The 69,520-nt window shown below is 44.4% G+C and overlaps 6 protein-coding genes, 1 long non-coding RNA gene and 2 pseudogenes across 9 annotated transcripts; 4 read left to right on the top strand and 5 right to left on the bottom strand.

Annotated features, from left to right (window-relative positions):
* The first annotated feature begins 5,218 nt into the window (after window positions 1–5,218).
* LOC4332643 (uncharacterized) lies at window positions 5,219–6,004 on the top strand. Its single transcript, XM_066309114.1, has one exon. It carries the CDS (start codon window positions 5,498–5,500, stop codon window positions 5,798–5,800), a length of 303 nt encoding a protein of 100 aa, XP_066165211.1. The 5' UTR covers window positions 5,219–5,497; the 3' UTR covers window positions 5,801–6,004.
* Window positions 6,005–8,979: 2,975 nt separating this feature from the next.
* Window positions 8,980–13,102, bottom strand: LOC4332642 (uncharacterized). The gene is made up of 10 exons (XM_015777264.2): window positions 12,791–13,102; window positions 12,519–12,698; window positions 12,138–12,353; window positions 11,874–12,056; window positions 11,515–11,736; window positions 11,199–11,315; window positions 10,924–11,067; window positions 10,450–10,551; window positions 9,919–9,987; window positions 8,980–9,466 (listed from the first exon to the last, which is right to left on the bottom strand). Exons 1-10 carry the CDS (start codon window positions 12,953–12,955, stop codon window positions 9,233–9,235), a joined length of 1,632 nt encoding a protein of 543 aa, XP_015632750.1. The 5' UTR covers window positions 12,956–13,102; the 3' UTR covers window positions 8,980–9,232.
* A 5,523-nt stretch (window positions 13,103–18,625) lies between these two features.
* On the top strand, window positions 18,626–24,564 carry LOC9272301 (nuclear poly(A) polymerase 3). Its single transcript, XM_015773585.3, has 10 exons — window positions 18,626–19,108; window positions 19,219–19,296; window positions 19,386–19,484; window positions 20,511–20,573; window positions 20,658–20,819; window positions 21,752–21,865; window positions 22,119–22,181; window positions 22,280–22,576; window positions 23,340–23,504; window positions 23,591–24,564. Exons 1-10 carry the CDS (start codon window positions 18,848–18,850, stop codon window positions 23,927–23,929), a joined length of 1,641 nt encoding a protein of 546 aa, XP_015629071.1. The 5' UTR covers window positions 18,626–18,847; the 3' UTR covers window positions 23,930–24,564.
* Window positions 24,565–34,434: 9,870 nt separating this feature from the next.
* Window positions 34,435–39,628, top strand: LOC4332640 (AP2-like ethylene-responsive transcription factor AIL7). Its single transcript, XM_015773788.3, has 8 exons — window positions 34,435–34,973; window positions 35,127–35,209; window positions 37,437–37,445; window positions 37,534–37,622; window positions 38,077–38,150; window positions 38,252–38,302; window positions 38,389–38,465; window positions 38,861–39,628. Exons 1-8 carry the CDS (start codon window positions 34,555–34,557, stop codon window positions 39,352–39,354), a joined length of 1,296 nt encoding a protein of 431 aa, XP_015629274.1. The 5' UTR covers window positions 34,435–34,554; the 3' UTR covers window positions 39,355–39,628.
* Window positions 39,629–39,932: 304 nt separating this feature from the next.
* Window positions 39,933–42,806, bottom strand: LOC4332639 (probable NADH dehydrogenase [ubiquinone] 1 alpha subcomplex subunit 5, mitochondrial). The gene is made up of 2 exons (XM_015772309.3): window positions 42,406–42,806; window positions 39,933–40,374 (listed from the first exon to the last, which is right to left on the bottom strand). The coding sequence occupies exons 1-2, from the start codon at window positions 42,740–42,742 to the stop codon at window positions 40,190–40,192; spliced, it is 522 nt and encodes a 173-aa protein (XP_015627795.1). The 5' UTR covers window positions 42,743–42,806; the 3' UTR covers window positions 39,933–40,189.
* A 3,048-nt stretch (window positions 42,807–45,854) lies between these two features.
* LOC4332638 (GPN-loop GTPase QQT2) lies at window positions 45,855–52,217 on the bottom strand. 3 transcript variants are annotated; one of them, XR_010740277.1, is made up of 8 exons: window positions 52,000–52,217; window positions 51,772–51,895; window positions 51,410–51,636; window positions 50,241–50,531; window positions 49,794–49,999; window positions 49,422–49,702; window positions 46,306–46,373; window positions 45,855–46,146 (listed from the first exon to the last, which is right to left on the bottom strand). XR_010740277.1 is itself a non-coding variant. In XM_015777274.2 (7 exons), the coding sequence occupies exons 1-6, from the start codon at window positions 52,060–52,062 to the stop codon at window positions 49,423–49,425; spliced, it is 1,191 nt and encodes a 396-aa protein (XP_015632760.1). In that variant the 5' UTR covers window positions 52,063–52,217; the 3' UTR covers window positions 46,148–46,373; window position 49,422. The 3 variants fall into 3 exon arrangements, 1 of the variants encoding a protein (XP_015632760.1); XR_010740276.1 differs by lacking the exon at window positions 45,855–46,146 and adding an exon at window positions 46,847–46,920 and having other exon boundaries at window positions 46,148–46,373; XM_015777274.2 differs by lacking the exon at window positions 45,855–46,146 and having other exon boundaries at window positions 46,148–46,373.
* A 797-nt stretch (window positions 52,218–53,014) lies between these two features.
* Window positions 53,015–53,828, bottom strand: LOC136355815 (probable BOI-related E3 ubiquitin-protein ligase 2; annotated as a pseudogene).
* Window positions 53,829–54,568: 740 nt separating this feature from the next.
* LOC107280361 (uncharacterized) lies at window positions 54,569–55,866 on the bottom strand. Its single transcript, XR_010740278.1, has 3 exons — window positions 55,491–55,866; window positions 55,253–55,375; window positions 54,569–54,914 (listed from the first exon to the last, which is right to left on the bottom strand). It is a non-coding gene; the product is annotated as an uncharacterized lncRNA (long non-coding RNA).
* Window positions 55,867–59,171: 3,305 nt separating this feature from the next.
* On the top strand, window positions 59,172–62,771 carry LOC4332636 (cysteine-rich repeat secretory protein 55-like; annotated as a pseudogene).
* Window positions 62,772–69,520: the final 6,749 nt, after the last annotated feature.

Below are 69,520 nucleotides of genomic sequence, written 5' to 3'. Positions count from 1 at the left end.
AACTAGATGAAAGTTGTAAGAAATCTAGATTTACTCATAGCTTGACAAATCAGAGTTTGTAAACATTTTGTAAGAAAAATTTAGTACGTATAGACTTTTCCTTTATAAAAATATACCACTGTCGCGGTTTGGTTTAGCGAGAACGCGGCGTCGCACGGGGGATGTGCGAGAACGAGAGCGGTATCGCTGTTTAGATAAGCGAGGACGAAGTGCCGGCGGTCTCGCGGCTTGGAGTAACGAGAGCGTCAGCACTCTCGCAGTATGCGTTAGCGAGTGCGATGGGGCCAGCGTTGCTACCAGTTTCGCGGCGCCGAAACGTGAGAGCGGCGGCGGTCTCGCGCCTGGGAAGTGCGAGAGCGAGCGGGTGCCGCGGGCCTATGAAAGCAACGACGGGACGCGCGTTCTCGCACGAAGGTAATGCGAAAGCGCCGCGCAGTCTCGCGCGGTGGGAATGCGATAGCGCCACGCGGCGGTCTCGCGGAATGGGAATGCGATAGTGCACAGCACAGGCTCGCCCCTGCGCCGAACACGAGCGATGTGACAGCGCTGTCGCTTGTCTGATTTGCGAGACCGCGCTTCGCTTTCCAAATTAGCCAGACGGAATCAGTAATGTACTGATTATTAAGTTAATTACAATTTTATATTTGCATGAATTAACAACATGTGATAATAACATTTGTTTTAAGGCTCGTTAGTAAATATATATGAGAAACCTTCTGTATATGTACTAGAAATATAACTACCATTATTTAAACTTTTCATTTGTTAGACACAACATTGGCCATCTATATAAAATAAAAAATCACATGAGCTACAAATTAATTGTAACTTACAATTAGTACAAATTAATTGTAACTTTAATTTAATTTTTTTTACCATATAAATTAATTATGTCTATCTAATTTTTAAACCCGAACCGACTCTAACCCATATAACAGAAACTACCTCTGTTATTATTATCCTACTTAATAATAATATACTATACATTATTAATATTTTATATTTATTAATTTCATATTTTATATTTGTTGTTTGCCCTAAGGACCATGTAGCTTTGCTTCACGGAAGAGGCCGTTGTCTTGTTCAAAATATAAAATTTACCGGTCTCGCAATTCTAACAAGCGATCGAGATCGCTGGCTCCACGCGCGTTGTTGCATTGCTAATGTGCGAAACCGTGCCGGACTAAGCACCAACCAGAAAATCACCATGGGACCCACTCCACAGTGGCTCTCGTGCTACGAAAGCGCGGTGCCGAGGCCGCTCTCGCGCTTCAGGCATGCGAGACCATGGGTCTCACGCACATCTCTCGCGCGCCAGTAATGCCACACCACGGGCCCCACAACGCTACTCCTCTCGCGCATTGAAAAAGCGATACCGATCCCGGTCTCGCGAGGGCAATCAGCGAGACCGTTGGGTCCATTCCTGCTCTCTCTCCCAAATCGCAAGACCGGATTAGGTCATCTCTACGTGGTGCTCTCGCTCAAGGGAAAAGCGATACTGCATCGGTATCGCTTACCCAATAAGCGATACCGGAGCTGACGTCACGCTTTCGCTTATTGATATTGTGATACCGTGTCGGTATCTCTCAATCCTCTTGCGAACCTCGGTATCGCGCTTTCCTCCCGCGATTTCAATAGTATATTTGTGTAAGTCGACCAACATCTGGTATATTTATGAAAAAAATATTTATGAACAGTATATTTTCAAATTTTTTTCAGACAGGAGAAGCATACACACAGGTCACAAGAGACAGGTCGAGGTCTATATCGTGCTTGTGTCGGAGCAGCTTCTTCCCTGCTCCCTGCTTAGCCATATATGCGGGTCGTGCGCGGCTTCCGCCGATGACCGCGCGCAGCGGCTTGGATATGCTACTTTCCTGCGACACCTTCTCCGCCGACGACCGCAGCTGCTTGTCGGAGATACGCGGCACTGACCGCTCAACCCTGCCTTCGCAGTGCCTCTACCGCCGCCGCTCCTGAAAATTAAGGTCAAAACAACCAAGCAATATGGGCTTGCCCCATATAATCATATGCGCTGACGTGGCGAAGGGTTGATGTGGCATCCAACGTATCATCCACGTGTGCAAAAACCATCATAAACAGCCCAAGGGGGTCAAATATCAAATATTGACAGTTCAGAGGGTGTATTATACCCGGTTTCGTAGTTCAGGGGTATATTTTAGACAAGTTAAAAGTTCGAGGGTGTAAAATGGACTTTCCCCAATTTTATATACTAAAACTTTATATCTGGTTCTAATTCGAATCAAGTGATTTTACATATAATAGTTTCATAAAGTTTCTACTTGTAGGTTTATATGTATAAAGTTTCGGCTTGTAAAGTTTACAGTATATACATTGAGTTTGGGTTCATAAACTTAAAAATGAAAAAGAAACCACGCAAATGCAAAAATGGAAAACGAGTGCTTCGTAGGGGTTAGGCGCACGAACATCCACGCGTTAAACCTACCCGTTATTAGCTACACAAACGACATTCATCAACGGATCCACGGAAACGTATCTTTTGAAGGGCTTGTGCGTGTACGCCCGCGTGGACACCCTCCTACTTCAATTTTCATGTGCATGATGTCTGATTTATAGATAAAGCTTTATACATAAAAATTAGGGCATTTACAAATCTGCCACTATTTTTTTTTAATTTTACAAGGATGCTACTTAAATGAAAGTTATAGTGATATTTTTGCAATTTCGTAGTGGTCGTATTATGATAACGATTTAAATTAGTGGCAAATTTACAATTGCCCCCCAAAAATACATGTATAAAGTTTCTACATATAAAGTTGTTGAAAGCATGTCACGAGGGCCTTCGACCGAGGCTGCCGAAACCAGATGGGCTTGGGTGAAACGCCAGCTGAGAAGACTAAGGTTTTCGCCTCGAACGTCTTCGCCACTGAACCAAAGAAGTTATAAGGCTTAAAATGGCCTTTCGCCACTTGAGGGCCCATAGTGAAGCCCATTAAGGGGCCCAAGGCAAAATAGATATTAGACACTAGTTACCCTCATAAATGTTCATGTACACATTAACTCTAGGACTAGGATGCATGAGCTTCTACTAAGACTATAAATAACCCCCTAGGGGCATGAAATGGAGGATCCCAATAATTTTCATCATTAATACATATTGTTGTCGAAACGACAACCGCATACGTCGAAAGACGTGGTTACTCAACAGTGGTTGGAAAACAGTAAAGTGTATTAAATTAAGAATTTTTCTCGGGATCCCCCTATTACATGGCCCTAGGGGGCTATTTATAGCCCCATTACAGATTCCCACTACTAGGGTTTAGGTTATACAGGGGAATTTACATGGTTACCCTTATGATAGGGACATTATGAAGGGCACATTGTGTCCTTTACACACACACGGGCCCCTACTGGGCCTAAACAGCTCGGCCTATCTATCTTGCGAAATCCCCCGAGGGCATAGCGGCCCGCCAAGTCTCCCGTTAACGGGTTTTGGTGCTATGGCGAAACCTGTGCCCGTGTGCCGAGGCTTTCGCCACATCATCTTCGCTCGTTCCGCCTTCTGTCGAGAACTCCACTTGACGAAGGTGGTGTTACCCACAATCACGGCTTTCGCCCATATGGCTTCGCTCTTGTCCTTTGGTGTGAGCCTGATACTTGAACTTTTCGGTTTCGGCAGGTTCGGCCGAAGGCCTTCCATGGCAAGCCTCCAACACATATGCTTTACTTTTCCACTGTGTGAACCACGTCCTTCGACATGAGCAGTTGTAATTCGACAACAAAGTTCATATGAATAATTGAGATGTGTATAAACTTGATAAAAAAAATCATGTGGATGCAAATAAGGAAAACGAGTGTTCAACAGACCAAACGCGTGAACATTCACGTGTTAGACCCAGGGTTTACGATTCCGAGATGGCTTTCCGTTTTAGGCTCTAGTGGAATGACGGTTTTCGCGAAATCTGGTGGAGAGCCGATAAATTCCGAACAAATTTCATAAACCAAAATTTAAATATAAATTCCCTGATTTTACCGATAAGCTCACAAAAACCGGTCGGCTTTGACAAAATTCTGAGCGAAATCATCAAAATTTCAATCGGTAACTAGAAAAAGAGGTAAACTGAAATTGTTTTCCTTTTTTAATTCATTATTCTTTTCTTTCCTATTGTAAATTTCAGTAAATACACGAAATACATTAATTTTTTTCAAAAATTTATATCCCAATAGGTTCTATGAATATCATACTATTTATTAGTTTTTTTATTTTTTTTTCTTTTTTATCAATTCAAATTTGAATTTGGATGAAACTTATCGAAATCTCAAACGGCTTTTATTTTCGAGCCTTGTCGAAACCTTTAAATTTCGCAGAATTCGACTGGTTTTCGTCAGAGTTGTGAACCCTACTTAGACATACCTGTTAGTAGGGGTGAAAACGGTACAGAAACGGACGGAAACCATCTTTATCGTTTTCGTTTTCATATTTTATTCGGAATCGGAATCGGAAACCCCGGATACGAAAATGGAATCGAATATTATCGAAACTGAAAACGGAGCGAAAACAAACCGGCGCGAATACGGTAACGAAAATTTATCGGAATAAAAACTCCCTCAAACTGATAAATCCAATTGAATAAATTATGTATGTTTAAAAGAGTAATGTTGTTGATAAATCCCCATGTAGGACAAAAAAATATTCTTATGTAATTTTAGTTTGCATAACAAATATTTTTTTAAAAAAAATAGCCAAACACCATGGTATTCACTATTCAGTGCTTAAAAAAAGAATCCAGGGTATTTCTTTCACAAAATTTCTGGTAATTCCGAGAAAATTTCCGACCGATTCCGAGTTCCGACAGAAACTGCCCTTATCATTTCCGATTCCGTTTCCGAGAAAATATTTCCGAATTTATTTCCGTTTCCGAAAAAATTCCGACCGACATATTCCGTTTTCGAAAAATAGGTTCGAATCCGGAAAGTTTCCGTACCGTTTTCACCCCTACCTGTTAGATGTTGCATAATCGAAAGCTACGGATGGATCCATAGGCTAAGCCAGAATCATTTCAAGTATCTCACACTCTCACGCGCGTGCATGATCTAGACGCGCGAACGCCCGTCCGTTAAACCCACTCACCGCCATGTGCGGCATATGCCTGAGTGCGAAGCATAGTCGCATGACGACCTACAGGGCTACAACTCCCAGTCCCAGCACTTTGCCGAGAAAAAAAAGAAAAGACCCAAACCGCCCATGACCCCGCGTCTCCGCCACATCGTGACACCGGACACCGGTGCTATGCACCACGAGAGCACGAGAAGAGACGCGCGGGTACAACTACATTCCACACGCGACTACTAGCTAATAGCAAAGCAGCAGTAAGTAACACGTTACACCGGCATCCCCCCAGGCCCCAACCCGTCAAAGCATAAGCCCACACAGCGGGAGAAACACTCGGCGGCGACCGGCCGTCGCGGCCTCGCCGGGAAGAGCAGGTTAATTAGCGGCCGCTCGATCGACGATATGGGGGGCAGCCTGGTGTCCATGCTGCGGTGGCCGCCGGACCTCGGCGTGCCGAGCCTGGCGGCGCTGCTGCCGTCGTCGGCGGCCGGCCACTACGCGGGCGCGCCGGCCCTCCGCGGGTGGCACTGGCAGCACTGGTGGCCGGAGCGGCTCGGCTCGGCGGTGCGGCGGTGGCCGGAGCTCGTGCAGGACTTTTCCCCCGTCGTGGACGCCGTGCTCTGGGGCCTCGTCACCGCCATCGAGTCCGTCGCGCTCTTCTCCATGGTGTGCTGCTTCTTCCTCTTCTGCGGCTGCACGCTATGATCGGTGCCACTCCCCCACCATATAGGGCGCGCGTACGTACGTACGTATGCATAATTGTATATGATCGCTTCCTAGCTCTGCTCTGAATCTCCCAACTGTTTTTGATTGATTTTTTTTTTCAGATGATTCTCCATTTTGTTGTCGGTTATTCACTGTGTTCATGCTTCATGGCAAATTAATTTAGATGCCGCTAATTGTATTGTACTGGTGCTTAGTGCGTAGATTTGTTACTGGATTTTGCTTGTCTGATGTATGTGCAGAGCAGTGAGGCAGAAGAACAGCAAGCACCATTGATAGTTTTGGGTGATGAAATGTTTGGGGAGAGGGATTGAGTGAGATTCGGTTGGACTAGTTGGTGCGGGTGCGCGGTCGGAACGGGGGTGAGTCCAACCCTCGAAATATCTTATGATTTTCTTAATCGTGGCGAGTCCATGAAACTACTATTTCCTACCTGATTATACTCGTCATAAAAATATAACAAAATAACTTCGACCACTATATTTTTTATTATAATATATAAAAATATTAATAACTGTATTAAAATATCAATAACTGTATTATGATTTTATGGAAGTAATTTTTAATCATCATATTTTATAAATATTTTAGATGTTATTTATAGTCAAAGTTTTTAAAGTTTAACAATAGTCTGATATGACAAATATTATTAACTGAGGAATATATAAAATTCTTTTTTTACTCCCTTGTCTCATATAAGTGCACTTACTCACTCCGTCACTTAAGAAAACTAACCTACCGGAAGTAACACATATTTTTAGATTAATAGTATCATAACATGTCACATCCAATTATATATTTGTTATTTAAGATTGAAGGAATATTATAGGATATGATTGAATTGTTCAGATTTATAGTACACACGTAGTACTAGGGTATTGGAAGTTTGGAACTGAAGGTGTAGTTAATACCAGTAGGCAGTAGCTGTTGTAGACAGTGCACTGATGAGTCGCTGATTGCATGTCACGTTTCGGTGTTGTCGTTCTGTCCTAGGACCTCGTGAAGCGCCACTGTTGCAGTCAGGACCATTTACAGGTTAAAACCATGATCCGATGACTGACCAAAATCCGGCTTCATTCCTACTAACACGGCCCTTTTGTTCAGAGAGCTGTGATGCTTTCGGACGTCGCATAACACGGCCTGGCTTCAACAGGCAATTTGGCGGCATCAACGTGTGTATAACTGTATATGCTCATAAAAGATTATCTACGCTTTGAAATTTATTTCGACTGTTACCGTAGAGTGTTCGAATGAAATGGTGTCTTTCTGAAGCTAATGAGCGAACCGCCACAATTTAAGATGACAAATTTTACTATAGGAAATCGTCGGTTTTAGCTAAACTCGTCGGACGAAGCGTCGCCTTCCTCTGCTGCCCACGCGCTGCTTCCCATCGACGGCGATGACCCCCATGGCACCAACGGACGGGATAGAGAGAGAAAAGAGATGAAAGAACTGACATGTGGATCCAGGGGGTAATTTTAAGAGTAATTTTAATATTTCAAGTGATTTTTCGCTCCTCTCCAACCAGAAATTATTATTTTAATAGGTGCGATGTCCACTGTCAAATTACCACGTTTATAGAGTATTTACTCCTAAAAGTCACTTTGTGTTGTGTTTTACAATTAAAATCGTGAAGTAACGATATACTGTAGAAAAATTTACCATTTGAGATAGCTTCGACACTTGATGTGTCGAGTATCCCCGCAAGATTACATAATTCTCTTTTATTACTAGTATTTTATAAACAGACTCCTAATATCTTCTCTGGATAACGAAATCCTTTTTATTAAGTAGGTATTTTAAACAGCCTCCTAATATCTTCTGTGGATATCTGCTGCTCGCAATGGCAACGTTTATTAATGAGATTGAGGGCATGTTTACTTTGATGAAAAAAACCTTATTAAATTTTAGTAATTTTGGCATAATTGCCTGCCAAAATTTTGGCAATTTGACAGCAAACTAAATATATCCACTTTTTTAATAAATTTATCAAAATTTGATAATGTTGAAAATGACATTAAAATGAAAAGGCCTGAGTAAGCGAGAGCTCAACAACTGAACAGCAGACAGACGTTAGCCCCCATTGCCCCACGTGTAGCAGCACCAAAGCGCGCCAGTAGAGAGTCGCCCCGGCTCTCGTCCACACAATGATACAAACAAAACTAAAAACGACCCGTCCGCTCGACACCTCGTGCTGCGCGGACGAAAAACAACGGAGCCCGTCGGTCCCGGTCAGCCATCTTATTTTGAGCGGCTGACGCGTGGGTCCTACAGTTTGTGATCTTTATATACGAATAACCCACGTTAGAGGGCAGTAGTACATGAGAACAGATAAACTCATATCCCCTTTAATTCAAAGAAAATTTATAGGAATTCAGAGGATTTTATTCTTATAGAAAATTTTCCAACATAGCCCTTTGAATCGAAGTAATGAACCCTATGAAATCGTATGGAATTCCTATGGAATGCCACTTCTATACGAGTTTTGAAGGAAATTTAACGTGAGGTAGGACCTCATGAAAATAATCCCTTGAGTTTTTATCTCTTCTCAAATTCTTATGGTTTTTCCTACATCCAAATCAAACGGTCATTCCTATATTTTTGTGTTACAATAATTTGTTTTACACTTGCATTTATGTTAGAATCCTATTTTTTTATTTCTCTTTTTTTATTCCTGTGATTTAAAGGGTTGAGAATATTATGTTAGAATCCTATTTTTTTTTATTTTTTTTTCCTGTGATTCGAAGGGTTCTTATTATTCTCAGGTGGGAGAGTGTGACGTGGTCGCTCTTGTCTCTCACGTGCCAGGATTGTAAGCTGCAGCGCCGGAGCCGGAGCTTAACGCCATTTGGTTGGTTGGTCCGGTCGCGAGAAGAATTTACCGCGCGCGGTGTTCCGTCCGTGCCGTGCACCACGAATCCGTTCTCAGCGAGGGTCGGATAAGGACGAGCATCCCGGGCTTCCTTCTTTCTTTGAGCGTCTACGGTTAAAACTCCTCTACTCGAAGGGTCACTGTCGCCTGTTATTGCCTTGCAAACGTAACCACGTTTTTCGGACGAATCAAAACTCAGCAGAATATGATATGCGGTCTCAATTTCGTAGCCTGCTCGATGCAAAGGCGAATGCTGCATTAATGAAGACTGTAGCAAGGCCACTTGCGATTGAAAAAGACAGGCGAGCAAGATTTATCCTGCTTCTGATTTTATTCCGAAACACGCATGGCACAAATTCCACGGATGCATTTTGCGTGCATCCAAAAGCCTTTCAATCAGCACAGCTGAATTAGCGTAACCGGAAGTTGTTAAAGGTCAGGACACAATTCGGTGTTCACCCTCAGCTTTGAAGATTTTCGCCCGTTATTCTTCCTGTCCTGGTAAAAAATTTGGGGGGATTACCGAGTTCCGGAACGGGTGCTCACTCGATCTTAAATCCAGATTTTAGATCAACCACCTCTTCGATATTTCTAGCCAAAAATTCTGCCTCTCCGATATAAGAATGTGGTGTTAGCTTCAGAAGCGACGATCGTGCCGCCTCTGGCAAGTCTAGATCTTCAATGAATTGCCGTATGCTGTCCTTGGTGACAGCCTGCCCTCTGGTCATTTCCTTCAGCTTCTCATAAGGTTCAGGGATTCCATACCTTCGCATCACCTACAAAGATGATATAATAATGTATGATATGCATCTGAGCTTGAAAGACGACAGACAAATGATGATGAATACAGTTGATGTATCTGGTGAAAATGCCAATAGGTGAAATTACCCCCAATATCAAACTTATAAGTTCTGAGAAATTTTCAAAATATTGTACGATGTAGGAGAATATGTCGTTTTCGAACCAAACAAAAGCAATTAAACTAACCATTCTCAGTATCAAAATTCACCATGAATACACCTGGCTAAAAACGTAAAAATCCTACCTAACAAAGCATTAAGGGCAATGCAAAATCACAAAACAAGCATCCAAAAGACACTTTCGACAATTTGAAAGCATCTGAAGAGGCGCACAAATTTCTAGGACAAACCAATACAACTCCTCCATGGAAGCATACCATTGTGAAAACAACCAGAAACCATATAGAGGACAAAAAGAATGGTCTTACTGTCTGTATTGGCTCTGCAAGGACCTCCCATGTTTGATCCAAGTCTTCAGATAACCGGGATTCATTCACCTAACAACAGGCAAAATTCAGCATAAATACAACGAAGTGTCATAGTTACATTTTGGCTAGTAAACTTAACAAAGTTAAGGTCAATTACAAAACAGACTAAATGTCTAAAATTCCAATAGTCCGAAAATGAAATTATGTGTAGTGCACAAAGGAATATCTTGTTTCTAGTACGACAGATACCCTGACTGAGGTCCTTCCTGTGCATATTGAGTAGATACAAATAATAGTTGGGGTAAGACCTAGCCACATCCATCACTTTATAGTTCACTTAGTCCAAAAACATAAAGTGTGGGTGGGTGGATGTGCATGCTTGGGCATCAACCATTCAGCATCACAGCATGCATAGAAAGACTTCAAATACAAAATATGCTAGTTCAATACTTGGACAATGATAAAATTATCTATACAAGAATAATTCAAGAAACAACCAAATCAAACAAGAGGAGGATTGTGGCCACCTACCTGAACCTTATTGATTCCTCGCAATGTAGCTTTGTAAGCCAAGAGTGAATGCCCTAATCCAACACCCAAATTTCTCAAAACAGTCGAGTCTGTGAGATCACGCTGACAGAGAGACATGGTTGCTCATTAGTTCAATCTTAAGTAAATAGTTAGGCATGTCTGACTGCTTGCTGTATTTTACATCAGTGGCAAGCTACAATTTTTGCATGCACATTGGTTGACCAAAATTGCGGTTGCATTGAAAAATGAGGTAAGAAAGCATTAAATTGTGCAGAGGTAAGAAAGTGTAGCGTGTGCCACGAGTTCGACAGAAATCCATGGACTATAGCCTAATAAAGCCAAACTTAAGAACACCATTTGTGGCAAGTTAGGCGTCTGTTCTTGCATGTGCATCAACAATGGATGATGTACTACCCCTTTTTCACAACTGGAGATAGTAAAAGTGGAAATTGAAGAGTACAGACAGTATTATACCTGCATCCGAGAAATTGGTAGCTTCATGCTTAAAGAAGACAATGTACCATTGGCTATAGTCAAATTGCCGTCACTATTTTCGAAATCAATGGGATTGACTTTGTGAGGCATTGTGGAAGATCCAACTTCACCAGCCTTTACTATCTGGAACAACATTTGGAAGGATGCAGTAAGTTCAAACAGAATCTAAAACTGTAGACCACTAAGTTTTTCCCACTATGTACTAAACGAATTCAACCAAACCTTAAAGAACAGTCCTTGCATGTTAGTATTACCTGCTTGAAGTAGCCTAGTGATATATAGGTCCACATGTCTCTATCGAAATCAGTCAAGACATTGTTAAACTGAACAAATAGATTGAAGAGCTTCGAGATATAGTCATGTGGCTCAATCTGTAAAAAAAAGTTAAAACTGCGTCAGACCAAAGAGTATCATATGACTTTAGAATTTACAGCGCAGTTAGATAAATGGAAAGTGTATTAATAGGAAATTCTCCACACCACCATAGTTCAAGAATAATAACTCCAATAAAGCACTGAACTGGGAATACAAATGAAACAACTGGATATCAAAATAATGAATATAAACCACCTGGGTAACATAAGGATTGAACTCCAAGCCCAACGATTTGACAAAATCTTCTGCAACCTTAGGCCAGTCAACTTCTGGATATGCAACAACATCAGCGTTGTAATTTCCGACAGCTCCAGCGAATTTCCCTAGTATCTTGACCTCAGAAAAACTATTTCCTATGCTTGACAATCTGGCCGCAAAATTCGCCATCTCTTTTCCCAGAGTTGTTGGCGATGCTGGCTACAAGCAGGAAAGTGGAAATCTAAGCTAGCGTTATAACTTCTAAGCATATAGCATCGATTACAGTGACTCTGTGTACATATGTACGACAGTACAAGCATATATTACTGAGTATACTTCAGAGGTGGTTCTCGTACCTGTCCATGAGTTCGCGACAGCATAGGGATGGTTGAATTTTGTGTTGCCAAGGAGCACATTGCTTTGCATATGTCCATCATAACAGGGAACATAACTGTATTTACCCCCTCTTTTAGAGCTAATGCATGTGACAAGTTGTTGATATCTTCAGAAGTACATCCAAAATGGAAGAACTCCAACACCTGGGGACAAAGATACACTCAACAGCTAGCAACGAAGTAATAGTATGTTCAGGTATTGGTTCACACAGAAGGCTGACATACCTTTGCAATCTCTGGATTTGAGCTGCATTTTTGCTTGAGAAAGTACTCAACAGCCTTCACATCATGGTTGGTTGTTTTCTCAATCTTTTTCACTTCTTTTGCATCAGCAACACTGAAATCCTGGATAATCGCATCCAGGAATAACTGGGCCTCCTTGCTGAATGGAGGCACCTCATTGATCTCAGGGATTTGGGAGAGTTTCAGTAGCCACTTTACCTACAGAGCCAGAAGTCACTTCAGATAAGCAACATTGATTATAACACTAGCATCATGCCCCAGTTTCTGTATTTAACACATGAATCAAGCATCCTAGTTTATGTGAGGAAATGATGAAATACACTACAAATGATACGAGTGCAAAGGAATCCAAATAAATGATACCTCAACGATGACCCGGTATCTGATGAGGCCGAACTCACTGAAGAAGGGTTTCAGGTCCCTGGTAAAGCGCTCGTACCGCCCATCCAGCGGCGAAAGCCCCATCAGGCAGAAAGAGTCGAAGTCCTCTGCCCGCTGCATCTCCTCCAGCGACCTCGTCGCCCAATCCATCGGAGCACGCACCTAACCAAACAGACCCCCCCCCCCCCCCCCGTAAGGAACGACAACTACTCAAGCGGGAGTTCAGAGTTTGCACGGGAAGAGTCTCTGCTCACCTCGACGGCGGCGGCGCCTGATGCAGAGCAGCGCAAGCGTCGCGGCGGGACGCGGGACGCACCGGACGGGGCGGCGGCGGCGGCCGTAGCGCGGTGGGCCGCGGCCGCCGCGACGAGGGAGGCGGCGGCGGCGGCCGGAGCCTTCAGCAACGGCGGCGCCGACATGCTTGGGGGGTTGTCGTGTGGGAAAACCCTAGAGCGAGAAGGACGCGCGCGGCGGCTTTGCTGGGTGGCTGCAGGTGGGCCGTGCGGCGCGCGGCCGGAGAAGAAAGGAGGGCGGAGGAGATGGATAGGAAATGATTCGTAGGGTTTAAGGGGAGGGGGAAATTTTTCCGGGGGAGATGGACGGCGAAGTGGCGAACCGATAGATTCCAACACCCCCAACAAGTGGGCGATGCCACCGCGCCACCATGACCGTTCTTTTCTTCCAAGGCACATTTCCCTTCTGTCCCGGACTTTCTCAGCCCAGCCCAATCACCTTGCCTGAGCCCAATCACCAGCCCAATCATTCTTTTAGGGAATAAGTTCACCAGGGGGTCCCTCAACTTAACAGCGAGATTTTTTGTGATCCCTTAACCACAAAACCAGAAATGTGTACCCCTAAACTCCCTCAAACCGTTCACCGGAGGTCCCTCGGCAGTATTTTTGCCCGGTTTTGCTGACGTGGCATCCTAGTCAGCAAAAAAAAATTAAAAAGTACATGGGACCCACATGTATGTCAGCTGCACATTTTCTTTTCTCGTTTTCTTCAGTGAGGCGGCCGGGCAGATGAGGGCGTGGCGACAGGCGGCGGTGCGGGCACAGCGGCGCGCGGGGAAGAAGCGAGAGAGGGGAGAGGAAGTGGGCGCGGCGGCGGGCGGCGTGGAGCGAGTGCGCCAGCGGTGGCGGGAGAGGGGGAGAGAGGCGGCTGGGACGGCGGGAGCGGCGGGCAGGGCAGCGGGTGAGAGTGGCAGCGGAGCGGCGGCGCTCGTCATGCTCCAGCTCTTCACCGCCGGTGTCGTCGTCGTGTTGGTTGACCTCCACGAGCGCGGTAGACGGAGCAGCGGTGGGCGGAGGGCAGCGGGCGATTACGACGGAGCGGGGGGCCTGGTCGGCGAGCGGCGGGGAGGGGGGGCAAGTGTGGCTGCGGAGCGGCGGCAGGCGGTCGGCGGCGACCTCTTCGCCGATGCGGAGCGCCACCCCCTCTCCCGCTGGCCTCATCTCCGCCCTTGAAGACGAGGTTGATGGGCTCCTCATCGTCGTCGCCGTCCCCGGGTGGGAGCGGCGGCGCAGGGGGCTCGTAATCGTCGTCGTCGGGCAGGGCGGCCTTGGCGCTCTTCTCGCCAGAGAGGAGAGAGAGCCGGCCGAGCTTCACTCGCGAGCTTGTCGGCGGCAATGGCGTCCCTCCGCGCACGAGAGAAGAAAGGCCAAAAGCCCGTGAACGCATGCATGATAGCTATGGGTTCTCAAGTGAGGGATACATGCATGCAATAGAGAGAAAAAGACCAAAGCAAAAGCAGCTTGTGATTGATTTGCAGGCTGCACGGGTTGAAAGTGTATATGTATATATTCATGAATGAATGCATATATGCATGTAACTCTAGGCCTCGCCCACGGCGACGACGACGGTGGAGAGACGACGACGAGGGCGGCCACGGCGCGCGGCTGCTCCGCTCCGCCGCCGCGCTCCGCTGCCTCTGCTTCGCCGCCGGACGGCCGCGCCGCGTAGCCTCGCTCACGGCGACAACGACGGTGGAGAGCCGACGACGACGGCGGCCACGGCGCGCGGCTGCTCCTCCTCCGCCCACAGCCTGAAGGAGAAGAGGAGAGAAGAAGAAAAGAGAAGAAAAAAATGTGGAGCCCCACGTGTTTTTTTAATTTTTTTTTGCTGACTAGGATGCCACGTCAGCAAAATCAGGCGAAAATACTGCCGAGGGACCTCCGGTGAATGGTTTGAGTGAGTTTAGGGGTAGACATTTCTGGTTTTGTGGTTAAGGGACCTCGAAAAATCTTGCTGTTGAGTTGAGGGACCTCCGGTGAACTTATTCCTTCTTTTAGGGCATTCACGATTTCAAAAGTACAAATGACCTCCTATAGTATTTAATCCGGACACATGGCGCCCCCTTCCTGTTCTCAAGCGGTTTTGGCACTGAAGTAGCAATCCAGTCAAACAACATTTTTAAAAAATGGTGGGACTAAATTGTAAGTGCCTTTCCCTTTCTCAGCTCCAACGCCTAGCTCACCGGGCACTCCATGACCAGCGATCCACGTTAGTTGTTTTTGCCCTTGTTGAGCCAGCCAGCCACAACCATGCATCTCCTCTTGGTATCCATGTGCTAGGCAGCCAGCGATATCTAAGCTCGAGATGAGGTGAGGGAGGGAGATAAGATAAAGGGGGAAGAAGTCGATGTCACTTCATCCTCCACCTCACTAGACCCTGCCTAGAGCTCCACATTCGCCCACACTGCCACTAGCTCTAATTGATCCGCACCCTACCGCTCCAGTCAAAAAGGGAGAAAGAGAAGAGGTGATGAGATGCTGCGGTGCTAAAGCTCCTAGAAACACACATGGTGGAGATGGATCTCTGCAGAGGAGGCGGATGCGGTGTTGGAGCTCGAGCTCGCCTTTGCTACTGCTCGTGGGCAGTGGAGAGGAGGCAAATTCGCCGGTGGTTGGCAGATGGGAGAGAAGTGACGAAGAGAGGAAGAGTGCATCAAGATGAGGCGACCATTGACACGTGGGTTCAACCATTTTTTTAATTTGTTTTTTTGATGGGGTTGCCTCTTGTATGTCAAGTAGGACAAAAATATTGTTCCTCGCTAGGTTAAGGCGGTATTTTGTCTAGTTTGAAAAATTGAGAATATAAAATGTATGGTATTGGAGTTAAGAGGGATAATTTGTGCTTTTATAATAGTTGAGGGGGTGGGAGGTAAATTGGATTTAACCTTACTTGAAAAAGTTCATCTCTCACAATACAAGTGGCTTCAAGTGTCCACCTCAGAAGTTTTTTTTTTAATTTTAGCCCTTGTATATTTCAATCTACATGTAAATTAAAAAATACACTAAAATCAAATAAAACAAAAAAATAATATAAAAAACGTAGCGTAACCTAATCCAACATTTATTCCCCACCACCCACACCGGCAAAACAAATGAAGACGGGTGGCAAGGACACTGCCGGAGTCTAAGAAAAATAAGTAGAGAAGGTGGTGAGGGCGCTAGTTGTAATGGTCGAGGAGGAGGTAGATTACAGTGACTGCTGCTGCATCATGCATGAACAGCTCTAGTTGCACGAAGGTTGTCGTTAGCCGAATCTCCTTCCTCCCCTACCACCATCACCATGCCTCCCTTCCTATTGTTCGTTCCCGTCCTCCTTGCCACCACTGCAAATCCAACGTCCCGTTCCTGTCCTCCTCCTTGCTACCGCTTCAAATATGATGGTTTGGATGGTGCATGTGGTTAAAGTGCAACCTCGGTGGCACTGCTTAGAACAAACGGTCTCAACGAAAATTTTGTATGTAGTGATGGTTTGCGTGGCCCATGGTGGTGAAGACCCTAACAACGACAACAGAGCAGCTTGACGTGCTAATGAGGGACCGTTGCAGTATGTAGCGAGGTGACAAGATCAACCAATGCGGCTCCCCTTGAGTGGCTCTACATAGCAGGAGCCTTTTCTAGGTGAGGCACTCATTCCTTGCAAAGGGGCACAAGCTTCATGTGGAAGCCACTCGCCTCCACTCCTCTCTCCTTAGGCTGTGTTTGGTACTCTATTTTCCTAACTCTCCTCTCTCATTTTTTGCGCGCACGTTTTTCAAACTACTAAATGGTGAGTTTTTTTCAAAAAGTTTATATACGAAAGTTGCTTAGAAAAATCATATTGATCCGTTTTTGAAAAAAATAGTTAATACTCAATTAATCACGTGCTAATGAACCGCTCCGTTTTCCGTGCATAGGAGATGGGTTCCCAACCCCCACCTCCGAACACATCATTAACTACTTAAGTGCACTGTGAATGTTTTCAGTAGTTCATTTCTTTGGGATGAGCCCACAAGCCTAGATAATGTTCAAGTTAGGTAGTTTATCATTGTCCTACATTTACTTCTTTTTTGCTGTTCTTTATCCCAAGATTAAATCTTTATTATTCTTTATAAGGATCTAAATCACTTCTTTAAATGTCACGGATCAATGTACTGGTTTTTTATGGACGACATAGTGGAAATTATTGTAACATTTTTGTGAGCTGTGGTTCAATATGTCATATTAATTTGTGTACCTCATTGTGTATATCAAGATTAGAAATGTACCTTTTCATGGTCAGATTAATTTGTATCTTCGTATACCCAATGGATAAACACTAAAGCATCTGGAAGTAAACAACTACATTTATAAAGTGAGAAATGGTTCTCTATATATATCCCATATAACTCTTGTATCTCATTTCGTATATCAAAGATTTATGTGTATATTTTCATAAATGGTTTAGTTATTCATATCTTCATCTACATTGAGTAACATCTATCTCTACGTAAACGACTACATTTATCAAGTGCCCTTTTGTATAACTTTGACTCTAGATAGCAGTCATTGATAAACATAAGCATATCTGAACATAAATGACTACATTAAATGACTACACTTATTAAGTGACAAATCGTTCTCTCTCTCCAAATTAATCCGCGTATCATTTGTACATAAAAACTTATGCATATCTTTTTTCATAAATGAATTAATTATGCATATCTTCGTCTTCATCATGAGTAACTGCAATCTATATGGACATAAATGGCTACATTTATCAAGCGCCCTTTTTTAAACTATAGCCACAGATTACAGATAGCAGTCATTCAATATCATAAAAGAATGCAACTCATTATTCTCATGAAGGAATAATTACACAATGACAATATTTTCTTTCTCACCATTTTACCTTGGCTTTAATCCTACTTTCAGTCGATCAATCCTTCTCCAGGTTATAGAATAGCGTGTACCAAAAGCACGAATCTAATCACGGATTATAATGGTGCATTTACAATAAAACAATATAATCGTTGTTTCCATTCAAGTTTCGGCACGAAAAATACTTATAATGTTTTACATGAGGAGTTATGATATTTGTGGCACGAAAAGCAGGACTATACTATGATACTATTAACTTCTCTCGCTACAATCAATTTTTTTATAGTAGCACTATCTAGCACATACATAAGAATATGGTGAGCTAAAATCGACCCATACTACTATCTTAGAAGTTTAAAAAACTACAACCATCCTAGAGTAGCAATTTTGTTGAGATAGGACCTATTCGGTGACACCAACAGTGCCGTATGCAGGAGTATACTTTCTTCGTACTTATAAAGAGAGTCGTTTATGACAGCGACACGGTCTCCAAAACATAACTTTGACTTCTTGTTTATATAAAAATATTTATTAAAAAGTGATATATGTATACTTTTATGAAAGCATTTTTCAAGACAAATCTATTCATATAATTTTTATATTTTCAAACTCAACATCTTGAGAGTTATTCATGATTTATATTTTCAAGGTTTGACTTAAACATTGTCCTAAACAATTTTCTTTATGAGTACGGAGGGAGTAGTCTGCAGCCGGCTTGCAGAATAGTTCCATAAACATCATTTTTTTTTTGTCAGCAGCTGTTGCCGTTTGTACCCATGCCGGGTCACGCGTACCCTACGCCCCCTACCGGTGCTCCACCACGTCAGCGGCTCGCGCTCGCCCCCCCTCCACCCATCGCACACGGCAAACACAGCGCAAAACCCCCGTGTCCGTTGGCACCACCAACCCCCGCTATATAAACCCCCCCGTCTCCTGTCGTTGCCACACCGTCTTCTCTCTTCTCCTCCGCCCTGCCTCGACTCTTTTCTCCCCCATTTTCCCCTTCCCAACTCCCCCCAATACACAACCTCTCAACTCAAAACCCCCTCGAGGCCTCGAGCCTTTTTTTTTCTGCCTCGAAACAACTGAAAACGCGGGGGGTTCTCTCGACGTCCCCCCGGCCGCGGCCAACACCACCGCGCGCGGCGACGCGGACCGGCGTGGCCTCGCCGGCCCCGGGCAATGTCCCGCAGCAGCCGCGGCGGCAGGCAGTCGGCCTCGTCGGCCACCCGGATGGCGTCCAGGGCCCGACCGGGTTTCCCCGTGGCGCCACCACCACCCATGGGCCCGCCGCCGCCCCCGCCGATGCCCCCGGTCCCGGTGATGTATCTCCGGGGGGTCCCGCCGCCCCCGCCGTGGCTCCCGCAGCACCTGATCATCTGCGGGCTCGATCCCGCGGCCGCCGAGCGGACTGACGCTTTCCGGAGCAAATCCCTCCTCAACGTGAGCACCGGGGGCGTTTAAGCTTCGTACGCTTCATCGTATGGTCCTATGGTGTTTGATCTCGTGGCTAATTTTGGGGGGATCTTCTTGTTTTTTTTTACGAGGTTTAGTTCATTTCTCGTACGGGGGTTTTGCCCTCGCCGGAGGAGGAGTTGAAGAGGCAAGTGGTGGTGCGGGAGCTCGATAAGGTAATGATCGTTCGGGTTTCGGAGCTTAAAGGTTAAAGTTTGCGATGCTGACTGGTCTGAGAGCCTTGATCCGATGGTGGTTTTTGCAGATAGTGATGGGTTGGGCGAAGAGGGTGGCGTACGACCAGAGGGAACAATATTGGAACACAACAGCTACGGTGTTGACCTTTGGGTCGTATGCTTTGGGGGTAAACAAGAAATGTTCGATTTGTGCACAATTTCTGGGATTTTTTTTTTGTGTTGATGCAATGTCCGATTGATTTTATAGTGTATACTGTTGGAGTGATATAATTATTTTGCAATGCATTTAGTTATCTGTCATATGTTGTGCTCATTTTGAACCTAAAAGTGTTACCATTAATTCGTCAATTGCCCAGTCATTTTCAGCCACTGCTCTTGGTTATGAGCATTTTAGAGCTGCTACAGGAGAAGCCACGAGCTAGACATAGCTCGTTGTTTTAATATTTGGAATTACATGTATGCCATGTTAATTTTAGCAGAGCATGTTTATTTGTGAGCTCAAACAATCTTTCAATCATTTTTTTGAGTGGAAACAATTTACTGCTCTAGTTTTTGTGTGCTAAAGAAGATGACCAGAACCTGAGAGAGAGAGAGAGAAAAAAAAGGAGAAACTTGGTTCTTTGGCTTGCTCATTGTTCTTTTTCTAAGCCTCTTGGTGACTTAATGATTTATTCTGGATTGATGAGCCAGAATATGCCATAGTGACTAGTGAGTGTAAGCGAATAAAGTTTCTGAATGGATAGATCATATGTTCTTAGTTGTGCTTGTGCATAGTCAACTTAATGTGGTGTTTGTTGATTTGACATAAGATTATATGGTTAAGGAATACATAGAAAGATTAAATCTTGACATCTGTTCCCATGGACAATATTCTACATGTAAATAACATGTAAGATGTTTAAATCCATGCTTGAAAGACTGATGGTAGGCAAATCAGGGAATTAGAGAACTCACTAAATATCCATTTGTATTGTTGACATTGTGCAGAGTTTTAAGGATGGAAATATACTTATGCATACAATCTTGGCTCGGTTAATCTTTTATTACATGTTGATAAAATAGACTGGGTTAATAGTAGTATTTTAACTTTGTTTTGCTTGTCTATAACATTGCCTCGTAACTAGGAATTCCCCTTTGAGATTTTTAATATATCTTATTGTGACAAGCGTTGCCTAAAATGTTCTGCTTTGAAGGCATATGGACCTGAATCTGATATAGACGCAGTCTGTGTTGGCCCTTGTATTGCATCGTTACAGGTGAATATCTCTTTCAGTTTTCCCTTTGTCCACTAGCTTGGAGCTTTCGAAATTAACTCAGTGTGTATGTGTGTTATTGTATAGCACCATTTTTTCATTGTCTTGCGACAAATGCTTGAAGAGAGGCCAGAAGTATCAGACCTGCATTCTATTGAAAATGCTAAGGTTCCATTGATGCGCTTTAAATTTAACGGGATGTTAGTTGATTTCCCATATGTCCAATTGCCAGTTATCAATGCTGCAGAGGCAAGTACCTTATGTCTTATGATTGTTTTGATTACATGACTATAGTTACATGCTATCATAATTAGTGTTCTGTACTACCTTATATATGTGTTATAATTGTCCCATGATTAATTGTTGATTCAGTCAAGTTTTCTTAAAACAACACCTTTCACTGAAGATATAGAACCTGCTGGTGATGTCCTGGAGCTAATTTGCAGGCTTTATTTTTTAACTTCCTTCAATATTTTACCATGATATGGTTTCATTTTTTGCAGAATTGCATTCAATCATGCATAATATTTTTCGAAAGCATTGCATGCTACCTTGTTAAGTACCTATTAATGGATTAGATCCCCCCAGAAAAAAATGAAATGAATTCGAGGTCATGTGTTATTGTGGGGCTCCAGTATCACTGGCTTTGATTCAACGGCGATACTGGAGTCCCACCACTGCTGTTGCAGGCTTAGTTTGAATGTAATAGTCAATGTTCACCATAACACCATGACTTCATTTCAATAACTGAGTTGTACATTTACTTGTGCTCTGTTTGATGAGTTTAAATGGCAGAGCATTTATAAGGAATGACGCCTTCACTGTCTTTATGTGTATATATAGATGTATATATTTAATTGGTTTATGGAATGTATTTTTTGAAAATAATGTATTTTATATGCCTATTAATGGATTAGGTTTCCCCCACCATTTTTTCAGGCAGTAGCTTTAGTTTGCCATTTGACTGTCTACATTTGTTTTAGAATGCTCTTGGCCTCTGCAATTAAAATCAGTTAAAACACGATACATAATCAACTAGTCCATTCTTAGGCCTCCCTGGTTTGACATGTGTTGTTCATTATCAATTAAGGCTAACTGTGAACCATTTTGTCACACACAGATTGTTAAACACAATATTGTGGTGGTTAATTCAAGTTCTCACAAGTTGTTTGGTGATGCAGGCAATACATGCATTTGACCCTCGCTTGCTAGCGGCGGTTAATGAACCAAGCTGGAGATGTCTATCTGGAGTTCGTGTTAATAGACAAATCATGCAATTGCTTCCAAATATAAAGGTCGAACACTAGCCTCGCTTGATTAATTTATATGCCATTCTCATATTTTCTCATGGTAGTTGTATTTTATTTCATATTTTCGCACCTTTGTTTCACTTTCTTATTCCTGGTTATTTTTTGTTAATGCAACAATAATGCATTACGGTTCCCTTATTCTATGTTGAATCTTTTATCTGCTGAGCTCTCTAAATTTTTCTTGCTAATAGTCTTTTTCTTTTTTTTAACTGCTTCCTTTTTCTGACGTTTAATGCAGAAGTTTCAAATTCTTTTGCGGTGCCTTAAACTATGGGCGAGAAAAAGAGGGCTTCATTGCCATGTATGTGGCTTACGTTTTCTTTATCAATGACAGCTTATGGTTTTGTCTTCTTTTTTGGTCTTACAGTGTTATACTTAATTTTATGGTGTTATTTTCAGCTACTTGGCTTCTTTGCTGGGATCCATTTGGCGATTCTTGCAGCATTTGTTTGTATCATGCATCCACATGCTACTCTCAGCTCTTTGTTCAACTCATTCTTTGATATATTTTCTCACTGGCATTGGCCTCTTCCAGTGAGTTTACTTGATCAGCCAACTCCTTGGAGACCTCATTGCTGCTCTTTCATGCCCATAGTGATGCCCTGTTCTCCACCAGAATTTTGTGCCTCTAGTATAACAAGAAGTACCTTTAACAAAATCAAAGAAGAACTTCAGCGTGGTTTTGCTTTGACCAAGGTATGTTGAATTGCTTATTCTTTATCAACTACTATTTAGCTAATAACCCATTGTACTCTCTCACTTTCCGTTCAGAAAAAGAAAATGAGTAACTAGTCTTAGTGCAACTAGTATATGGTCAGTCCTTCCTCTTTTGTTTTTGCTGAACTGTTATATTTGAATAATTTGTTACTTGAATCTTCAGTTAACTCTATTTTAAGCATTTAATATCCAGTCTCCTTTTATGCAGTAGTCAGAGCACCTACCGTTTCTTTTTTAAAAAGCATTGAATATTCAAATGAAACAAATTGACCCACAAATTTTGTTTTCTTTGTTTTTATTATTGCTATGCCATTTTTATCTTTTTTTTAAAAAAACAGAAGTATTTGAAGACTTACCAAAAAACTTTGAAGCTCGTAACTGTAGCACTGCTCTACACCTCACTGAAAAATAATTAAGGTCCAATTTATCTGTATACTTCATCTGCTTTGGGTAGTGAGATCCCTCTATTAGTCAACTGTTGCAAATTATGTAATTTGCTGAGGAAGACCTATTTTTAACTTATGTCAATTATATAGGTGGATCTATTCATGGGTATGTTTTTTAACTAAGCAGACAGCTAGGAAGTGGTGCTTTTGCCTTACATGGTCTTTTGCTAACGCTAGAATCCTCGATAATGTTCTTGTCAGTCATCTGCACTTTGGTGGACTTTAGGGTGACATTTGCTTTCATCGTTGAAATTTCTGCTGCTAACATCTAGCTTGGTGTTTGCACTGTTGAACAGGGTGATAGGAATGGTGATATTAATTGGACTGAGCTTTTTGCACCTTTTCCGTATACTGTGAGATACAAACATTTTCTCCGTATAGTTCTTTCTGCTCCAGTGGCTGAAGAATTACGTGATTGGGTTGGATGGGTGAAATCACGATTTCGCAACCTTCTTCTCAAGGTTTTTTTTTCATCACCTGCCCATTGTTTCTTCACATTTATAGCTGCAAGTTCTGATTGTAACATATCCAAACTGATGTTCTGCAGTTAGAAAGCATTGGTGTTGATTGTGATCCAGATCCCTCAGAACAAGCCGATCATAGCATGATTGAGCCTAATGTCGTATTTTTCTGGGGTCTCATGTATAGAACGAGTACAAACATCTGCATCGACTCTGTGAAAGAAGACTTCATGAAGAGTGTCACCAACGACATCTATGGAAAGGAGAAGTGCACCCATTCAGACATAACGATGTCCATTGTCTGGCCAACCCATTTGCCCAAATGTGTGTATGCTCACTCAGTTTACTCACAGAATCGACAGAATCCGCGGCAATTTATGATGGGCAACCAACTGATGAATCAGGACTGCAATGCAGTGCGTTAGGACTCCATTATTATCTGAAATTTGTTCGGCATCTGCGGATACCTGTTTGAGAATAGTTAGAGATCTGATACTCAGGCTGTTGAGTACGCTAACATCATCAGATACTCCGAATCTCTTCTGTTTTTTGGACCGAGGCTTGGGATGCTTCTGTCACAAGGACTATGGAGGGTTTTTTTTCTTTGTTGGAGCTGGCCGGCGAGAGCTGGGTTTTTCGTGTCGAGCTTCTAGGGCAAAGTAAGCTCAATCGAGCTACTTATTGCTGTTCTGAGTTTTGTGCAGGTACATGTATATTCATGTACACAGCATAGGGGGATTGGTATACATGTAACAGAGGTATAGCGCATAAAAAGTTTTATAAACTGTAGGTCCAATGTCTGTCCCAGCAGCAAAATTGTGTAAATCGCCACCTGTGGTTAGAACTGTTGTTGGGTCCAGATTCAGAGGTCGATATGATAGTGTTTACTGTTTAGGATGGATGTCAGTCATTCTTACTGTTGTAGGCTGCAAAACTGTTGCATGTACTGCCGAAAAATTCTTATGTGGCAAGTCATCCAGAGAAAGAAAAAAACATTGCCATTGTGTACTCAACATTGTCATGCATTCTCTCGGGCTCTGTTCAACATAGTTTTGAGTTATATCCCTGCTTCTCTGATTACCTGCACTGATTATTTACCTGTTTGAGACTTTAAAGCTGGCTAGCTGGGGCTTATAAATTCCAATTTCTTACATTTCTTGCTTCCTTGGATGGGAAATGGGATGCCAGCTTACTGTTTATTGAGTGTCATGTTTCCGCTTCAGTAACATTTGTCATTGTTTCTGTAAAAGTATTATGGAAAGTCTTGGTTTTGAACTTCAGACTATTTGAATACTCATCTAACCTTTTCCTTTTCTAACTCCATTTTCCCTTTTGTGAGGTGCCGTAACTTTCTAGTGTCTGTTGAAGGACAAATATTCCAGATACACCAAAACACAATTAGTGCATGATTAATCGGATTTTAATTATTACAAACTTTTTAAAAATAGATTTATTTGATATTTTAAAACGATTTCTATATAAAAGTTTTCGCATAAAACATACCGTTTGAAAAGCATGCAAACGGATATCAAGGTAAAATATGTATCCTAATAAAAAGAACGCTTATATCTCACTCATCCCAATGAGACAACCAATATTTTTATTCCTCTCGTTAATATACGTGTGGAATGTTTAAACTTATTATATTTTGAAAAGTAGGGAGTAGCAAGTTTTAGCTATTAGTATAGAGGTAAAAAAAGCTTGGTTGTCTTCTAGGGGTAGGTGACTAGGTGGCAATAAGAAAGCTAAGAGGTAATAGGGGTTGTATATGTGGTTTAATTAGTAGCAAAAGTCACATTTCATAAGTACTATGTTGTTATATTTGAACACAATTTAAACATTAAAAGTTATTGTATTTTGGGATGGAGGGATTAGTCTTTTTTAAGGACCAATATATCGTACTAAATATGAAAGTAAATATGGCAAAACATACCATTTATCATGCCCACACACATCGCACATACCCACACAAGTGCGGGATGGACCTAGATGGATGAAGTGTCCTGTTGAGGGTATCTCTCGAGAGTGCGAGGGCGACCAAGAAGTTACGGTAATTTCCCACATCCTGACCCCTGCCCCCTCCAATTTCACTGGTGGTTTACCACTGACGAGGGCTGGAAGAGGCTTCCTCCCTGTACTAATATAGAGTAGTTTAGGTCAAAATCCTCATGTAGTCAGGTCATCCTGTAACTCGACTTCATCCTATTTTTGGGTCTCATTGGTGAAGTTGCCATGTCAAGAAAGTGATGTTGGTAGCTGTAGTTGTAGGTTTGGGTGTCCCTTTGCCTCTAGGAAGAGGGTTCTCATCAGTCATCAAGCTCATCCTCCCCATCAATGGTCCCCGCGATGAGTGTGGACGGATCTAGGAGGGTCGGCGTGATTTGCGTTGCGACGAGAGGTGGAGGGGCTAGATCCGACACAACCGGATCTTGCTTGTCGGTCAGCCTGGTGAACGGAGCTAGAGATGGCGGATCTAGGGTGGTCAGCCCATTCTCCATGGTGATGATGGCTGGAGGTGGGGCAAAATGGGTGTGCTCGGCTCCTACTTGTTGGTATTTAAAAGGTAGAGCTGGTATAGTTCGCTTGATCCTCCAGCCTCAAGTACTCGTGGTTCTGGATGTCAAGCGAGGTGGCCTCTCAATAAGTTCATCAATTTCTTCAAGTAAGTCTTTGGTGGGCTTATTGCTTGATGCCTGGTGTAGTGTCTGGGGTTCATGGGGGTGTCACTTCTGGAAACACCATTGCTCTTCGTGGTAGTGGTCATCTAGCGATCTGTAGTCGCAAGGTTAGAGTGGAATGCATGGTGGGGAGGCTTGATCGAATCATCTCTTCCATCGTTGCTACTGTGTTCCGCTTTCGCTTAATCGTTCCAAGGCTTAAGTTCAGTTGCTACCATTCCTAATCATTTTGTGTTTAAGGCAGGCTGGGGTTTGGGATTGTCTTCCAATTTTCCTTGCAACAGTATCCAAGATGAGAACTCCGTTTCTGGATGAGTGCGGACTGTTTGTTCGACTTTTGTTGATAATATTACAGTTAGTGCTCCTCAGATTTGGTAGAGAACTTCTTGGCAAACCATTGTTGAGTCCGATCAAGCCTAAGAAAAATCTACGGCTCAACATTAAACCTTGAACAACGAAGTTCTCGTGGAGGCAACTGAAGGGGTCGCCGATCTATCGAGCGGTGTGCACATCTTTAGTAGTGGCTTGTGGACGTAGTGGCCTTGGCAATGCCATAGCTCCCCATCGATCTCATCAATTACTATTGTTTTGTTTAGCTTGGAGGACAGTCTTCTTAGTTCAATCGGCTTTGCCTTCTGTTTGAATGGTGTTGTTATGTATATTCTATCTTTGTTGCCAATGTATTGGGGATGTTGTTTCCCTTAAACTCTGTCCTTGATCTATATAAATAAAGTTTTGAGTTTTAAAAACAAAAACTCTAACCTAAGACCTATGTTGGCCTATAGTGTTCTGACATGAGCCCGGTATAGCACATGATGCCACCCATCATAGTACTATGGATCGATCTAGCACGAAATGCATGCTCAGATTCGTATTATTAAAATATATCACATCTCGTACTAAATTTGTTTATTTTAGGATGGATAAAGTACACGATAATATTTTATTGTAACACAGGAGCCTGGGTCTGTCCTTGCACACACGAGTGGGTGTGTCTTAGCATCTTTTGATTACATAATATTATAATAATATTATAATGTATGTTTATCCTCGGTTTTGAACACAGGAAAACAAAACATGAGTATATGATCAAATAAAAAAAATAATATTTAGATTTTGAGACAACTATAGCAGTGTTAGAGGAACGTTCTATATGATGTTAGCATGGACGTCACTGAATGGACCATTTCTGCCTACACGAGTTCTATAGCTGTTGATAAGATATGCCATATTGTGGCCTAGTTAACTTGCAGGTATGTCCTATATATTAAAAAAGAAAATGAGGAAATGAGCGCATCTCTAACCACGTCACTAGATAGGGATACATATGGTGTGATGTTAGCATGGGTCGTGCCGAATGGGTCATTCGGACTATTCATATATTATATATAGAGAGAATTACTTATATGCCACTACAATTTGACCAGTTTCTTTATATGCCACTTAAAATTGGCTTCTCCCTTATATACCACTAGTTCAAGTTTTTCTACCCTTTTATGCCACTCCCACCACTATAATGTTAGTTGACTGTTAGTCAAAGGTTAGTTTTTTTTCGTAAATGACCAATATGCCCTCTCAACTAAAAAATGTGTAAACTTCTTTTTGAGTGAACAAAATTTTGTCAGAACCAGTGAAAAATGCTCTTTATATTAAAAATATTGTTGGAAAACTGCATGTTTCATGCTTATATTGAAAATTTATTTGTGATGGTAATGGCTAAAATTGCATGTGATGCAGAAAAAAATCAATTTTTATATGTTGTATCCAGTAGCTATATTAGTACTAAAATACCTATTATTGGTTGTATACTAATTCTCAAGGGCAAATGCGTATTTTTACAATGAAGTTAACGGTTAACTGACGGTGGACTGACGGCAATGGCATAAAAGGGAGGAGAAACTTGAACCGGTGGCATAAAAGGGAGAAGCCAATTTGAAGTGGCATATAAGAGAGCCAGTTAATTTAGAGTGACATATAAGGGATTCTCTCTTATATATAATATGTATACTAGTATAATGGCTAAATGAAAACGCTAATCAAAATTTGGTAAGGCTATTTATTATAATAATTATTCTTAAACCAAACCCATGTAATATCAAATTATATAACTGCCATTGTTGTTGGTAACAGACCAAATACAATGCTGTCCTACCAACCAGGCTAACCGAAAGGTTAATTTGTAGCAACATTGCTTGATTGCCAAAATTTTATCATTACAAACTTAAATTTTAGTTTTCTATAGGAAAAGGTACAACACTAAATTTTCCATGAAAGTCTAAAGATTATCTCTAAGCTTGGAAATCTGACACTTTTCATCCCTGAACTTTATTTATGTAAGTAAACGCGGTATCGGAAATTTAAGGATGATCAGTTTCCGGTTAACTAAAGTTTACTGAGTTTCGTTTTCGTGGCTGTGTTTAGTTTTTGAAATTGGGGAGAAGTTTAGGAAAAATTGGTAGTTTGGAAAAAAAAGTTGGGAGTTTATGTGTGTAGGAAAGTTTTAGATGTGATGTGATGTGATGGAAAGTTGAGATTTGGAGAAAAGTTTGGTGTGAACTAAATATAGCCTACGTAAAAATTTAGGGATATGAAACGACCATTTTGCTTTCCCATAGTATAACCGTGCAGTGCAATACACAGTGAATCGCCGCCGATCTGCATATCCAGCCGGGAAGAAGAGCAAACTCGTGTCACGTGCCAAACAACTAATCGAAAAGCCCTGGACAACGGCAGGAGAGGAGGAGGGGGGCAGTAATGAAAAGGGAGAAGAAAAGAAAGGCGGCCGGCTTGATTGAGTGGCCCTTTGACCGGGAGAAGAAGCCCCCGCTTGCTACCCCGGTCCCGGTGGCCGCTGCACGCCCCCGGCTACCGCCGTGCGTCCGAAGCGATATCGAGGAGTAGCATAGCACGTACGATCTCTCACCTCAATCACGTCGTACGTCGCGGCTGCATGCAGCGCATCTCCTCACTGAGCGGCCTCCCTGTCGGCGTGCGGCCATCAATCGACGACGACGGCGGCGGGCCCCGCGGGGGAGGGGACGGGTCGACCTCGACTAACCTGCGCGGCTGCGCCTAGCGCCGACTACGTGCACGGCAGCAGGAGAGCCCAGGAGAACCCCCGAAACCCACGGGGTGTCCGCAGTGTATGTACTCCCTCCGTCCAAGCATTTTAAGTTTTTTTTACTGTTTGATCACTCATCTTATTTAAAAAATTTGTACAAATATAAAAAACGAAAAGTTATGCTTAAAGTATTTTTATAATAAAGTAAGTCAAAAAATAAATAATAATTTAAATTTTTTTTAATAAGACGAGTGGTCAAATAGTGTAAGCAAAAACTCAAAATCCGGAGTGCAATTGTACAGTAGGGGCTTGCAATGATCCGTATTTTTGGGTTCAGACGTGTATGAAAAAAAGGTAGGTGTGAATAATTAGATAAATATTGTGGTTAATTGAGAAGAAAAAAAACAGTATAGGAGAATGATAGTGTTTAATTGAGCTGTATTTTAAAAAGAAAGATCACGTAACTTCCTGATGTAGATCCATTTTGTTTCTATGTGATTATTTACTTCTACTAGAGTTTTTAGTGAAACAAAACTGATCTACCACTATGCGAAATGTGAAAATCGCTTGATAATTTGTTGTTGACTCTCCAAAGCCCCCGCCTAAGTTTGAGGATTCCTGTGGAACGAAAAAAATATAGGAATTTCTTATCTTTGAAATTACCCCATTTGAAAGGAGGCATGAACATATCTCATGGGGTGGGAGCTTTGCACCATGTGTGGTCATGTAACAGTAGTACTGTCATAAGAATTGCTCTCTTGGATGGCTAAAAAGAAGGTATTGACATGGTCACTCTCGAGACTAGAAATTTTCATATTAATTGAAATGTTATTTTTTTATTATGATTGTATAGAAGGTATGATTTTATCTAGAAAAAAATTAAGGGCTACTTTGGAATGGAAAATTGGAAAAAAAAGTAGGAATATAAAAAAAAAATGCAAAACACAATATGGGGGAAAACACAAAATCTGGTAAAAGATATGTTTAGATGCATCATATGGACATGCTGCCTTCGACTTTTTGAAGGAAATGTAAAACACGACCTTTGATAAATTTTGGAATCCTCCAAGTGGATGAATGGAAGAAATCCTATTGAAATTTTGGAATACCTTCCTATATATACAATTCTTTGAGGGCTTTATAGGAAATATTTTTATAGGATTTCAATTCTTGGATGAAGTTCCTAAGAAAAATACTTGGTTTCAAAGGAGTCACAGGAAATGTATATGAAATCTAATAATATTTTTAAAGAAATAATTGCGTAGAAAATACAATTGCATCGATGAAAAATATAAGCTAATATTATATATCAAGTCCAATTTAAATTTAAAATATGTTATATAAATATTAGAAAAATATTTATTGAATTAAAAGCTAAGAGTATATCACATTTCGTATACTAGTTTTTTGTTTAAATCTGATATGTTCTTTAGTATATCATTTTCTATGAAATGCATAAATGGCAACAAAGTTATTCACTTACTCGATCATTTTCTTATCAGTCATGCACATAAAACCGAAACAACTTGTTGCAGTGAGCTGTATGCAGTGAATTATAAAGTCCATAGCTATGATATCATTCATTTAAGATGAGCACCGGCCCCGGCCGCCCGCATTGCTTTTGTCCCGATAAGACGACATACTGTTCATGACACTACTATGAAGAAACAAAGAGTCAATCGGATTTAGACGTGGAGAGTTTTCAAAAAAAAAAAAAAAGGGTCGTGGATCGCGCGAGCTGGTCTGGTTTCATACCCACTGCAGTTTTGAGATAAATCCGAGCTGGTCGCGACCTTATTTGCTCCACGGTACACAGGAGAATATCCAATGTTCCAAACCACGAAGCAGAACAAGGTTAATTGCGTACTACAACATGTTATCATGTAGGAGTAGCACAATGCAAAATATACTGAAAATTCCATCACACATTCCGGGGGAAAACATTTGTCCATGAATGTACACATTTGTTGCGGTTCGTAAAACTACTTGTTCCTTATATTCATGGTAAAAATGAAAAAAAAATAAAGGGTCAGCAAAATACAATAGAACGCTTCAAGATGTTTCGATGTAAAGCATTCATGATATGATGACAAAGAAAAAGGGGAAGCACTTGTCATTAGTGATGACATAGGTGCATGACTCCATCCACTAGTATTTAAATCCTGCTATTTGCGAATATTAAGTACATGCATATGCATATGGCACAACAACAAAAACCTCACGTAGAGGCTCATTTGTAGAGAATTTTTAAAATGCCTGTAAGTTTTAAAGCTCTATAGTCTAGAGACACTTTTTAAAGACACTCTCAAAATCGCCTAAAATATTTTTACTTTAGGGACACTTTAGAGACATTTTTAACATACTTTGTTAAATTTATCTTGTAGAGCCATCTTTTCGGCACTTTAAAATTTGCCTTATATGTAAAGGCATTTTTTCCAAATATTAATATATATCAAGTAACTAGATATAAGTAACACAAATCACATACTTATATGTAATTATATGAGGTTGAGATGGTTAGTGCATTGAGGAAAAAAATGGTAAACTCAACAGGTCATGAGTTTAAGGATTGATAAGGGATAATTTTTTTTCTTTTTTTTTCATATTGATTTGCTATAGTTGCCACAACATATTAATGCCTCTACAAAGTACCTCTATTTGTATAAAGACATCTTATAAAATGCCTCTTAGTTCATAGATACAATTCACCAAAAGGCACTTATGAGACACTCTTCAAAATGTCTCTATAACACTGTAAAGGCATTTTTTAAATGTCTCTATAGTATTAGGAAAATGTCTCTACAAGATATATTTGTTGAAGTATGGGTTTTTAACATGATTTTAAAATATTATGCATATGCAGGTAGACTTTCAACAGGATTGTAGTGATATAAGAGATGTGCCGCTAATTTCTATCTCTTAGAGTGTTTGTCAGGGGGGCGCATAAAGGGATGGGTTCACTGAGGTTACCGTAAACATCATAACGGAAACATAAATTCGGTCACAAGTTCAAACTGATGTTATGCAAGGCTAATATTTGTTCTTTATAAATAATATATAGTATTCTTTTATGCACACCATATATTTTAAACCATGAGACCCATGATATAACCATGCATCCTCCAATGTTCATTTCTTAACTTTTTTTTATCTGCAACTGAAAATTCTTAAAGGGAGCTTGACCCAAAGAAATCCTTATTACTATTTTAAGATTTTACCTTAAAGCACATGTCGAACCTTCTTCCTTTTTGGATTGTTGATCTTATTTTAGTGTTACTAGGGATCATCATGATCAAGCTCTCAGATCAATTCTTATGTTGCTCCTCTTGTTTCGTTGTGTTTTCTGGCACTTGTTTTGTTAGGATCTATTGCACTGCATGGTAATCGCAACTACGTATTGTAGTAAACTATGTAAAGATAAAACAAGCATATTAAATATGTAACAATATCTTCTCAATAGGTAAGACTTTATTTCGTGCACAAATCCGTCAACTATGAGATCATGCCGTCCATGAGCCACAACAACCAACTTGGTACTGTATTCAATGCTATCTCCATTTTTGTTTACATGAGTTTGACCAATTTCCGGGATTAAAGAAATACTCGCCACGATAACCATGACATCCTCCAATGTTCATTTCTTAACTTTTTTTTATCTGCAACTGAAAATTCTTAAAGGGAGCTTGACCCAAAGAAATCCTTACTACTATTTTAAGATTTTACCTTAAGGCACACGTCGAACCTTCTTCCTTTTTGGATTGTTGATCTTATTTTAGTGTTACTAAGGATCATCATGATCAGGCTCTCAGATCAATTCTCATGTTGCTTCTCTTGATTCGTTGTTTTCTGGCACTTGTTTTGTTAGGATCTATTGCACTGCATGGTAATCGAAACTACGTATTGTAGTAAACTATGTAAAGATAAAACAAGCATATTAAATATGTAACAATATCTTCTCAATAGGTAAGACTTTAGTTCGTGCACAAATCTGTCAACTATGAGATCATGCCGTCCATGAGCCACGACAACCAACTTGGTACTGTATTCAATGCTATCTCTATTTTTGTTTACATGAGTTTGACCAATTTCTGGGATTAAAAAAATACTCGCCACGATAACCATGACATCCTCCAATGTTCATTTCTTAATTTTTTTTATCTGCAACTGAAAATTCTTAAAGGGAGCTTGACCCAAAGAAATCCTTACTACTATTTTAAGATTTTACCTTAAGGCACATGTCGAACCTTCTTCCTTTTTGGATTGTTGATCCTATTTTAGTGTTACTAGGGATCATCATGATCAGGCTCTCAGATCAATTCTCATGTTGCTCCTCTTGATTCGTTGTTTTCTGGCACTTGTTTTGTTAGGATCTATAGCATTGCATGGTAAACGCAACTACATATTGTAGTAAACTATGTAAAGATAAAACTAACATAGTAAATATGTAACAATATCTTCTCAATAAGTAAGACTTTAGTTCGTGCACAGAACCGTCAACTATGAGATCATGCCGTCCAAGCCACGACAACCAACTTGGTATTGTATTCAATGCTATCTCCGTTTTTGTTTACATGAGTTTGACCAATTTCCAGATTAAAAAATACTCGCCACGACGGTTACGAATGTGACTATCTCTCTTTTGCCCTTCGTGCGTCCATAAGAAAGCAAAAGTACCACACACGCTAGGGGCATTCTGGTCATGTTAGACAAAACAACTGCATTTTTCATCAGATTTTTTTTCTTTGCACCTGAAAAATTTCAAATAAGGGACTTTGACCCCCACACAAAAACATGTCTTTGCCCTTTTCCTTAGGTTGGAAGACAAGCCGAGCTTTCTCCTTTTTAAAAAATTGCTTCTCCCTTCTGTACATATCCACTATCAGGCCCTTCCAAAGTTCCAATTCCATTTTCAAATAATTTAGAACCGGAACCACCGGACTGAAAGGCCAGGGCCACTCTGTGTCTGTCTCACTGTTCGAACTCGAGAAGAGAAGAGAGGAGACACTGGCCGTGGCAGGCATCGTAGTACAAGAGGACGACGCAGCGCCCTGACCCACCTACCCCACCACCACACATTCCATTCCCATTTCCATTAGCCCCACCCCAACCCAGGCCCGCGCCGAAGCGAAGCGGAGACCAGATCACCAAGAGAAGTGCGACACACACACCTTCTCGCCATCGTTTTCACCCCCTCCCTTATAAATACTCCTACCGCCCGCCTCGCCTCGTCTCGTCTCCTTTCGTTTTTTTTTCCTCCACTCCTCCGCCTCTTCTTCCGCCGCCGCGACGCGCCGTTGATAGGTCTACGACGATGTCGCCGCCGACGAACGGCGCCATCTCGCTCGCGTTCCCGCCCATGGGGCCGCTGCCGGCGGACGCGCTGATCTACCCGTTCGACGGCCTCTCCTACGACGACTTCGTCCTCCCTGTCGCCGCCGCACCGCAGCATCCGCTCCCCGTCGCCGTCGCCGACCCCGCGCCCCTCCTCCTCCTGCCGCCGCCGTCCTCCTGCACCTGCAACGGCGCCAGCAGCGGCATGGGCGCCGTTGCGCCGCGCACGTTGGCTCTGGGCGCCACCACCGACGGCAGCGTGATGACCCCCACCAGCTGGGGCAGCGACGGCGGCGGCGGCGGCTCCTCCTCCGCGCGGGCCGTGCGCTCGCCGTCGCCGGTGCTGCCGCTGGTGCAGGGCACCGGCCAGAGGACCTCCTGCTACCGCGGCGTGACCAGGTAATACTACTCCTACTACCACTATACCACGCGCGTAGAGATAGACTAGAGAGAGTGATAATAATAAGTGCATGGTTAGGGAGTGTGATTAACGACTAATCGCCACGTGATTTTTCACACGCGCTAATCACGAGGACCGCACGTGTGGCGCAGGCACAGGTGGACGGGGCGATACGAGGCGCACCTGTGGGACAACACGTGCCGGCGAGAAGGCCAGAAGCGCAAGGGCCGCCAAGGTAATTTACTAATTAAAATTACCGCTAATCACCATTAGTCCATTACCCTTTCTGTACCGTCATTTTTCTGTCACCGATCGAGGAGGCCTCGCCGGCGGGGAGGGGTATCGACGGCGGCGAGGGGACGGTGATGAGTTCGCCGTGATGGGATGGGATGGGATGGGGTGCCGGCGCCGTTTCGGGGGGAGATCGAGAGACGGGTCGCGTCGGCCATCGTGTGCATCAAGTTGAGGTGACATTAGCATCTCCGTTAGACTCGCAACAGTTCCCGGATTCTCTGCGGTGCCGGGCCCCGGTGGGTCACCCCTCTTTGACCGTGCAACCGTAGGTAGGGGGTATTGTAGCCGCTGCCTAGTATACCTCTGTGTTCTGTCTACTACTAGTAGTATCTCTTTTTTTTTTAATCTTTCTTGTGGCCATTTCTCTGATGCAATAGATCGGCTAGAGCCTAAAGCGATTTAGCAAGGCGATTTATGTTGGTTAATCTTGTAGGCGTGGAGATTAACTGGTCCCGTGGTTGGTAGAGTGACGTCGTGTATCTGTATGACAGCTTTGCCATGGCAGGACTGCTGCTGTGGTGCATGCAGCTTTTGCTTTTTTCCTGGTTTTAGTAGTAGTTCATGGGTGATGTACTGCATGTTTAGATGGTTTTATTTGGGTCAGTTTCTTTCTTCCTTCTATTGCAAGTCTTTCTTTTCTCCTTTTTTGTTTTCTTCTGCATTACACACGGCGAGAGTTTTTGTTTCTGAAAAATTTATTACGAGTCGCAACTTTGCAACGCTACCAGGGTTGTGTAGGGGACAGCTAAGGTGTGACCAAAAGTGGTTTTGGAACGCACGTTTGAATTTTATTTTATTTTTGCTTTGCCAGTTACGACTCCAGTAGAGTTGTTTCTACTGTCCGTCCTTGTTGATTGGCATTTGGCAACAAACTTTTGTACTTTACTCGATACGCTTGCAGAGTTGCACAGGTAGACATGCGTGCTACTGGTGTCTACGACGTCATGGGCTCATGGCCTCGAGCCAAAGCAGTTCCAGACTACTGCTGAAATAGCAAAGCGGTCTAAAGTTGCGTCGATCGATAGTGGAGATGTGATTATTGGCCATGGCGGCAATTCCGCAATAGAGAGTGTCCACGATCTTGTATGATATGGCTGCATTTCATATATTAATGCCTACTATATGAGACACCCAGAAATCAGAATTCCACGGATCAATTTACTGTTGGATATATAGCTACATGTAATGGTATATTTTACTGTCAGATGGTACATATATGCTGGGATATCAGTAAAAAAAAATCTATCGGTTGATCCGATCATCCGAGGATAGCTACTCTAAAATCACGTGCATAGTGCAAAATGCAATTTCATCAAGTGAACATTGCATATTCTGCTGTTTGGTTTTGAACTGCATTATGTAATAAGTAATACGTATTACACAAATAACTCCTTACACATGCTGATGCATTCATATGTGCAGATTCTATCGTTAGATTTGAGCCACCCTTGCCTCTTTTGCATCGTGCAAGCAAAACTCCAGTTCTGAGGAGAAAAATCATTGCATGCAATTAAAGATTCCATACATATAATTGCATTTGGGAAATAATATATATTAACAGGATGAATCACGTGAATAGAAATGTTGGGGGCATTCTTTGTTGTGTGGAGAGATACATTGCTTTCGAGTTATGTAAGCTAGCATCCTCTTGTTGCTGTCCTTTTATTTTGGAAGATATAGTTATCTTAATTTTTGAAAAAGAAAAAAAGAATCATGCCTTATAAGTTATATGTTGATAAAGGAGGAGAGTTTGTGTGAGATATGTACAATGGGGTTTTGGGGATCCCGTAAACCTGGGGGGAAAATGTTATCTTAATTTGCATTTGATGTAAATGACATGCTATTTTTTTTTTCTGAACCAGTGCAGTGGTTCCTTTTTTTTTTTTAAGAAAGGACTACCAGTGGTTCCATGATAGTGATACTATGACATGCTGCTTCTTTGCATTCAGTGAGTATAATTTTGTTAGGATATCTCAATGTTTGAATGGAAGGGACATTTGTATACAGTGAATGTTTTCTCACTGAGGAAGTCAGGAAGTTGTGTGCTAAACTGTTATCCCTGTATTTTTTAATATATAATCTTGTTTATTTGTTGGAACTAACCTGGTTTATAATGTCTACTCTGTATGTGCTTTTTATCCTGCCAACTGCATGGGGGCCTTCTTCAGTTTACTTGGGTATGAGCAACTAAGTCCTGTCTTATGTATCATTTCGTATGCCTTTTCCTGGGTAAGTAAAGGTAAATAAACATGTGGTAAATTGCAGGTGGCTATGACATAGAAGATAAGGCTGCTAGGGCATATGACCTTGCTGCTCTGAAATATTGGGGTGCTAATGCTACCACTAACTTCCCTGTAAGTGTCACGCTTTCCTGATTTCCTAAACAGCCCCCCATAGTTACTGCAAATATCCTACTGAGGTCATATAAGCAGTTTTTTTGTGCCTCCTAAAATGTGTGCCCTTATCCCGCACCTCATATTGTAGTGATCTTAGTGTACTTCTAATGTCTTATTTACAGTTAATCCATAGCCTTAAAATTTGAGATCTTTGTCAACCTTCAACTGTTCATTTGGATTCATTTATGCTGGTTGTGGACTGAGACATACTCATGTATTCTTAATAGAAAGATACACATCATTATCGTCGCAAAAGAAAAAAGGAAAAAAAAACACATCACTATGTGCTCACCTTTATGTGGAGCTGTGTGCTTAGATTGGTCTCTTTATTTTAGGATGCATTCAGAACTATTATCATGTATTGCTATAGTTGGTCATGATGCAACTGAAATGGAACTTGTTCTCTTCTTAGAAAGAAAGTTACGTGAAAGAGATTGAGGAGATGCAAAAGATGAGCAAGCAGGAGCTTGTAGCCTCACTAAGGAGGTTTGTATTTAAAACCACGTTCTTTTGCTGTGCTACAACCACAGGAAGTTCAGGCTTATATACGTGTTTACAACTTTCTCAATTCTCATGCAAATCTGCAGGAAGAGCAGTGGCTTTTCTAGAGGTGCATCGATCTACAGAGGTGTAACAAGGTAATTTTCAACTACATGAACCAATCAACCAATGGTCATCTTCTTTGTCAGTTACAATCTGCTCAACTTCCTGCTATTTTCCCCAGGCACCACCAACATGGCCGCTGGCAGGCAAGAATTGGTCGTGTTGCAGGCAACAAGGACTTGTATCTCGGCACCTTTGGTAGGAGCCTGTTGTTCTGATGCCCCTTATATCGAAAAAGTAGTATGACAGTATGCTTTTTTTCTTAAGAAAGTATGCTCATAGTCATATATGGACAAGTGACCATATTATAGTCTTAAGTAGTTAAGTTATATGGCAGAATAGTCATAGATACCTTACTGTTTCTTGAAGTGCTGTTAATGCTTTGTTGTTCCCTTTCAAATAAGTTACTGTCATCTTGACACAATTATTATCATCTGTGTACCATTTCATTTGTTACTGGTTTTACAGATAATCTACAAGCTATGCACTATTCAATCTCGCTCTAATTCCCTTACTGTGGCGACATTCAGAAACCACTATATTTTGCACTCTGTGATGCATACTAAACCAGCATACTTGCACATTCCTTGCAGCGACCGAAGAAGAAGCAGCGGAGGCGTATGACGTTGCAGCGCTGAAGTTCAGGGGCGCCAACGCCGTCACCAACTTCGAGCCAAGCCGGTACAACCTGGAAGCGATCTCTCAGAGCGACCTCCCGATCAGCGTGTCCGGGAGGCGGCACAACAGCAGCAGCAACAGCAACAATCCAGCACCAGAAGCAGGAGGCCAAATCACTCTGATGAGCAGCCCGCCGATCTCCCAGCAGTCGAGCAGCGCGCCACCGTATCTCATCCACAACCTCCTGCAGTTCCAGCCATGTGGTCCCCCATACGCACCACCACCACCACCACCACCACCACCACCACCACCACAGGCTCTTCCGCTGCCAGGATCGTACAACTTTGCAGAGCCAGTAGGCTTCTACTGGCCCTACGGCGATGGGGAGGAGCAGAAGGTTCAGCTCAACAGCAACATGGTTGGAATGGCTAGTGGTGGCTTTCTTCATCTGGCCAATGCTGCCAACTGATCCCAGCGTCTGCAATTGCTGGTGTTGTGTGGTTCTTGTGGAGATTCCGAGGGAGTGAGATTTTGGGTGGATATAGGAAGGGGGTCTTTTGGCTTTTGCTGCTGCCATGGACTAACAACCTGAACATAGATAACAGCTGGAGTAGTGAACTTGACTATGCTCGTTACAACAACAGTGGGTCTAAGCTCAAAATGAGCTTGTGGTATGCCCCAGATATGCTTAGTTGTTAATTAATGGTTTATTTTGAACAAAAGTGGTTCATAGCTTTCTACCATGTTGTATCCTTTTTAAGTTCGCGAGTAATTCTGCGACACCGGATGGCCTCGACCTGCTCATCTATGGGTTCGTGGCGCGGCAACCTATCCCGTGGCTGCTGCTTCGAGCAGACCTGCTTTTGTTCTATCAGCCGGAGCCTAGAACATCAAAGCTTTCATTTGCACTGGCTGTAACGAGCAGCAAATCTGAGCAACAACGCTTCAGAGCTTGCCGGGACAGTACTGCAGATTAGAAGCACAGGAAAGACAGTGATGGGTACAAAAGAATCGCACGATTTTAGAGCACATCAAGCAGTCCGTAGATAACAGTAAAACGTTTGCTTTTCGTCACCATAGATTAATACAGAGAAAAAGAAAATGATGTCCACAGTATCAAATATCACACATTTCACTGTGTGGAAGCACTCAGTTTAAACACATTCTTTGTAGTGCTCGGTAGAACTTTATTCTGCTTGGAACAACCAAGCAAATATTGCTGGCAAAGAACACATGAAACTAATCTATAGTCTACTCCACGCAGCAAAATGGTGCAAATGGTAGATCTTGGAGAGTTCACGTCTTTATGGTTTCACTTGAGGAGGAGACTCACCCTGCAGAGCAGGATCAGATTTGACAGCATCTAGTGTCTTGAAGAACTCCTCAGGGAGTGCAACAGGCCGATGCTGCGGAACATGTTTCGGGATAAGTGTGTCATCTTCAATAACCTCGCATTCATAGTCATCAGGAACACCCCATGGGTCCCATTCTGCCATCCATTAAAACATTGTATATTAAACAACTGAGGCTGTAAGGATTTATATCAACAAACAGAACAAACATGTCCATATACTTAAGGTAAAAGCCTAAAGCATCCCCATAAAAGAAAAGTTGTGCTGTATGCAATATTTGCAGAGTTCAGACACAGACACTGTCAGAGATCTTAATCAAGGCGTTACAGTTTTACTTGCTTGTCAAGCCATCCTTGTGATATTTTCAGAACAGACATTTAAGTTGATTAAGGATGCCAATCTAGTGTTATAGTTTTGATAATTTAGCAAGCTATTGATAAAAAAGACAAATGATAGTAGACTTGCATTTGAAAATCATGTTTTAGCCAAATGGTGCTTTTCTTTAAAAAATAAAAACCATTCTGGCAGTTCTACAGGCAAACATATGGATGACAGATTGAAATGCACAAGACAATGTATGCAATGCACATCAAAATTGCCAAACAAACTATTCCTCATAACCAATTTTGCTTCTAATATTCTACACATTATTCAGTTGATCGACAAGGTCTATATGCTACAATTCTCTATGTCCTTCATACGGGTGAGCTTGGTCATTGGAAACAAACTGAACCATACATATAATGCAACAGTTCAGAATATCACAGAGCAGGCTAAACAGACTTAAGAAAAAAATGTTTCTGCAAAGCGCTTAACTCATGCACCCAATCTGTATCAGTTGCTAATGGCAGCAACAGGACTGATCTAGACAGCTATAGTTGTGCACCTTATGTCGTAATCTTATTAGATACTCAGTGTAAAGGGTAGTGGCATGGTTACGTGAATTCTTAATCACTATTAAGTTGCTAATGCCATGCAAATTATAATATACTTCCTCCGTTTCAGATTGTAAGTCATTCTAGCATTTTTCACATTCATATTGATGTTAATGAATCTAGATAGATATATATGTCTAGATTCATTAACATCAATATGAATGTGGGAAATGCTAGAATGACTTACATTGTGAAACGGAGGGAGTAGTTACATTCATTCATAGTTCTATACAAAAAACAATACACTGTATTGAGATTTGAGAGAGCATCGATCAGTGAGAGTGCTCTGGATTGGTAAGATGTGCATGGGACATGGGTGAGTGATTATTTGGTTCAGCCTTTTTTTCCCCAGTCGTTCGGCATGGTATTTGTAAAGTTTATTTCAATTAGGTGTGATGAATAGACTTTAGATAGAAGAGAAATGCTCTACAATTACGAAGATTGTGGAGCATATTTCTTCTTACTCACGCAAGTAACATCACCATATTCCTAATTCCCTCTCTATGCCATATCATGTAAAATGGAAACCTATGTATTTCATTTGAATTTTCACAAAACAAATATTACACTGACTCACTGGGATTCTAGCAAAGAAGAAATTTTAAAGCACTGAAGTAATACACCAGTACATTACTACATGCAATGCATAGCACCAGCCCAACGCCTGAACTAGATTCCAGACCAGCCAGATTTTACATACATGGCACTCCACCAGACATACACAAAGCAACAGTATGGTGAATATGGCAATGAACACACTCTGGTTAAGTTACAAGCACCAGTCAGTTCACAAAAAATCTTAGGTTAGTGACCAAAAGGTAAAATGGAACATCCATGATCCTTAAATAAGCGCTGAAAAATAATTAAGGCATTTTACTAATAGGCAGCACAGCAGACAACCTAAAAAGCATTCCATCCCCCCCCCTCCCCAATCAACAAACTGGCAAACACCATACTGTCAACGCTGATAATTTGCCCTACCAGTGCTATTAAAGGGAGCCAAAAGAAAATCAAATACCAATCGCTACGATGTTATTGTCCACGGATCAGTTGTATATCGGATCAAATAACTGGTTGAATCAAAGAAATGGGTAGCCAGTGGCCACATCTACACATCAACTACCCTGATTCTTGTCGACAGATCAGTAGGAGGAATAAGGAATTAATACAAGAAGTAACTAAATAAGCGACAGGAATGGAGATGGGGCGTAGGGGAGGGGGAGAAATGCGGACCGATCATCTTGGCGATGAGCTTGAGCTCGTCCTGGGCCTCCTCGATGAGCTCCTCGACCTGGCCGCAGCCGATGCGGTCCTCGATGCGCTTCCAGTCGTCCTCCTCCTGGCAGATCTGGAGGCGGTGGCGGGTGAAGGACTCGACGGCCTTGCGGTAGCCCTCGTCCTTGGGGACGGCCTCGATCTCCTTGAGGGTGCGGGTGTAGAGGCCGACGAGCACCTCCCGCGCGTTGGGCACCACCTCCAGCCCCACGATCCCCGTCGTCTCCTTCACGGCGCGCGCCGCCCGCAGCGCCGCCACCCCTCCCCCGCCGCTCAGGATCCGCCGCAGGAACATCCCGCCACCACCGCCGTCGTCTCTCTCTCTACCTGGTGAGGTGCGGGAGGGGTCGCGACCGTGCGAGGATGCTGGTGTGGTACGTGCGACTGATGAGCAGCGGATGGGGAATTGGGGGAGAGAGGATGGAGTGGGCTGTGGGCTGTGGAGTGTGTGTGTGGATCATGGGCTGCAGAAGCAGTAGGCCGCAATGTTGAAATCCTGCCGAGCGAATTGCGAATTCGAGGGCCGCGCAAGAGCACCCGCAACGGTAAAGTAATGTGCTCTTTATAAAACATGTACATCTCAGCAATAGACTGATTAATAGTAAACCACCTCAATAGTATGTCTACATAGGTATCTATAGCTCTCTCATCAATTGCCTCTTTTTATCTATAGACTATCTCCAAGTTAGTAGATAGTTTTACTCTCTCTCTTTTCATTTAATCTCTTCCAAGTAGGAAAATATGCTGACATGGATCTTTTATAGAAAGCTTATAGATAACCATTGCGGGTGCCCTAAGGGAGATTTTTCACCAGAATTAGAAGTTTTTTTAAACAGTTCAACCTATCGTTCCGATTCTTAGAACCTATAAAATGAACTAGAAACTCAGAAGGTAGAAAATTCAGCTTTTTCATATTCTCAGAAGCTGACTACTGACCAACTGGTTCTTAAAATACCTATTTATTAGAGTTACAACTTCTAAATTTAGTTTCAAAAGTTAAATCTAGAGTGAAGTAGTGGAGCAGCCTAAATCTAGCTCCACCTCTTTAGTTCATTTTGTGAGAGCTTTACCCAGGCACCCAGCTCAACTGAGTGAAGCTAGCTAGTCTCCTTTATAAGAGCATCTCCAAGAGAATGGGTAAGTGACTCTCCAAGCCAAATTTTAGCCATAGCAGAGAAAAAATAGCCTCCAACAGCATCTCCATCCCACTGGCTAAGCTATATGGTTAGCCAAACACTCCCCCCAACTAGCTAAATCTAGCCAGCCACAACCACATCCCCAAGGCTGGCCAAATGCTCTCCCCGCTACCTCTTCCGATGCAACGGCGAGGAGTAGCAGCGTTGCCATCCGTTGCAGCACCGCCGTCCCTCCGAGTAGCCTCACTCTCTCTCTCTTTAGCACTGCCCTCCGCCGCCTCGAACAGGTCGTGCCCAGCGCCCGCCGCGGTGGACGAAGTCGACAGCGGCGGCGTCGGCGGCGTCCCCATAGGCGTGGACGACGCTCGCTGCTGCTGCTGCATCGGCACGCCGTGCGAGTGGTGGAACTGCTGGGACGGTGATGAGAAGGAGAAGTCTTCATTCGGCCGCCTCTGCAGGTCGCAACCGCGGCCTCCGCTCGGCGTGGCCCGCCCCGCCGCTCGCCGCAGCCGTCGGCATCCGCTCGGCATAGCGCGCCGCCTCCGCTCGTCGCAACCGCGGCCTCCGCTAGGCGTGCCCCCCCCCCCCCCCCCCCCCCGCCGCTCGCCGCAGCCGCCGGCATCCGCTTGGCGCAGCGCGCCGCCTCTGCTCGTTGCAACCGCGGCCTCCGCTCGCCGCTGCCTGTCGCCTCGCCGCTGCTCGCTGAAGCCCGTCCCGCACACCCGTCGCCGCAGCATCAGAGGCAAGTCCAGTAGGAGGAGGAAGGTTTATGTATGAGTGGGGAAAATGGGGTGGAAGAGGAGGAAGAAGGTTATAGAGACTGACATATGGGTCCCATTGGTTATAGACTTGTAATGGAGAGGGTAGATAGGGAGGCTGTTGAAGCGAGCAACAACTTTAACTTGCTAAATCAAATGGGTAGCTGGCTATATGGATGTTTGGAGAGTCTATTTTAGAGAAGCTGTTGGAGATGCTCTAAGAGATGGAGCTAAAACTAGAGTTGTGACAAACAAACCCTCAAGTTGGCTAGTCTACTATGTTTAAGTTTGCATTTGTACCATACGATGCACGATAGTTTTCATGCAGTAGTAATACTTCTTCAGTAACTAGCAAATTACCCATGTCATCTAATGGTATAAAAACAAACCGGTTTGCCGTGTTTTTAAGTAGGCAGTTAGTTTTTACTCTCTCCGTTTCACAATGTATTTATATTGATGTTAATGAATCTATATATATATATATATATATATATATATATATTCATTAACATTATTATTATTATGAATATAGAAAATGTTAGAATGACTTACATTGTGAAACAGAGGGAGTAGTTTCTAAAAAACATTGGCTGGTTTTTCTAGAGAAACTGTTCGTTTTTTTTCCCTGGAAGGACAGGGCGAACGATCAATTTTCTAGTAGCAGTTACGTGGGTGGGGGAACCACTCCCTTCTATGCAGAGAAGAGAAGATAAACCATCGCCGCCCTGCAGGTTTTGTTTATTCTTCTTGTAGAAAACAAACTCGCAGATAATTCTTCTGCTACTGCCTACTGGTGGAGTGGTGGTTCTTTCCCAATCTGCTAAGGTAGATTGAGATCCGCTAAGAGCATCTTTAACAGCCTCCTTATCCCACTTTCCAAGTTATATTATAGCAATTTTGGCTCAAATTTGCACTCCAACAGCCTGGCTGGCCAAAGTCGCTCGCGCTGGCTAAATCGTGGGCCCCACCTCTATTCTCTCTCCCTCCTGTAGCCTCTCTCCTCCTCCCAAATCCAGTGCCGCCCGTAGCATTCTCTCCGCCGACGCCGCCCATCCGCGCCACCCCTCCGCCGGCGAAGAGAGCTCCCTCCCTGTGCCGGCGAAGAGAGCTCCCTCCCTGCCTGCCCCACCATCTGCCCAGTGCCGACGTCGTCGTCCTCCCGGCTCCGTCGTCGTTGTCGCCCTCACAGCGCCGCCGCCGTCGTCCTCCCAGTGTCAGCCGCCCTAGCGCCGCCATTGTGGCCTTCCCTCGCCGTCGCCTCGAGCCTGCCTTGCGTGCGCACGGATTTGCCGCCAAGAGCGGCACCGACGGGTGGAGCCTGAGCAGCGGCGGCGGCGGATGGGGACACAGCCCGAGCGGCGGTGGGGATGGGGATGGGGCGGCGGCGGCAGATGAGAGAGGGAAGGGGGGTTTGGAGAGAATGGGAGAAAGATGAGGGAGAAGGAGGTGTAGAGACTGACATGTGAGCCCAATTGTAATAAACTCAAAATATAGAGGACGAATAGAGTGGCTGTTGGAGTAAAAGACAATTTGACTTGCTAAATTAAATGGAGAGTTGGCCAAATAGACATTTGGACAGTCAAATTTGGATAGACTGTTAGAGATGCTCTAACCTACTTATATTTAACTTATATCATTGATATGTGGACCCTCTACCCAATAAACTCACGTATCAGTGACTCAAAGTCAGAAGGAAGAAAGTCAGAGGGTCCTCTTCCGGCTAAGGTTATATGGAACTACAACCGAACAGATTTTTAGCTTTCCTTCTCTCGCCAAGAATTTGCGATGAACTTTGGGCATTGCAGCTGTAGGAAACAGAAGTTCAATATCAAGTTTTATAGAATCGTGGCATACATTGCCGACATGAGCATACGAGATTGACCCAGAGAAGAGTCGATTTACAGACTAGCAATCAGCCACCCCTACTGATATGATATTGACAATTTCATTTCCGTTTTAATCACCTGGAAAGAAACACCAGGCATGACTAGGTTCTCCTAAACACCGTCAAGTAAACGCTACGTTCAGTCACCTGCAAGACAAAGTAAGAACATCAGATGGAATTAAAGAATCTTAAAACTGAAAACCGGCTGTTAAAACATCTACATCTTGTCAAAAAAAGCAATGCACACTCCTAAAAGAAATTTTCTTGTGCATAACCACTATAGGATTAATACTTCTCATCACTCAGAAGCTCAACTCATATATGCTCCCATTTCAACATGAGGTGTCTATTTAATTTCTAGGAGAGCTTCGAATGCATAGAGTTCTCTGCTCAATCTAAAGACATGTTTCATTTCCAATAGCTTGACCAGTCAAAGAGAGCGGTAAATAGGCTGAGTCATTCAAACCAAAGGTAGCTAGCTAGCTCCCTGCCTTCTCATCACTAAATAGGCTGTATTATACACTCATTTTTCTTTGTTATATGCAGCATGAGTTAATTTCTCCTTGGTCTTGGTGACAAAAGTAATAGGTCTAACACATTTGGATCGAGGGAGTACTTACGTTGTATGCCAGGCTCTCCTATGTGTCATCACTCATTTGCTCCTATGGCATGAACCGCACCTGGCTCATCCCACCTGTTGGGTTTAAAACATGTCCGTGCTGTCAGCTCCTTTACAATTGACGGTTTATTTAAGCCTCTATTATCTTATCTTATTATTATAGTACCAATATATGAATACTGTCACATGTACAATATAATCTGTTTTTTCAAGTGAAAATTTCATATTGCTCAGCATCCTACCTTTTTTCCCCCTAGAGTTACATTGTTTTGAATGTGATCCAGGACTAAAGAGATCTGACAATGCAAATGATCCTACAAGATATCTACAACGTTTAATGCTCATGAAGTTACTTGCCATTTTGCATAGTTTTAGTTTCTATAATTATTGAAGAGATATGAACCTTTTGACTGTTGACTGATTTACATTTTAATTACAGGACACCCTTGGAACTGTAAATCCTTTCATCTCAAATAATTTTATGTAACGAACAAGTTGGCTTTGAGTGTTTCATCTACCTATATGCTTTGAGGTGATAGTTGAGTGTCTTTCAAGAAGAGATTGTTGGGTTAAGCAAAATGCTCAAGGTAGTGGACACAAAGAACAAAGGTGTAATGTTAGAAGATAAAGCGATTGCCGGCAGCTACTCGAGGTCTCACGAAGACGTGACTAGAGTGACGAATGTAGCATAATCATGGTTAATTGTTTGTTATTAGGATAGTATTGTTTATTTCAGAACAATAAATTGTAGGCAAATTTTGCTACAGGACATCACGATTTTATGGTTTTAGCTATAGGACACCGCACAAACTTACTTTTAGGGAAAAACACTCTCTAAATGTGGTTATTTGCCAGTGGACACCGCGTCCATTATAATAATGTATTCGTGCTGACGAGGCAATAGGGGACCCAAAAGTTTACGCGGAGTGACCAAACTGCCCCTGCGCGTTCAGGTGATGTTTGGCAGCAGCTTCTTCCCTTCCTCTCTCTACAGCTACCCAAGAACATCTTCTCTCTTCCTGTCTGTTTCTCTCTCTAAGCTAGCTATATTCAAATCAAATATCAGATTTGATCCACGATAATTGATCCACAGGATTGAAAAAAAATCAGATTCGATCAAGTCTTTCATCCTGCAGAAAAAAATCACAGAGGAAAAAGAAAAAGAAAAAGAAATGACGATGGAGCTCGCTGCCATCTCCAACACCTCATCGTCGCTGTCGAATCTGCTTTGCGACATATGCTTGCCTCCGCCGCGAGGAGCTCGCCTCCGCCACCTTTCACTTGCTTCGCCGACGTCCCGCCGGCACTCTGCGACCAGCTCCACTGTAGCCGTTGCTCGCTCCGTCAATCATCGAGAACCTGCTTGCTCCATCGCTACTGCTGCTCCCCTCGCCGACGCCCTCAGTGCCGCTGCTCGCTTTGCTACCGTGGCTTGTGCGCTGGGTAGGGCTTGGAGCTGCTGTATTTGGGGCTGATTTGAAGCTGTGCATACCAGCGGTGCCTCCTCTAACTCTAGGAGGCGCGGGTGGTCCGGCGGCGCCCACGGCATATTCCTGCGGCCGTGGCACTAGATGTCGCCGTGCTCCACCTCCTCCGCCTCCTCGTCATGGTCTTGCTGGAAACGGTTGAGGAGGATAAAGGGAGGACTTCCCCTCAACTAATTTTACTCGAGAGCAAAAGGAGCAGCCGGATTTGGCGGTCAAGCGGCGACGACTCCGACTCTGCCCCGACCAGAGGTAGAAGATAAGCCTGACAGATGGGGCCCCTATCGCCAGGGGTAGTTTGGTCACTCCGTGTAAAATTTTTGGGCCCCAATCGCCATGTCGGCACAAATATATTATTTTAATGGCCATGGTGTCCACTGGCAAATAAACACACTTAGAGAGTGTTTTTCCCCAAAAGTGAGTACGTGCGGTGTTCTACAGCTATAATCACAAAGTTGCAATGTCCTGTAGCAAAATTTGCCTAAATTGTAACTACACTTCGTACCACATATTTGCTTTATAAACCTATTTACAATATTACTAGAAATCACACATTTAAAAATTAACAAAGATGGAGGTGATAGTCACGCAAAAGCACGATAAATTATTAGTTGTCCTGATAATACTGTTAATTACAAATCAAGATAAATTTGTTAACGTTGTAGTTACACTTCCTGACAAGTATGTTCTATAATTGTATATTTGCGTTGTTTTGTTATTGCAAATTTAAGCTAATTGCTGCAAACATGTAAGCATATTCAATAAAGAGGGAGGTTATAGCCACACAAAAGAACGACTCTATAGGCTAGTTATTACATATTAAGTGCAAGAAACTATATGTAGATGAGTGCACAAGCTTTTCATGAGGCATGGCAATCATCCATGTGTATGCAATACTATTAGTTGCTAAAAGACTATAAATTGCAGGTTCAAATGAATAACTAGATAGTAACAGCGATTAACATTCAAAGCAAAATGACATTCAAGTATCTGGAACAGAGAAACACCATACTCAGATTAATAAATTTAATAGAGCTCTGCAAGTGAGTACATTAGGGTAACTCAGATTCCAGCGGAGCAATATTTTAATACCTTATAAGCCAAAATGCTCCACTTCTTCATCTTCCCCTTCATCCTCATCCTCATCCTCATCATCCTCAGAAATCCTGAAATCTTCTAATGCCGCCTCCTCTTCCTCCTCATCAGCATCATCCATCATATCCGTAGCACGATTTTTGTCCTTCAAACCAGTGCTGAGCACAACAGTCTGTCCTTTAGAGTTTTCCATGTCTCTTTGCAACCTTTCCATGTTCTCCTTCCTACGCTCAGCCTCTAACCTCTCTTTTTCAGCAATCCTCTTGTCAAGATCAGCCCTGAAAAGTTTTTTTATAACAACCACTTATATAATTTTTGCTATGCATATATCAGTCAGAGATAGCAGCACTACATCGCAAGTTAAAACACCTGTAATTCTCCATGTATTCTTTGGCACTTGCTTCAATAGCTTCAAAAAATGAATTGACTCCAGCGCCAGATACGGCAGATACTCCAACAGACCGCAGATTTTTGTAAAACTCATCCAGGACAAGAGAGAGGCTTCGGGTAAATGTAGAGGAGTATGATGAGTCAGAATCCAAGGCGGTCTGAAACGCCTCAAAGTCTTCCATCCACTGATAAAATAAACAACATAATCTCTGGTTACAGAAGATGTAGGGAAAAAAACAGATAAGACAATTAACTAACAGGCCCAATCAAATTTGAGCAAATATCAATCAAGTGCAACAGTTTCAACTTGATTAAATACCAAAGAGAGTCGTTGCATAATGCCGATACCGCATTACTGAAATGCAACACTTATGGTGTCCAGAATCAACAACAAAGGAATTAGATATTCATAGATGGCAAACATACCTCAAGAGCAAACTCATGCTTGGCAACATCAACCTTATTAAATGTCAGAATCATCGGTAAGCGGGTCTTGTACAGAATACTGCAGGCATAAAGCATGTTGCTCATGAAAGTAACAGGGCTCGTTGATCTGGGGGTGTCAACAACATATGCGACAACTGTTGGAAATGTCGATGCAAAAGCTTCTGTTATGATAGCTCCTGAAGCCGACCAAGTGAAGATTTCAATCTGCCCTGGCGTGTCCACCAGGACATAATCCAGCTGGTCGGCTCGTCTTTCAATAACAGATATAACCTGTAAAGACAATTATTAGGTGTTACATATGATCATTAGCAGAATTGCATCATGTGTCAACCAAATTTATCTGTACACTGCAGTAAGCAAAAAGCAAGCTCGCTTTCTGAACCACTTTACATGGAATTGTGGAAATATTATCCCATCAACATGATAAGCAGACTGCATTCCTTTAACAAATTTACTAGACTAGTCATCAACCCGTGCATCTGCACGGGCTAGGGGCATATTTTCTACCCTTATGTTTATTTTATATCATTATTGACATATTTGTTAAACATTATAATTTTATATTATGTTGACCATCCAACAGTATCAATAAGCTAGTTTGTTGAGAAATGACCATTATTTAGTGTTTCCCTACACACATTCCATACAGCTATTAGAACCATAATTAGACACTGTGCAAGCATCTCCAGGTAAGAATTGAAAAGTTACCTATGCAGAACCAATTAGTAGCATACATGCACGATAATCTTCCTATAAACCAAATTAAATTAGCATTCATTACATTGTATCTTTTAAGGGAACAGGACTCAATCTAGGCAAGTTTATTTGGGAATCTCTATGTGCTGCATGACAATAACACTTCTAATTGAATATTACGCGTGTATATGTGAAATCTTGAACTATTTAGAAACTATTAATGAAATTGAACTGTCGAAACTTATCGCTGAACTCTTCACTGTCCATTTCTGTTGCTCCCTAACTAACTATCGTTGCATACAAACTACCATTGAAGTGATTAAATTGCCTAAGTATTGCCTAACTTGGTATTGAAGTACTTCCTGATAGTGTGCATTCAAGTAACCCAATCCTAACAACCACTTGATCTAAACACATACGGAGATGAAATATATGATGATCGAAAAGCACACCTCGTCAAACTTGGTGGAGAATAGGTTGAGAGAGGTGAGGATACCGCCATTGGGGCCAAGACCATACTCCTTCATCACCTCCTTGTACCGAACGGTATCACGGATATCTATGTTGGCCCCAAACGGCAGCGTCATCACCGCAGGGTCAAGGTTGAGCACATAACCCCTCATGTTTGAAGCCTGGGTGTGGCATACCAGTCGGTGCATAAAAGTTGTCTTCCCCGTCCCTACATCACATAAACCGAGACCCTTGAGGCCTGAGCTCCCAATCCCAAAATTACTCAACAAGAGCTCATTGTATGACAGGTTGGTTGCCACTAAACATCAAAGGATGAACCAATCAGCATGCGAAATCGATGTACCGGCCATGCCGATGACGATGATGATCACCGGCTTCTTCTTGAAATTGGTGCGCTCCGGGCCGATGGAGAGGCTCCCGATGGAGTCCGCGAGCTCCTCGCTCTTCCCCTTCCCCTTCGCGTCAGTCTGCACAGGGTCCATCATCAGGGGCAAAAAAAAAACAGTCACAATCAAAAACTGAAGGTAGAATCCCCGTGGGGAGGAGTCGGGCGGCGGCGGCGGCGGCATGCCTGGTCCTCGAGGTCCATCTGGGTGGGCTTGCCCGCGGCGGCTGGGTCGGAGTCGACGTCCATCGGCGGTGGCGCGGGGAGAAGGCGGCGGCCACGCGGCGAGCGGGTGGAGGACAACCGCCCGCTAAAACCCTAGAGACTACTGCGCTGCGACTGCGAGGAGAGGAGAGAGAGCTTGAGAAAGGAGGAAGTGGCCGAACGTGGATGGGAAGGGAGATGGTCAGTACTCGGCAGTGTGAACATGCTTTAAGGTTTTGGACTTACCGACTTTAGTTGACCCATGCTGGCCCATCAAATTTTGCGGGCTGACCCACAAGGTTTCGTGCCGGCCCATCATCTGAAGCGCCGGCCCAAGCACGGTAGTGGCAAATGAGCCGTGCCGGCATGACCCACAGGCTGGCGTACCGTGCCGTGCCGTGCCTGGGCCTAGGCATGAGGGCTGAGGCACCCCGGGGAATTCCGGCGGAAAAAGTACACCGAAGGTCCCTCAACTTGTCATCGGATACAAAAACATCCTCAAACCGCAAAACCAGATATGAGGTGTCCCTTAACTATACAAAACCAGTCACCCGAGATCCTTTAGTGGTTTTGACCCTGTTTTAGCCTACGTGGCGCGTGGGACCCACATGTGGGCTTGCCACGTCAATTCCCCTTTCCCCTCTTCTTCTCTCCCTTCCTCCCCCCTCTCTCTCGCACTCTTCTCTTGCAGGCTGGCCGACGGGTAGGGAGCAGACGACCGGACGGCGAGGGGGGTTGAGCGGCGGACGGCGGAGGCAGCGTGTGAGCGCGCGGCGGCCGGCGAAGCGGAGGCGCGGAGCTGCGGTGGCCGGCGGATGGGGAGCGGCGCCGGGACGTCGTCGACAGGCGAGGATCGGCGGGGAGAAGGGGTGCCAGGACGGGAGGCAGCTGATGGGGAGGACAACCGACGAGCAGCGGCCGACGGGGAGACGGGACGGCGTGCATGCCTATCCGGGCTGCCAAATATTCGAAGCAATGGTACCTGCGGAAGATGAGATAGGCAATCAACCATTCAATTCACCGCACCGAACACTGTTGTTTCCACCGACAAAACTCGCATGGCCCGGAGATCGCTGATGCACAGAACTGTGGCTTCCCTAGCATGAATTTCCATGTAACTTGGGACAGGATGATTGTTGTTAGCTTGCTTGACACCGGAGTTGGCTGACGGATGCCTGGTTTCGGTCTGGCCACAGCTGTTGCGCTATCGAAATCTCCTACTCCATGCAGTAGCTGGTGTGGCACATGTGAGTGACTTCAGGAAAGGAGGACATGGACGGAGGCGATCTTGGTGGCGGCGCAAACGGGGCAAGCGTCAACGGCGGCCTCGCAGGCGCCGCACAGGCACAGGCGGCAGCACGGACGCCTCCGTGACACGGCAGGCCTTGCACGACGTCGCCCCGGACACCGCGTCGGTGGCAGTGGCGGCGGCGCCGCCGCCTGGGGTCTCGAAGCAGCACGACTGCGCATCCTCGGCGTCGCCCTCCCCCGCGGTGGCGGCGACGGCATAGGGGGACTGGAGGAGCTAGTCGAGCATCGCGCGGAGGCCGGCGGCGACAGCCTCGTGGCTCTTGGCAACGCCCATCCACGCCTGCCCTTCCGCGCTCATCTGGCGGAGCTTCTCCTCCAGCTCCGCGTTGCGGCAGCGTGCGCGATCCAGCTTGGCCTCCGCCGCACGCGTCCTCCCTGTTGTGGCGCGCGCCGCGGCCGCCACCAGCGCCCGGACGTGCCGTCGCTGCGCTTCCTCCAACCCCGCGTGCATCCGCTCGGCTTGCACGGCATCCACCAAACACCGACACCGATTAAACACCACTCACCAAACACAAACAGAGGAGGCCGGCGGCGTGAGCGGGTGCGTGGCCTCGTCGTAGGTGAAGAAGAGCGAGGCGTTGGTTGTCGGGATGGGAGGCCTGTTCCCACGTCGCCGCCGCCACCGCGTCGCCTGTCGCCAGCCTAGAGAGAGGTAAAGTGAGACAGAGAGTAAGGACGAAGGGAAAGAGAGAGATAGTGATGACGTGGCACGCTGACATATGGGGCCCACGTGGGTCTCACGCGCTACGTAGGCCAAACCCGGGGACAAAACCACTGAAGCAACTCGGGTGACCGGTTTTGTATAGTTAAGGGATCTCGCATATTTGTTTTTGTGGTTTGAGGACGTTTGTTAATCCCGATGATAAGTTGAGGGACCTTCGGTGTACTTTTTCCAATTCCGGCACCCCGGTTCTGTTCCCGTATGGGGCCGACGAACTGAGCGGATCTGCCGGGAAGAATCGTTGGGCTTGATCAGACGAAGAAGGCCCAAAATGGAATGGCCGGGCCCGTCAGGAGGAAATAAAAGAGACATGGAAAAGTTCGAGTAGGCCCCGCATATGCTCGCCGAAATAGGAATAAGTTCACTTCATGACCCTCAAATGTGATCGAACCCTAAACCACAAAACCGGATATCTCGACCCCCAAACTCCTAAAACCGGTGTAATTTAACCACCTCGACGGTTTTGTTAACGTGGCGTCTACGTGGCGATATTGGTCTTCGTTCCATGTGGCGTTGACATGGCACTTATGTGACAGTAGAATTAAAAAATATATATGGAACCATTAGTCATTCAAAAAAAATAAATGTGGGCCCACTGACATTTGCTTCGTTCTTCCTCCTCCCTCTCTCCCTTCTCTTTCTTTCTCTCCCCTTCTTCCCCTTCGGCCGGCGGGCGGGAGGGCAACGAGAGCGAGCGGCGGCGGGCGGCGACGAACGCGCACGGCATCATTATCTGACTGCTCCCCACCACGCGCACGTCGCCGGCGGCCTCGCATGTGTCGGAGCGGCGGCTCGTCTCGTAGCACACCGGCTTGGCCCCATCGCCGCCGCCCGGTGGGCTTCGCCGGAGCGGCGACCTCCTCCGCTGCAGCATCACGAGGAGAATCAGTTTAATTAGATCTGGTCGCGGAATCTCGCAGCCGAATCCACGCCATTCTTTAGCGCAAAACTCCAGAAAGCCCAAGAAATAAATTATGAACCAGGATAGCAACTCGCCGGGAGAAAAAAATTCAAGAAATAAATTATGGATGCTTCGATTCCTTTTCCTTTTTTTCTTCTCCTCTAGTCCTTGTTTGAACTAAAGCCAAATCGAAAGAACGGATATGAAATCGCCAAGAACGAATCAGCCAAGCCAGCTCAAGCAATGCGCTGCACTGCGCCGCTCACGCGCGAGCAGATCCAAGAAACACATCTCGTAATTACCAGCTGCCGACGACAACGACGAGGACTAGTCGCCGGATTCGGTGTTGACGACGACGTGATTGGTGGTGACGACGAGCTTGGATTCGTCGGCCACGAGCTTGAGGGCCTCGCCTCCATCACTAGCTGCGAAGGAGAACCTCCAAATCAGCTCTCGCCTCTCGCCATAGCAGCATCCAACAAAACAATTAACAGCGGCGGCGGCGGCGGCGAGAGGAAGAAGAGGAGGATGGGGGAGAACCTGGCGCGGATGATGGAGAGCGCGATGAGGGAGGAGAGCATGAGTGCCAGGACAGCCGCATTCCTCAGCCTCCTCCTCGGCTCCCCTCCTCACCTCGCCGAGCTCCTCGGCTTCTTCTTCTTGCCTCCCTTTCTCCCTCTCCTCAGTTGCCGAGCTGGGAAGCTGAGCTGAGCTGAGCAGGTGGGTATGGGGATTAGTAGCAGCACCGGCGAGAAGCTCTCCTCCTCCGGGCGGTGGTGGTGGCGGGCGCCGGAGATGGGGAGTAGGATTCCGGGCTCCCAGCCCTCGCCTGCCCTCCCGCCTGCCGCCGCAGTTCCGGCCTCGCCGCCCGCCGCCGCTCGTTCTCACTGCCCTCCCGCCCGCCGGCCGAAGGGGAAGAAGGGGAGAGAAAGAGAGAGAAGGGAGAGAGGGAGGAGGAAGAAGGAAAGCACTGCCACGTGGGCCCCACATATCAGTGGGCCCATATTTCTTTTTGTGTGAATGACTAATGGGTCCCACTCATATTTTTTAATTCTACTGCCACGTAAGTGCCACGAGGAACAAAGACTCGGTCAATATTGCCATGTAGGCGCCACGTCAGCGAAACCGCCCTCCAAAACCGCCGAGGGAGTCAAATTGCACCGGTTTTAAGAGTTTGGGGGGGGGGGTCAAGATATCCGGTTTTCTGATTTAGGGCCATGGATTAGATTTCGATCACTTTTGAGGGTCACAAAGTGAACTTATTCCGCCGAAATAATACTGTTGTTCCGGGGTACCACGCGCTGTCTCCAGAATCGCTAATTCTCTCACGCGCGTATCAGGCCCAGAAGGCCCAGTGCCGGCCCGCTAGCGCACGCCTCCCACGTCTTTTTTTTACCGATATTTTTCTTTTTTACCCACTTTTTTCTGAATATTTTTTTAATCTTTTAGCATGTTTTGAGTTTGAAAGTTTTTAAATTTTGAGCTGAAAGTTTTTAAATCTCGACTTGAAAGTTTTCAAATCTCAAGTTGACAGTTTTCAAAATTTTCAAATCTGGACTTAAAAGTTTTCGAATATCGAGTTGAAAGTTTTCAAATTTCGAGTTGAAAATTTTTAAATCTCAAATTGAAAGTTTTCAATTTTTCAAATCTGGACTTGAAAGTTTTTGAATCTCAATTCTCGAGTTGAAAGTTTTCAAAATTTGACTTTAGAATTTAAAACTTAAATCGAAAGTTTTCAAATCTAACTTAAAAAATTTTCAATATGTTAGTAAAAAAATCTCCAAAAAAAAATCTCCAGAATCTTTCCTAATTACTATCATTAGTGTTAAGTATATTACTAATAGAGGTAGTTAAGACTTAAGAGGGGAGTGCTCGCTAGCGACACGCACGCGCTAGCTAGGAGCCCCCCGCTGTCTCGCCATTTCATGGCTTAGTAACATCTAAGAAATATCGGAGTGATCGTGATCGGCGTCGAACCAACATCTCATGAATTTTTGCAAATCATGAAACTTTAAGCATGCCTTTAAGCATTCCCATCGACGTAAGATCAGATTAAGGAGTTAATTACTACTAGCAAATAGTATTAGGAATGACCTAATATTAAATAATTAAAAGGGGTGAGACTTTAAACCCAGGTCGTCTTTAAACCCAGGTCGTCTAGCCCATCACCTTATGAAGCTAGCCAGAAGACTAATGGACGTTTTTCGGAGTTAATTAGTGCTAGAGTGCTTAAAGTTCTAAAAGTTTAATATGATCTTACATCAAAATTTTATGACCAAAGGGTTCGTTGTGGTTGGAGGAAGTTTGTAGGACGGATTAAGGGTGTCTTTGGCACCCCTTTTTCTCAACCCATCTCTCTCGTTTTCCACGCGCACGCTTTTCAAACTATTAAACGGTGTACTTTTTGCAAAAAAGTTTCTATACAAATGTTGCTTAAAAATCATATTAATTCATTTTTTAAAAAAATAGCAAATACTTAATTAATTACGTGCTAATGGACTGCTCTGTTTTTCGTGTTACTATTCCGGGTTGGGAACCAACATATGCGAACACACCCTAAGAGTTCAAAGGGATGGGACTATTAATGATTCTGTTTGGTTAGGAGACTTGAGAGTTTTGGTAGGATAAGATAGAGAATTGAGGGAGTAGGGATGGTAATTGGAAGCAAAATCCTTAAATCTCAACCATTCATTTTTTATTTAAAATTTAATCTTCAATAAACTTCTTATCGAGTCCCGCCACCTCTATTAAAGAAGAGGTTGAGACTAAAAATTAAATTTTCATGTTAATCTCACTGGTCACTATCAATTTTTGGAATGATTACTGGCTGCTAAACAAGCCTCTCTGCTAACAATTTCAAGCCCTGCATTTTCACTCTATGCACAAACTTGTCTCTGTTGTAGTGACAATTCAAATGGGGCTGAGCGAATCCTCGGTGCCACGCCTTTCTTCGGCTGTAGAGCAGCAATTGACACGCCGCCCAAACCCTGACAGATCAACAAGATCTCAAAAAATAGCTGTCCCCGATAGATTTACTGGAGCTCTCACCACCAAGCAAGCCTATGAGCTCCTGCTACCTTCATCTCAAATGGACAAGAACTGCCCCCCCCCCCCCCACCCCCGAAGATACATTTTTTTGTTGGCTTCTATCAAAAGAGCGCCTACCAACAAAACAAAAAAGAACCTGCATGCTAAGACAATTGTCTCATCCCCAACTTGTGATATCTGTGGACTCAACGATGGAACGGCCAGCCACCTTATACCTGCTGTGCCCTTTCACCTGCAACTTCTGGGCAGCCCTCTTTATTGACCCTGGAATCTCTGATGTACGAGATGTCGGCTGCATTTGCCCCCTGCAACTGCAACCATACCGGTGGCGCACCATCGGACCTTCTTTTTTTTTTTTTTGAGAACCATCGGACCTTCTTCTTGCTCTGCTGGTGGTGTATGTGGAACCGCTGACACGATGTCATCTTCAGAAATGAGCAACCTTCCCTACGACTACTCCTTCAACGCTGTTTTGATGAAGCTAACTTGTGGGCTGAGCGTATCCGGCGCCCTGATCAGATTGTAGTTTCAGCCTGGAAAGAAATTTTCTCCCGTCCTATGCAACTCCAACATATGTAATGGCAACGGCACTGTCGTTCTGCCCGTCCCATATAACCCTCTTTGTAATGAAACCTCTTATCAAAAAAAAATTCAAGTGGGGAATCTCTCCTATCCGGTGATTATCCAAAAAAGATAAGTGATCACTATCAATTTTCTTCCCTCATGTTACCAAACAAATCCGGAATTTCTCTTTCTACACAACTGTTTGCGTCAACATATAGATTTACGGTCAATAATTCTAGGCAGCAAGCAACCAGCCACCACCAGCAGCATCAGCAGCTAGCAAGTTCGCGATATTCGCAAGCCTGCCAGATAATCGTGCCCACGCTGCCGGCGAATGGACATGCATCCCTTGTGGCAAATTCGGCGTGCAGTGGATATGGATTTGCCCACAATCTCTGAATGCAACCACCTGAACAGTCAAATAAGGTCTGCAAGCAAGAACAAAGATTCTTTGCGGCCGGCGAACGACTTTCGACGGCCCGGCGAGAAATAAAAGAACAAGGATTTTGATACTACGCTCCTGTTTTGGCTAGCTGTTTCCCCTGCAAGCACATCTCTCCTTCCCCATCCACTCATCTTTATAAGCTCCAACCAGCGAACCGAAGACACAACACGCATCTAACATCTGTACAGCTACTCGTACTAGCTAATAACTTGTCTGTGTAATTGGCGCTATGGCGTTAAGCAGGAGAACGCGCCATTGCCTGGTATTACTACTTGTCTCCTTGGCATTGCTCCCACTGGGCATGGCTACGGATCCCATTGGCGGCTACTGCTCGGAGTCGGGGACGAGCGATGCTGAAATTAACGGCAAGACGAGGCGGCGCAGCATCAACTCCGTCGTCTCCGACCTCGTCGCCAAGGCGGCCTCCAACGGTGGCTTTGCCACGTCCTCCGCCGGCAAGGGCAACAACGTCTTCTACGGCCTCGCGCAGTGCCGCGGCGACGTCTCCGCCAGCGACTGCAAGGCATGCCTCGTCGAAGCCGCCAATTACACCCTCTCCTTCTGCCACTATGCATCGGACTCCAGGATGTGGTATGCAGCTACGCTAGCTACGGTCCAGTGCGTCAATATTCGACAGATTTTATTCCACTTAAGATACAAATTTTACATCAGTTTTCATCAACATGTTTTTTAAACGGTTGAATGATATATTTTATGAAAATCTTTTCTATATAAAAAGTTGCTTGAAATATTAAATAAATTAACCATGTGTCAATTGGTTTCGTTATTTTTCATGCCCTAACATTGGGCCGGTTCATTTTGATGACATTTTCAACCTTATCAAATTTTGGTAATGTTGTCAAAAAGTGGCTACATTTAGGGCTTGTTTGGTTCTTTACCCTACCAATTCATTGGTAGTACCAAAGTCTAGGCAAATTTTGGCACTACCAAAATATTGGTAGGGCCAATTATTTAGCTAACATTTGGATTGCTATCAATTTAAAGCCAAATTCTTATAGCATAGTGAAGAAACTTCTAGACTATGACCAAATATTTTAGGGGCACTATCAAATATTTGGTCTCAATCCAAACTAACACACAAACTATTCAATTTGCCAATAAATTGGTAGGGTATGTTTTTGGCATCAAACCAAAACGGCCCCTAGTTTGCTGCCAAATTTTGATAACTATATAAAAAATCCTGCCAAAATTTTGACAAGTTACCAAAATTTTGGCATTATCAAAATTTGGTAAGGTTTTTTTTTTCATCAAAGTGAACATACCCGTCATCTTCATCTTCATTAAAAACAAATGGTGCCTGGCTGCGTTCTTGGTTATACATTTTACGTTCAATTGGCTGTTGGGTAGGCTTTTCGATTCCACGTCAAATAAAATAAAAACATTAGCACATACTTAATCGAGTATTCATGATTGCTAACTGAAAAATGTTATTTAATTTACAAGTAGCCGTTCCAAGTTACCGTTTAAAACTCAGCCTTTTGCCGTAGGCTTTAATATGGTACTGTATCTTTGTCCCGTGAATAATTTACTTCCTCCGTTTCACGATGTAAAACTTTCTAGCATTGACTATATTTATTTAGATGTTAATAAATCTAGACATATGCATATGTTTAGATTCATTAACATCTATATGTATATGGACAATGCTAGAAAGTCTTGCACTGTGAAACGGAGGGAGTATATATATACTGATTCAAGTTTGCTCTTTTACTCCCTCCGTACTAAAATATAAGAGATTTACGTGATGAGAAAACTATATGTATGTTCCTTTTAGTGACTTGGTTTGATCAAATTGCACTAAAAATTTTGCTTCTTTTAATCTATACCTTCTATATATATATTTGGTACCCACTAGCAAATATTACAAGCTAACACTTAATATAGAGGTATTCCACAGCATCGCCTATTAACCAGTACTGACGGAGCGTGGGGCTTCTCACCGGGAGACCGCGCAGGCCCCCCTTTGCCGGTTCGGCCGGGGGCGCTAAGTGAGGTTCTTCGCCCTCGATCTGAGGAACGTCAGCGAGAGAGAAAGTGCACAAGACACGGGCGACGTAGACAGGTTCGGGCCGCTGAGAAGCGTAACACCCTACTCCTGTGTTCTGGTGGATCTGTGCGTGAAGGAATACCGAGAGCCCCCCGCGAGAGGGAGAGTTCAGGCTCTCGAACCCCCTCCTTTTAGGCCTGGGCCTCCTTTTTATCTGTCAGGGGTCACCACAGGGGCCTCTAGCTGCCTAAGAAGGGAAACATGCTTTTTACAATGAGGGCTAGTCTACAGCCGGAAGTGACCTCTGACAAGCAGAGCACGCGCCTCCTGCCCCGCTCGCCTGCTTTTCCGGTGGACGCCCATTTCAACCTTCATTTAATGGCCAGCGACTTCCTTGTCATACTTGCGCTGAAGCCTGGAATGGATCTGACCGGGACTGACATACCAACTCCAGGAGTTAGCACGCCGGCTCCGGCTAGGGACAAGAGCCAGAAAGCTCTTATCATTCCGACGGGACGGGGCGAGGCGTGTGACAGGCCGCCTGTTGCCACCTAACCCGCGATCTGACCGATCTGTGACCGGTCACACACCGCGACTGGTCACGGACCGGATAAGCGTGCGCTGCGCCGCATTGAATGCAGCGTGGTGCGCTCGTCCAACCTGCTATAAATGCGGTTAGGTGAGCCCCGCTGTGCTCACCTAACCCACACATGTGGCGCCAAAACCGCAGGGGGTCGGGGCGCCCCAGCCCTCGGGGCCGAAACGGGGGCGCCCCAGCCCTCGGGGCCGAAACGGGAGCGGTCCGACCCCTCGGGGAGACAGAGGGAGGGGTGGCCACGTCATCCTCGGGCCCGACCCCCCCGAGGGGGTCAGGCCACGTGGGTGACCGCGGCTATCCAAGCCTCTAGTCACGATACCCCCAGCCCCATGTCACCGACAAGTACTATTCTAGAGTATAATATTGTAGTGTTTAACATGTAAATATGTCAAATCATCTTTCTCACATCATTTTCACAATATTTCAATATTCATTATTTATATAATATTTAACATATATTCATCTATGCGTTTCGCAGCAAAGCACTTGGTATCACCTAGTTTAAATATAAGAAGGCCTATAAGATTTTCTTTTAAAAACTACGATTATGCACGACTGTTTTTTTTATGACGAACTTATATCATGTGTTGTGTGTGACGTACATACATATGTAATTTCAGGTATGACTACTGCTTCATGCGGTACAAGAACGCCAACTTCATTGGACAGGTGGACACGAGGGTGGACGCCAGCGTAAGAATTAGGAAAGAAGAAAACATGGACAACCCTAAGACGTTCCAAAAGGTGGTGGCGAAGACGATGGACAAATACCCCAGGCGGTGGCGACCGCGGGGAGTGCCGCATTGGGAAGGGTGAAGGAAAAATACATGACGTTTGTGAACATCTACGGGCTGTCGCAGTGCACGCGGGATCTAGCACCGCTGGCATGTGCCCAATGCCTGTCGACGGCAGTGTCCGACTTCGGCGACATCTGCAACGCCGCGGAGGGATGTCAGATCGAATACAGCACCTGTTGGGTGCGCTACGAGATTTACCCCTTCTATTTTCCGCTCAAGACTGACGGGCGAGCCACCACTGACATGACGAAGTACACCAAGGTCGTTGTGCACTGATAATTAAGTTTACAACTAGTTATGTAAAGGATTATGTTGTAACGCGTAGCAATATACATATAATTAATTTGTGGGTGAGATCTTATATGACCTCTTTGCCACGATTTGAAATGGTTCTAGAGTTAAGTAAAAAAAAGTTCTAGAGGACGAGGTCTCTTATAATTCTTTGATTTTTCTTGCACATTGTCTACCTCCCGTGTTTGAGTGTCTCCTCTCCTAAGACCCCAACCACTACTACACATCGATGTCTTGCTAACTTCATGGGTTTTTGTTCAACAAAAAACAAAAACCTCATGGGTTTTAACTGTGACTCTGAGGCCGTGGATATTCGACCTGCCCGTTAGTAAAACCGTGCTCTGGGCCCAAACATACAGGCTTCACACCTGTGAGCCAGCTTGTCATCCCGAATCGCCGTGAGACGGTGAGAGTGAGAGGGGGAATAAGATCACTTTGACTCCCTTAACTGACCATCGAATCTAAATCGTATCCCTCAACTGCAATATCAGAAATCTTGACCCCCGAACTTGCAAAACCGGTGCAATTTGACTCTCCTGGTAGTTTAGGGCGGTTTCACTGCCGTGGCGCACACGTGGTAGTGTTGACCTGGTTTTTGTTCCACGTGGCATTGACATGACGCTTATATGGCATTAAAATAAAAAAATATATGCGGGACCCATTTGTCATTCACACAAAAATAAAATTGTGGGACCCACAGACATGTGGGACCGACATGTCATCTTCTCTCTCACTACCCTTCTTCCTCATCTCTCCCTTATCTCTCTCTCTCTCTCCCCTTGACATGAGTCGGCGACGGCGGCGAGCGGGTGCCGGAGTGGTGGCAGCGGTGGGCGGTGGACCTCGGGCGACGAGCGTGGGAGCAGCTCCTCCCTGAAATGGGCGGTGGACCTCAGGCGACGTGCGACGGAATGCGTCGGGGGAGATGGGAGAACGCTCCTCGTCCCAGCTCTGTGTCGTGGGCAGTGAGTTGGGTGGCGGCCGCAGCGTCGACGGCGAGGTGGGCGGTGGCCGCGGTGGAAAGAGAGCGATAGCTCGCTGTTAACAGTGAAATTTGGTAATCGGCAAAGACGTCATCGGCTTAGAATCATTATCGGCTGCAGCATCTCGGAATCAGCCGATGGGAGTTATCAAGTCGCCAATAGTCGGATTCCTGCTATATTCGGTTAAGGAAATCAATCTACTAAAGGAAGCTTATCCCTAAGTGACCGAGTTTAAAGAGGATGCGGTATGTCAGTTTATCTATTAATTAGGAATAGTTTGTTAGTTTCCTTTTATCTTTAGGAAAGTGTGTTTAGTGTCCGATAAGGACTTTATCTTTTCCTTTTTAGTTTCTTTCTTGTCCGACAAGGACTTGTATCAACCCATGGGTATAAATATGTACACCCGGGGTCTATGTAATCTATCTCTATGACCAATACAATTCGGCGCATCGCCACCTTTTACCTTTTCTACTTTATTTTATCGCCCAGTGGGACTTGGCACCCGACGTGGGGCTGCATCGTCTTCGATCTCCGGCGAAGGGATAAGTCCAATGTTCCGTCGGTCCAGGCAATTGTATCGTCTACGTTGGTGTCGTTCAAGGCTGCATCAGTACATTCGACCTCTTGGATTACTCTGCTTTGGATAATATATTTGCCTACCTATTTATCATATGTCTCTGTTAATCTAGTCTTAGCATATCAATTTAGCTCTATCGGCTGCTTCCCGTTTTAGGGTTTCTGCCGGTATCGGCTAAATCGCGTTGCTAGATTAGATTAGCTTAGACATCTACCACCCTGAAAACTCAGTCAACGGCTTGATTGTCTAGATATTATGTTTCTTTTTATACTTAGTGCTGCATCAGTTAAGTTTGATCTACTAAGTCGTGCTTAGAACCATAATCTCTAGCCTGCTTCTTGATTGCCAATAAGGGTTTCATCGGGGTTTCAGTCGGTGAGTTATCTAGACGTTGCATCAGCTCATAAGGATTGCATATACATATAAGTTGGATTTAGCCGATGACAACAAAGGCTTCACTGTTTAATCTAGTCTTGTGGATTTCATGACATCGGACCTCCAGCCGATGTGTGCTTTGACCTTCGGATCGATGTTTATTTATCATATCATTATTTGCTGATTGGTTTATACTGGACTATATTATTGTTATATTTTATTATCGGTAGCCGATTGCCTTTATACCATTATCTACATTGGACGTATAGCCGATTGCTTAAACCCTATCGCTATCAGCTGGTATCGGCATCGGCTATTATCGGCATCGGCTTGTCAGCTGATCGGCTGTTTTGATCTACTATTTGCATATCTTGTCAGTTGCAGGATCAAACTGACTGGCACGCCCGCATCTCAACAACCTTTGGACCTGCACTGGAGCTAAGCAGATCTCCCAGGCTAGTGTGTTCGATTTTTTCGTCAACACTCGCGCCCCCCAATGCGCGGTGGCGAACTGGCCTCGAGCGCTCCGGCGTCGACCTGACCATGATGCGTAGCGACGGCTGGAGCTCCTCCTCCTCCTCCGACACGGGCCCCCTCCCCAACCACGTCCGTCGCGAGACCACCCCCTTCTTCCTCTTGGACTTGCCGCCGGCCGCGCCCGTGGCGACCTCGCGAAGGCTGAGGAAGTTGGCGGCAGGAGCAGGGGGCTCGGTGGCCACTAGGGCGGCGGGGTTCTCGCGCTCCTCCTCCTCCTCCTCATCCTCGGTGCACTCGGTGTCCTCCGCCGTGCACATTCCTTCGTGCCACCGCTCCCTGCTCGCTCCCTCCCCGCCGCGGCCGCCCCGCGCCATCATCGCTGGAATCATCCCGCTCGTCGCTGTTGTGCCCTCACCGCCACACCCTTGCTGAGCGCTGCCACCGCCGAACCTGAATCCCTGCTACTGCAGCAGCGGAGGCGGCAGAGGCGACGCGAAGACTGTCGGCTGCCGCTCCGTCCATCGCCCACCGTCGCCGCCGCCGATCCGGACGCCACTCCCCACGCACGAAGAGAAAGAGGGAGAGATAGAGAAGGGAGGAGGAAGAAGGGATAAGAGAGGGTGGCATGTGGGACCCACATGTCAGTGGGTTCCACAATTTTTTTTTGGTGTGAATGACAAATGGGTCCCGCATATATATTTTTTATTTTAATGCCACATAAGCACCACGTCAATGCCACGTGGAACAAAGACCAGGTCAACACTGCCACGTGTGAGTCATGTCAGCGAAACCGCCCTCCAAAACCACCAAAGGAGTCAAATTGCACCGGTTTTGCAAGTTCGGGGGTCAAGATTACTGATATTGCGGTTGAGGGATACGATTTAGATTCGGTGGTCAGTTGAGGGAGTTAAAGTGATCTTGTTCCAGTGAGAGGGAAATCACATGGGCTGCTCACCGTGTGATGATCTCATCAGGATAAGGCCCAGGATAAGTTACTCGGAATGCTCGTCTTGAATGCAATATATTGGGAGGCCATGGAAGTGAATTTTTGTCCCTTGAAGGGACATCTTCTCGTTTTATACATGTCGTTAAAAAAGTTATCAAAAAAATAAAAAAAATTATTAAGATAGATCAATATATGATATATCTTGCCGCAAACATGCGAGTTAAAATTCGACTTATACAATTCGAAACAAAAATAACAAATTTGACCGTGAATTACGCGTTCAATTCATAGTCAAATTTGTTATTTTTTTGTATTTGTATAAGTTGAATTTGAATTTTCATGTTTATGAAGTGACATATCATATATTGATATATCGTACTAATTTTTTTAAAACTTTTTATGACTTTTTAAGTGACACGAGGGGATATCCCGATTTGAGTTTTCCAGGAGGCCATGCAGAATCGCAGATACACATATAAAAAGAAGGAAACAATGAAAACGCACAGACATGGTTAAAAATGCATAATAAATGAATCAAACAACAACAATAACAATAATAAATAATAAATAAATAACACAATTTTTCATACTAGGAAATCTGGTATACGGATGAATTGGACTGTACTATATATATATATATATATATATATATATATATATATATATATATATATATATATATATATATATATATATATATATATATATATATATATATGTATGTATAGGATCAGGATGTGTTCCTGCCGACCGGCCGGTTGATCGACCCATGCATGGACAGAACTGATCACCACACGCATATACTCTGTCCTGCGTGTAAACCAGCTAGCATGAATGTCATATGCACATGCGCGCGCGCGCGACGCCGCGACGCCCGATCACTCCTCGGAGAGCTTCTCGAGCAGCATCCGCATGAGCTTCACCTGCACCTGCAGGTCCTCGATGTGGCTCGCCGCGTCCTGGAACAGCTCGCCGAGCCCGCACGGCTCGCGGCGGCAGGGCACCAGCCTCCTCAGCTCCCGAACCTGCTTCACCAGCCTAGGGTCCTCCACCACGCCGCCCCTCTCGCTCCCACCGGCCATGGACCGTGCCGCCGCCGCCGCCGCCTTGCCGCTATGCCGCCCTTTCATCCTCCGATCCTCCTCCTCCTCCTGATCGGCTCTGCTCACAGCTTCTTCAGTTCTTCTCTTCTCTCTCGCCCAGCAGCGAGCTAACGAAGCAGGAGCGCAGCAGCCAGCGAGGACGGGAGAGGCCGGCCGCATCACTCTTGCGCAGTAGCAATGAGTGCGCGCATATATAGCCGCAATCTTTGTTTGGATATATGCACGGATTGATACGATAGAACGTGCAGGCGTTAGCTGATCGATCGATCGATCGATGATGATGATGATCAATCATGGCGTTGCCGGTGCGCCTCCATATGCGCATGTCCGTGGCCGTCACCGCGAACCACCTACAAAAGGATACGAGCGCGGCTTATTCTAATGGCGCCGTTGCTGCGGTTGGCCAGACACCCGCCGATTCTAATAGTGATCCTAGCTAGGCAAGCAACGTTCTACTACTAGTATATTGCTTCGCGCCGCACACACTCGATCTCTCCATCGATCGATCCGTCGGCCGCGCCCGGCGCCTTCGCAGAAACTAAGCAGCTCAGCTGGCCGGACGGACGACGGACGGCTGGCTTGCACTTGCATGTCAGTATGCTGCATGCATATGCATGCATCCGCTTGGTGTAGCTAGGCTTGTAGCGTAGTGTATAGCTAGGTAGCCACCAGTTTTAATTCATTCGCTCGGCGTTGCAACGAGAGGGGAGGTCTCTGCACATGCACCCACATGATTCGGGCTATGCGCGCCACGCCGGGCCAACAAACCGAACACACACCAACTCAGGCATATGAATGCAGGCATTCATTCATGCATGGTGCGTCAATCGCTCGCCTTTGTGCCTAACTAGCGAAGCGAGCGATCCGTACGTGGCGCCCGTTCGTCGCTGGGAACACCCTGGATTATTCGCCCGCCTACTGCACCTTTCTGTTCCTTGCACCGATCGCGAGTATATTTTAGCACGTTAGGAAGGAAGGCTTGGGATGGGCTCCTTGGGATGGGCTCCTAATCAGGTAGCCCTCATGACACCGTCATTCCAGCTCAGTCTGCGTGTACTGATCATGTAGTGCAGTTTTAGAGCGAGCTAGCTAGGTCTCTTCTTGTTGCAACGAGAGAAAGAGAAAGGGAGGTGGTTTATATTAGCTGGCCAATTAACTTTGCTGTGCATTATTGGACGACGTCTGTGCTCACCTTCCGGCAAACTCTAAACATACTGCTAATATAAGTGAAGTTTCGAAGTCATCATGTTATGTTCGGAAAAGGCAACCGGTTGTTGAGTTGATCATAATAATTTGGGCCCTGATTTTTAGCTGATTCTCAACTGACCAAAGGCCATCCAGAAGCATCGGCAGGGCAGACATTAGTATTTCGCATTCCGAATGCAAGAGGATAAAGAAAACACTACTTCATTTGGTGCCGGTTGAGAAACCTCCATATATAGATGTCAGATATCCCAACAGGCGCCATGGAGGTAGTATTGATGAGGATGACTTAAAGGTGGGTGCTGGTTTAAGAACCGATACCTTTGAGTTATATGGTTTGCAAATAAAAAAAAGCCAGCTCGGCTCAATTCGAGCCGAACCGATGCTTCAAAGCAAAAAAAAAAATAAATCAAAAAATCTAACAAAAAAAATACAAGACACATAAAAGAATCAACATTTCATAGATCACATAATCAAATATTCACATCAGAGAATCAACAAGTTTGTGGAGGAAGATAACAAAATCAAATATTCACATCAAAGAATCAACAAATTTGCGGCGGAGGAGCCCCAGCGGTCCGCCGTGGCAACGTCACGGGGTAGCAGGAGCGCCTTGAGGAGCAGTGGCGACGAGCGAGGCGAGGACGGCGACGGCCCCGTATGGCCGGTCCTGGGGTTTTGGGGCCCTAGGACAAAAACTTATATAGAGGCCCCTATATATATATATATAAACATAACTAATATATGTATATTTATATAGTCTTATAAACACACAACATTCGATGTGATAAAATTATCTATATATAACATTTTAAAAAAAGAAATAAATAGCAGTACCGAGCTGAGAAGACGACCGGCGAACGATCGACACGAGCGTGGCTACTGGTGAACCGTGATTCTCCGACTTGCTGTTTCCGTTTGTGAGACACCGAGAAGTCGAGAAGTCACCGAGAGCGCAGGAGCAACGAGCGGCGTGATGTGATCAAGGCGACATGGCGAGTGGCGTGATGTGATCGAGGCGAAGCGACTGGAGTCAGATGAAGAGATCGAGGCGAAGCGACTGGAGTCAGATGAAGATCGCTTCGGCTTTGCTAAAATAGGCCTGACGATGGACTAAAATTTATTTTCTGTATTGGACTATTCAGTTGTCTAGCT

The sequence above is a fragment of the Oryza sativa genome, chromosome 3, assembly GCF_034140825.1.
Source record: "Oryza sativa Japonica Group chromosome 3, ASM3414082v1".
NCBI lineage: Eukaryota > Viridiplantae > Streptophyta > Magnoliopsida > Poales > Poaceae > Oryza > Oryza sativa.
This window is presented reverse-complemented; position numbering and strand designations above follow the sequence as displayed.

What these genes read in the sequence shown, in the direction of transcription:
- LOC4332638 (XM_015777274.2), bottom strand. Translation starts at nt 52,062, where the DNA reads ATGGACGTCGACTCCGACCCAGCCGCCGCGGGCAAGCCCACCCAGATG. An exon ending in TCTCCACCAAGTTTGACGAG is followed by an intron (nt 50,532 to 51,409) that starts GTGTGCTTTTCG and finishes TTGTCTTTACAG; the next exon opens with GTTATATCTGTTATTGAAAG. An exon ending in AGCATGAGTTTGCTCTTGAG is followed by an intron (nt 50,000 to 50,240) that starts GTATGTTTGCCA and finishes TTATTTTATCAG; the next exon opens with TGGATGGAAGACTTTGAGGC.
- LOC4332639 (XM_015772309.3), bottom strand. Translation starts at nt 42,742, where the DNA reads ATGTTCCTGCGGCGGATCCTGAGCGGCGGGGGAGGGGTGGCGGCGCTG. An exon ending in GCTCATCGCCAAGATGATCG is followed by an intron (nt 40,375 to 42,405) that starts GTCCGCATTTCT and finishes AATGGATGGCAG; the next exon opens with AATGGGACCCATGGGGTGTT.
- LOC9272301 (XM_015773585.3), top strand. Translation starts at nt 18,848, where the DNA reads ATGTCCCGCAGCAGCCGCGGCGGCAGGCAGTCGGCCTCGTCGGCCACC. An exon ending in CAGTTATCAATGCTGCAGAG is followed by an intron (nt 20,820 to 21,751) that starts GCAAGTACCTTA and finishes TTGGTGATGCAG; the next exon opens with GCAATACATGCATTTGACCC. An exon ending in TTCGCAACCTTCTTCTCAAG is followed by an intron (nt 23,505 to 23,590) that starts GTTTTTTTTTCA and finishes GATGTTCTGCAG; the next exon opens with TTAGAAAGCATTGGTGTTGA.
- LOC4332643 (XM_066309114.1), top strand. Translation starts at nt 5,498, where the DNA reads ATGGGGGGCAGCCTGGTGTCCATGCTGCGGTGGCCGCCGGACCTCGGC.
- LOC4332640 (XM_015773788.3), top strand. Translation starts at nt 34,555, where the DNA reads ATGTCGCCGCCGACGAACGGCGCCATCTCGCTCGCGTTCCCGCCCATG. An exon ending in TGCTACCGCGGCGTGACCAG is followed by an intron (nt 34,974 to 35,126) that starts GTAATACTACTC and finishes CGTGTGGCGCAG; the next exon opens with GCACAGGTGGACGGGGCGAT. An exon ending in CTTGTATCTCGGCACCTTTG is followed by an intron (nt 38,466 to 38,860) that starts GTAGGAGCCTGT and finishes CATTCCTTGCAG; the next exon opens with CGACCGAAGAAGAAGCAGCG.
- LOC4332642 (XM_015777264.2), bottom strand. Translation starts at nt 12,955, where the DNA reads ATGTCGGCGCCGCCGTTGCTGAAGGCTCCGGCCGCCGCCGCCGCCTCC. An exon ending in TCAATCCTTATGTTACCCAG is followed by an intron (nt 11,316 to 11,514) that starts GTGGTTTATATT and finishes TTTTTTTTACAG; the next exon opens with ATTGAGCCACATGACTATAT. An exon ending in GAGGAATCAATAAGGTTCAG is followed by an intron (nt 9,988 to 10,449) that starts GTAGGTGGCCAC and finishes GCCTGTTGTTAG; the next exon opens with GTGAATGAATCCCGGTTATC.